The sequence below is a fragment of the Pungitius pungitius genome, chromosome 16 (assembly GCF_949316345.1).
Source record: "Pungitius pungitius chromosome 16, fPunPun2.1, whole genome shotgun sequence".
Classification (NCBI taxonomy): Eukaryota; Metazoa; Chordata; class Actinopteri; order Perciformes; family Gasterosteidae; genus Pungitius; species Pungitius pungitius.
Window position 1 is genome coordinate 5,148,076 of NC_084915.1, and position 56,502 is coordinate 5,204,577.

Sequence of the window (56,502 nt, forward strand, 5' to 3'; positions counted from 1 at the left end):
ATAAAGAGATAAAAGACCAAGATCATGGCGCTACGTTTGGTCCCAACAAAGAGGTCACCGATGATGGTGGGAGCAATGGTGGAGTAGCTGGCCTCTCCTATCCCGACCATGGCTCGTAACAGCATCAGAAGCCAGAAGTACTAAAACATTCAAGACAACAGCAATCAATTTAGTCATTAAATTAATCCTATTTAATTTTTGCATACTGAATATTCTTTGCAGCTTTTTATTCAAAAGATTAGTTTTCTGGACACAAACTGTACTGTACAGCAAATACATTTTCATTTGAGCATAAAATAAATGATGTTAGAATCAGGAAGTGACACCTTGTTTCTTCTCATTTTGGTTTAACGTGTCAACACATGTTTTCTCACTTACCGACTTTGTGACCAATGAGCTGCCGGCTGCAGTCACAAGCCAAACACTCAAACCACCAATCATGATGTATTTCCGGTTGTAACGGTCTCCAAGGTAACCAAAGAGAGGCGCCAAAAGTAGAAAACTGCTGATGAAGACTGCAAGTACATGAATGAATTCCCTCTTCTCAATATGACACGTTGACACATTCATTCTTTCTGAAGGAAACACACTCATGAAACTTTTCTAAATCAAACACCTGCAAGAAGGTGGGTAACAAATAAGTGTGACATGATTTTTTTTATGGGCAAGCTCTCGCAATATCCAACAGTGAACTGCAAGTCACTTTCAGCCCATGTTGCACAACTTAATCTGATGTAAGACAGGGTCAAATGCAAAGTATGTGCGTACATGTATGTTTCCTGCATCTATTCTAAATCATCATACCTGTTTGTATAAGTGCAGCCGTACTGTCACTTATTTCAAAGAATTCCTGAATGTTGGGAAGGACACCTATACGACAATAAATACAAGTCATGTGTGAGCCCACCGAATCAGAAACAGTCAATGCGTGTTTGCTGGCCCACAAGAGCTCCTCTAACCTGCAATGGTGTACCGTTCTGCGTAGTTCAGCAAGTTGATGTAGCAAAGCACGGCCACAGCTAGGTAGGCACGTCTAGGTGATATGGTCACTTTCTCCTTTTCCTCTGCCCTTGGTGTGAGCGATGACATGCTGTTCACAAAAGCGCCGTAGCGTAGACTGGAGCCGGACCCCACTCTCCATCGAGGTATCTGCTCGTCTTTTGGCTCCATACTGAGCAGCGCTTTGTTCACCTGGGGATGGACAATGTGGGACGTGGTTTCAGAGGAGTCATCTACCCTCTGCCTTCTGACCAAAGATGATAATGCTGGAGTGTGTGTACAGTAGTTTCACCAGACAACTCAACACAGCTCAGTGACAGTCATTACAATAGATTTAGAATGAGGGGAAAAACACCTTTTAAAGTGGATTGAAATGACACATCTTTAAAATGTACAGCAATTCCATCTCACAACAATGAGTGACTGTTTCTATCCCTCTGGAGATGGATCAAGCTGAGAGGTATAGTGCATTTCCTAAAGTATGTGTTGCCATTGAGGCCAAAAATGATGTAGTTTTGGGAGAAGCCTGTTAAAGTGTTTTTTGGAAATACTTTAGAAATAGTCCTTCTGACACAGCAGGCAGTTATGCAACTGCGTCAGAACACACAATTGCAAACGCATGTCAAAGGATTACAGGAAAGAGAAGGGTTTTTTTCAGTTGGGGCTTATTTCAGCTCCTTTGTGATCTTACAACACTGTTCAAGAGGATGTGGTCCAGAGGTAATGAGTTTAGACCTTATCACATGTATCAAAAAGTGGCCAACCCACTGATTTACAAAACGGTTTAGTCAGAAACTAGTGTGTGCATGCATAAGTCATATTAAAAGGTAAAAAGATAAGAAATGTAAAATATGTAATATTGTAAATAAAAGCATTTTTGAGTTTAAAATGCAAGGTGAAAGTCACTAGTGCATTCTGCTCCGGTATTAAGTTAATACAGTGTCAACAATGACACCATTGTGCATAAAATATTTGCTTACAAACAAAGTGGAAGAGCTGCACTCTAAGACTTGCCTCATTTTTTAACAAACATTCTGCTACGCTTTTATATTCACATCATACTGACATAAACCATGAGCTAAAAGTAATATATAGACCCACCTATTTGTCGATATTATCTTGTTATTTTCTCAGTTCATTCCATCTTTGCACTTGTCAGAGGACGGTTTGCCTCTGAGGCTTGAAGACGGTAACAGAGTTCTCAACTCTAACATGCCTCAAGAGATATTAAGTTAGTGAAGGGAGCAGCCCACTCTGGGTTGGTCTTACGCTTTCACAAAGATCCTCACTGTGATGCAATGCTGTAAACAAGACACAATGCACCTCTTGGCTTGATAAGCAAGCAAGTAAGAATTGCTTCTGGTCTGATGCATTGAGGACTTTTTACAGTCTTGGACACACATCTCACACAGTGGAAGGACAAAGCGCTGAAGGGTCGTGTAATGACTTGAATGCAGTCGCAGTTTCGTTGTTTAAACAGGAACTGTAATATTGTCTTTGACACATTGTTTTCAGGAACTGCCCATCACCCACTGTAACTTGTGACGTCTGACATCAAATAAAAAGACGTGTGTTTTTTATTTATTTCAAATCTTTATTTTTGGAACCTAGGAAGTTGCTACCTTCTGGTTATTCTTACTCATGTGGTAGCAAAACCGCAGTCTGAAACTCACATAGCTGTTTAATTTGTGACACTACTCTGGTAATTTGGTTATTAACCCTAACCAATGTATAATAATAGTGAAGACATGTTATAATGCTGGATGGCCTTGCCTGACGAGTGTAAATGGCATTTGATTAGACATTTTAAATGAGTATTTCCGGTAGCAATGTTTGTCATTGCAGTAGCTGACTAATTTTTTTTTTTTTTATCATTATCAACATCTCATTCTCTCTTTTAGGCCTAGGTGATCTTTCGAACAGTGAGTGAGCAACGCGTCAACATTTTGAATGATATCATCTTGTCTATAATAATAAATCCACAGGATTTGTCTGTATTAGCTAGTTTACAGGCATAGGCTCCTCCTCCTCCACCACCACCACAGCTGAACGTGGTCAGATAGTTAGTGTTTTTTATTTAAATTCCAGTCCATACAATAGTACACAGTTCACATCATACTGATGAAGAGGTTCATTGAATGATGAGAGAGCCAAAGAATTAAATTGCCGAGGAATTTTAATATTCTACTTATTTTTTAGGGCCTGAGCCGAACTGAAAGTCGGGCGAAGCCCTATTGTTTTATTTTATTTTTGCTCGTTTTCATTCATATTTCTGTGATACTTCCACATAATTGCCATTTATTCTCATTATTATTATTTATGTTATTATTTGAAGACAAAGTAGGCCACTGCTAATAGTATGTACAACCAAAGTCAATATTGCTATCGCTTTACAGTCAACATGAAGATCCAAAATCTACACTGAAAAACTACAAAACATCCTCAGTGTTCCAACATTGACATATCAGGTTTTGGTTAGGATTGTGTTTTACCATAAGCGTTTTCTCAGGGACATAATGTTCTTCTTTGCCGTTATCAGGTACTCTCTCCAGAGTGATAGATGCGAACCAGAATATTCTAAGTGGAATTTGGTTGAAATCACTGATTTCTTATTTTAAATTGAAGAAACTTGCCATTATATGGCACACAAAAAATGCATCATTCATCCATGATTTGATATGTTTGGTAAATAATATTTATTTGGTAATACTCCAGCTAATCACAAAGCAATGAAAGGAGAAAGAAAATAACGACATGCAAACATCTGTCTTCAGTTCAAAACAGAGATATTACATATGGGAGGAGGGGGTGTTTCAAGAGTGCACTGCAGGATGAACTCAGTGGCATTTCATTAATTTATATTCTTTGTAAAGTATATAATTGATGCGTTAAATCTGAGAAGAGATTTAAACCGAAGCTCTATATCCAGAAGATGGCAGCATCATTTAGGATCCCCGGCGCCTGTAAAATACAAGAGAAGAAGAAGAAAAATCAGCAGAAGACGACTAAGAAGAAGAATGACGAGAATATACGGAAAATAGAGGGGACGAAGTACACTTTGGTGAACGTTAAATCAACGCTGTTCCCACCAAAAATTACCATAGAACATTGCTGCATTACATTCGCCAAGCTATGACAGAGCCGCAGTCAGTGCTGTTACTCAGGAGACAGCTTGCAGGTAATTAAACCTTCTGTGCACTGATGCTGGCTAGCGTTAGCCGTGATTCAAACGACGGTGCAAACTGTTGTCGCGACTCTTTCCCCCGACTAACCTCACTGTCCCGTGACAAATAGACCGTGCGGAGACCATAGCAGTGTTGGTCGACAGGCACATTCCCCGCGTGACAATCAAACGCACTCTGCGTGTTACGAGGCCAGCTCGTTCGGATGCTCGTTTCGACGTCGCGTGCAGATCTCGGTGGAAAGCCGCTGTCAGAAAGTCCCAACGAGTCGCTGGTATCGGGCTAGCCGCTAAAAGCAGCTAGCCTAGCGTTAGCATCTAGCTCACTGGACCCACTCGGTGTGTTTACACAAACACAATATATCTATGTTTCATGCCACGTTATTTGCCTTTGTAGAGAGGGTTTTGGTAGTTATGCCACCAACGTGATATTTAATACAATATTGAATCTTAACATGTAGCAAAGTCATGTGTTACCAGGTGACCCAATTTCTCTTGCTAACCATATTGAATTATTTAACATATTTAACGTTAGCCATCTCGGCTAAAGTTAGCCGCTGTCACTGCTGTGGATTACGATGCGAAACGAGCATAACGTTTGTCTTGCGTAACTCTAACGTTATTCCGACTTTAGCAGTCAGCTGCGAATGTATTTAAGCAACCCTAATATCAGAAACCAAAGCAGTGGTGATAAAGTGTATCAGTGGTTTACGTTATTGTTTATGGATTGTGTTTTCCATAAGCAACCTTTCAGGGACATAACGTATCATACCTGACATAATCAGGTATTCTCTCAATAGGGATTGGTAATTGAACATTTTAAGTGTGATGTTTTTCAAATGAGCAAAACCTGTTAGTATAAGAAAGTTGACTATTGCATAGATACTTGGATCTGTTGTAGGCTGTTAAAAATATGCCATAAACACATTGACAAATACATCTTCTTAGTAGAAATGCATGTATTCTATAGTGTTATGTCAAACAGAAACTGACTCAAGTCTAGACCAAACGCAGTAATGCCACGCAAAGTGCTGTGGGACTTGTAACTGATGCAGCTATTGTCTACAGACTTGCAAACATGTTGAGTACCAGAAGTTAGTGGGCCTTTACCAGTGAGCCTTCATACAGCACATGCATGCTGTACATGTTCCACGACACACCAATAAACACATGTTTACAAGTCAATCATCTTCTCAATCTGGATGGCCATGAAAAAGCTTTGATGGACTATTCTACAGATCGTTTAAAGAATTCCTAATTCTAGGTGTCGGACCCTAGAAGAAGTAGAAGGGGTTACGGTATTTGAGTATGTAATTATTCAATAATTAATAATGCAACCATGCAAATTGAAAGTAAAACATTAGGAGTTGCAAATGACTATCTTGAAAAATGCATATCTGCTTATGAGTTTGCGTTGGACCATAAAAGTGGTGTGTGTGCTTTCAGCAACATGCTGCCTCTATTTCAACCCTAAGGCAGGCCTCTTAAGACGAGGGGTATGTTGTCTCCTCAGCAGTCTTCAGGAAAGCCCGCCACCAGTCAACCTATATACTGTAGGCATTATTATACAAGCAAATTGTTGTCTAACTTTGACATTTGTTTTCATATCTAGAGCTGAACAAAAACCCAGTGGAGGGATTCTCAGCAGGCCTGATCGAGGATAGTGATCTCTACAGATGGGAGGTCCTTATCATTGGTCCTCCAGATACACTCTAGTAAGTCTAACGTCGTCTTACTGTGAGATATAGTAAGAGAAATCTGCTATCGTGCTCTGCTAATGTTGCAACAACTCGTATTGTCTCTTATGCTTTGGATGCTTTGAAACGTGAAAAATTTACCAACTATGTTGTTTTTTCTCTTCGATCTTTTTTTTTTATTCACAGTGAAGGTGGTGTGTTTAAAGCTCATCTGACATTTCCCAAAGACTACCCTCTCAGGCCACCTAAAATGAAATTTATCACAGACATTTGGCATCCTAATGGTAGGTACAGGGATAGCACACTGAATCATTTTGCTTTTGTTTGTAGGAAGACATGTACATGGCTCTATTTTAGACACGTTGAAGATTTTCCCTTTCATAATATACTTAAATAACAAGGAATATTGATACAGCTTTGATCAAAATGGAATGTCAACTAAAAGATTATTAGATGCCCATTCCTTGCATTAGTTCATACATTAAAGTGATCTCATTTTAAATTGAAGAAACATTCAGAGCAACACTTTCAGTTCAGTAAATCTAGCAGATCTAACTGCAACCCAGTAGTGTTAGCTTTTATATAGATGCTTTCTTTACTCACTATTCCTTGCAGCATGTTAATGTGTGACAGATGTGTATTGGTATGTTAACATTCAAATTATTTGTGGTATGAACAGCGCTATAAAAAGGCCTTTAAGTTTGAGTTGATATAAAATAGAAATATCTGAATTTGAGTTGTACTGACATGCAGTTGTTCCTTTTTAATGTGTTTTAAGCTTTATGAAGTTGATGAATCCAGATTGCTGTTCACTCAATTTTGCTGAGGTATCAACAGAAGCTGAGAGGCTTTGAAAGGGAAATGTCTTTAGACACCACGGGTGTTTTGTCATGCCATTAAGTCAAACATAAGTGTATTTCATTGTTGCTTGTTGTTTGACACATAATGTAAATGTTTCACAGTGAAAGCAACAAACAAGACAAAGCAAGACAACAAACTTTAGTACTTGTGTGAGACTTGACAAAGTCAGTGCAGAATAGATCCACTACTTCTATTCTTACCTTTTACAATAAAACCCCTCGACAAATATATTGCGTAATTGTTTCCAAGACGAGCACTTTCAGCATTTTGCTAAAAGCATAGTCTGTAAGATAGCATCTGGTAGCTAATGCTTTACAACAGTTTACCTCAGGCAGACTGCCAGACATTGTCTTGGGTCAATTATATCTCTCTGTCGCACAAATCTATTCAAATTGGATATTGAAATAGTGTTTCAACTGTCACATTTGGACCACTGCAAGTATTCATGGTTTTGCTGCGAAAGTATTTTGCATTTTTGTGTCTTTTATTCCTTACAGCCCGTGTGTGTAAAAGCATTAACAGCTTGTAGACTAAAGCCTGAAAGGGTGAACACAGATGCTTCTGCTAAATATTGCTTCAAAGAAGAGCAAGCTATTTATCTTATACACTATAGCTAAAATATATTGTGTGGGTGTGTCCTGCTTCATAAATTGTACTCTGCATGTTTTTTTTTAATTTACAGTTGACAAGAATGGAGATGTCTGTATTTCTATTTTGCACGAACCTGGAGAGGACAAATACGGCTATGAGAAACCTGAGGAGCGTTGGCTACCTATCCACACTGTGGAAACCATCATGATTAGTGTTATCTCTATGTTGGCAGACCCAAATGGGGACTCACCCGCCAATGTGGATGCTGCAGTAAGTTAAAATATGAATTCAATCTCAATAAAATAAAGTGCTTTTATATTCAATACAAAAAAAAGTGAAGTAGCCGATTTTGTTTTGGATGACATTATGTAGTGCATGCAGGAAAACGGTTCATTTGTATAATTAACGCAAATATAATGTTGAAATTCAACAATGGAGATATGAAATAACCAAAGGAAGCTGCTGAATTATTTTTTTGCTCCCTTCCGGCAGAAAGAGTGGCGGGAGGACCGACATGGCGCATTCAAAAGGAAAGTGGCCCGTTGTGTACGAAAAAGCCAGGAGACTGCATTTGAGTGATAATCGGCTATTCTTCACGTTTTCAGGCAAATATTCTCTACTTTTCTAAAATCTGTGGTTTACAACTAACTTCCGCTGTTGTGAAGTGACTGCCTGTTGCATCAGGTAAATTAAAGTAAAACGGTCTCATTGTTCAAACGTCAACAACAACAACAACAACAACAACCATGCCAGGTTTATTAGATGTGTCCTAAATGAAGTCCAACCTTCATGAATCCTCTAATGTTCCTACTGATTTAGAGAGGTGTTGAGTCAACCTCATGGCCATGTTTGATGCCATAGTTTGTGGCGCTGTTGAATTGTAAAGCATATAACAGAATGGCTCTGCTGTTAAGCGTATGTATGTATATGAATTGGGTGGACAAAATGATGCACATTCCTTACTGCAACCTCCAAGGGAATCATAGATTTAAATGGATTCCTCTCTTAAAGCTGAAGGTTATATCCTTCATAAAGATTTATAGCAGGGCTGTTGCTTTAGACTGCATTAGCTTCAGCAATGTGTGCCTAATAGTAGGCAAGAAATGAAATGTTCCTCTATTGTTGAACATACAGAATTATTCCCTCAGCTTCAAACTGAAATCTTCCTATTTTATTATTTGATTTTAAGTTTATTCACCAGCTAAGCTAATTGTGTAAGAGTTGTCGCTTACAATAACATCCTGGTCAAAGAAGCAATAACCATAGGAAAGATATTGCAAACAAATAAAACATCTTAATCAATGTTATTTAAAATTCACATCATAATATGGAAAATGTATTATTTAGCACCAAACTAAAACTGTTATTACAAACAGTTGTTAGATTTGTTTTTATACAAACGATCACTGCATGACAAGTCAAACCCTCTAAATGAAGTATTTATAGGGAAAAAAAGTCAAATGACAAGAAATGTCTTTCTCTGTGGCCCAAGCGCTGGGACCCCTGATCTAGACTTCCCCATTTCTCTGTACGGAAATGAGGCTGCATAGAGGAGTGCCAAAGTCACCCGTTTTTTATTTCTGCACAGCCGTGATGTGGTAGTGGGGGGGGTGGAGGGGAGTTCAAGGTCCCGCACAAACCAACCGGGCCCGACCCCAGTCACTCATTAGAGCCGATTCCTGTTTCATAGCATCTAATAACGTAAATCATCGAATCTAGAAAAATGTTGCACGTTAAACTACATGAAAAATGTATTTGACACTTGCTTGACTGTTTAGTTTGGCTTATCACCTGTACTGCAACCTGCCACCAGGGGGCGGTACACATGTTTTGGCTTGAAGGAGTGTCACAGCATGCTTCTTGATTTACAGTCTGTTGCTTGTATTGGCAGAGTTGAATTGTTGCACACTGTTAACAGCTCAAAAGTACCAATGAATATCAACTTTACACCTTAACTTTGATTAACACACATCCAGCTGATAATCTTTTGCTGCCATTTTGATTACATAATCATTCATTTAATTGTTTAATGTTTCAATGTCTCAGTTGTTGTTGTTGTTGACTCATGTGATTGTTTTCAATGCGTCCTCACAACTCTTTTCTGGTATTCATTGTGTGCTTTCCTGCAGGTCTCCAATTGAAAATCAACATGGCACTGATTCCTGCACGTTTCCACCCTGGCGCCAGGCTTGTCCTTTTATTTTTTGCAGGAACAGACTGGCTACTGTAGGCTGCAAAAGAACACAACAGTGACTACCACGGCTGACAGAAAACCGCCAAGCAAGTGCCAATTCAAAAAAGCAAAACAAAAAACAGAAGATGACACAACGTTTTTCAAGTCTATGAACTGCTTCAACATTCAGGAAGATATTGTAAAGACATGTATATAGCACAGACAAAACCGGATAATATATAAGCTCCTTTTCCATCCATTGAGACACTTAGACCAAATGAGTAGCGCTGGTTAAGATATTTATTTTTCCATTTCTCAACTGCAGCATGCATTACTTCTCTTGAGATGGTTATAAATGGATGTCTTTAATAGAAAGAGGATTGTGAAGTGTTGGAGGAATGTCACTTGTGCAGAACTGGATTCGTTGAAGCAAAAGATGGACGTGTGTGATGAAGGGAATACCGCCATCGTAGAAAAAAGGCGCTGTTCTCAATATTCTTTCTCGCGCTCAGAACTCAACATCATTGATTTCTTTTTAGTCTTAACATCTTGCTAAGTTGACTCAAGAAAGTAACCCAACCCCTCCATTCGTGTGCATGCTAAATTTTGTTTTATCTTTTTTTTTCAAAAGTGCCTCCTAATAAAACGCTTGGCCGCTTCACCTTACGTCAAACGAGTTAAAACATATTTTAGGAAAGTTGAAGAAATTGTGCGCCACCTAATGTATGATGTTATTTAATATCTAGTACACAGGAAATCGTTATCATTTGCTCTAGCAATAACTCCCGTAGTATAAGGTGCACACATAATCATTTTTGATATCCTGATCCTGAAGTTTTCCTCTGATATTTTAGCAGCCTCTTTTACTTGTCTGTGTTATGAAAATGTTATGCATGCTTTAGTGTACTTTCGTTTTGGTTTCCTTGTTTGGTTGAATGTTTCTGGGATTTTGTTGGAGAATGAGCGTTTGTGTATACATTATGTGTGCCCATTTAGTTTTAAATGTTGCTCTTTCCCCTGATCTGGAAGCTCACAATAATTCTGCTCATTGAACTATTGCAGTTTTGCCTAATGTACCAGGAGACCAAATACTGGTGTATATTTTTGATGTCAACAAAAGCCGTCTCCTGTAGCGAGGTCTTCTAAAATATTACTTTTTTTTTCTATATTTACTGGTGTGTTTAAATCCGGTGTGTTGCATACTGGTCATGACAAAAACAACAGAAACCTTTCATTTACACAAATTGTTGTTGCAAAAATAGTGTATTTATTTTGGTTTATTTTTCAAGTACTGCAAACAAAAGTTTGTAGATGTTGAGGTAATTAATGCAGCATTTAATCAGTTGTAAGGTCACTGCCATCATCTGTCTTCAGATTTTGGTGGCCAAATTATTAAATTATCAGAATGTTGTGGGTTGTAAGTGGGTACGTCGTGCTTGTTCAGCCTTGACCTCCAAAATGACATCACTGCCTTTTTTGCAAACTAAATCCTATTTTTCATTTCTTATTCGCTATCTTCTCAACTAATTTTATAATTATTACATGTTGTGCTTGAGGGGGGAACATGAGCTTGCACCATGTCTGTCTGAACATAAGATAAAAACAATCACAGAATTCCTCGTTAAACTACATGTTTCTTGGGAAAATTTGACAAGAACAGTACAAGAAGATTTTATAAATCATGTAATTTCTATTTTTTAATATATAAACTCAGTGAACAGACAATTAACTATCACCTGTTATATTGGTTCTATTGTTTTCATAAAAATTGAGTTTAGCAAGTACACTTGAAGGCAACGTGAGTTTGACAACGCTCATGTTGTAATTTACTGTCCTGCTTCGGTTCAGATGAATCAATGACACATGAGCCAAGGGTTGACACCCTGGACGTCTTTTAGTATGTCAGTTAATACATTGTGTTGTCAACTAAGCCACGCGTGTGAAACCAGCACCGTAATACTATCACATTCCGATTCATGCAGAGTAGTAATAGTCATGTGATGAGCACTTGAACGCAGCACCGCTGCCTACTATCTGGCCACTCGGCATATCGCGATACAGAACATCAGGCCACGGAGCTAACGCGGAGCAACATGGCGGAAGGTATGAGAGCGGTGTTTTTTCTTACTGTTTGATACACTCACTGCTCCCGTACTCTTGGTGAGCTGTCGGCCCGGATCAACTAGTGTCTGGCTAGTTTATGAAACTGTGCATTGACTTGTTGAAAACACGAAGCGTTGTGCTACTTGTCTCGTCACACTGCGCTTTGCCAGTGAGCTAACGTTAGCTCTCGCTGACGTTGCTAGCTGGATTGTTATAGCTACGAGTTAGCCGAACCGGACAAGATGTTGGTGGGTTGCACTGCGGAGAAGAATTATTGTTTCAGCAGAAATCTGGCAGCTGGTCCGCTTCCTGAGAAAAGACATCATTAAGCGTATAGAGCATCAGCGCATTTGTAGGTAACGTTAATGTTGGTATTGCGGGTAATAGTTTTCTGAATACAAGTATCATGGATGACATCAAACTAACTGTCTAATTTCAGTAGCTAACGTTAACAGGGACGTACTGTGGTTGTTTTGTTCAAGGAGACATACAAAACGTATACAGTTGTTTAGGCTTGTGTGAAGTGGGTGGTGATTAAGGGACGGGACACTTGACAGGGGACTTGTCCCTCCTCCGAGGTGCCATCCACCTGGAAGGAGGACTGTGGACGAATGCACCACCTAACGTTACATTCAGCCGAGACCTGAGGGGACGTCTGCTGCGTGCTCCTCCTCAAGGAAAACCCAACGGCCTTAATCTGGAGATGAAACATTTTCGTTCTCTTGGGATTAATGCTGTTACTGGGCAGCAGGCGTATTTGTTTGGACCTGTCAAAGGATTATCTGCTTTTTCACTTAAATGAAAGCGAGAAAGCCCATTTCTATCGCTGCAGGCACCGTTCGCTTAACGATGCCTGTTAAATCCTGCCAAAGGAAAGTGGATTTTAATATGGTGGAAGAATGAGTCCAATGGCTGGTCACTTGCTCGTCCACACCGCCCTTCCTGTGTTGAGCTGATCAGGTGGTTTTTGTCAGAAGCACCCCCCATCTGTCCCTCATGACCAGTAGCTGTGCCAGTAACCGTTTACAATGCAAGACAAACTAACGCGCCGCCTCAGCATTCTCTCCTCCTGTAAACTTAACGTGTTTTAAGGGGAAGGAAATGGGCCTCAGTGAAACTCGGTGGAATCGAGGCTGACGCATAGATCTGTGTTTTAGAATAGTGTTTTAACAAAAATATCTTCCTAGAGTCTGTCATCTTGTACAGGGAATGCCGACAGTCTTCGTTTTCTGTTATTAAAGAGGATTTAGGAAAGTACTACAGCAAACACACCAGTATTGGGGGAAAATTAACAATGGATCAAGTCACATTTCTCAAACCCGTAGTAATGTAAGACCCAATCCAGTTACCTGCCATACCATCAGTGCTATAACTAATATTTAAACAGATATTTCTGTTAAATAATGCACACATTTTGGAAATAAGAGTATATCAAGGTACTGCAAAGTGTAACCATTGGGCTTTGAACCACCCCTTTTAGTTTAAAGGAAACATGCTTTAAAACTTTCTAGGTCAGCCTGTGTTGAAAAATGCGTCCTTCTAACGTACTTGCTGCATCTTGTTTTGTCCTCCTATGTCTGTCTCCTATCCCCTGGCGCGTGACAGAGGAGGTGGCCAAGCTGCAGAAGCATCTGGCCCTGCTCAGGCAGGAGTATGTGAAGATGCAGCAGAAGCTAGCCGACACAGAGAAGCGCTGTGCCGTGCTCGCTGCACAGGCCTCTAGCCAGGGCTCCTCCAGCCCCGCCGCTGCCACGGCTGCTGACACCTTCATCAGCCGCCTGCTGGTCATCGTGGCCGACCTCTATCAGCAGGAACAGTACAGGTAAAGCCCGTGGTTGGAATGGTGGGATTGGTTTGAGAGGTCGCATATCCAGCGGTCCGACATGTTACTGTGTAGTTGTGTGTCTGCCCCTGTGCAGTGGCAGTTGATGGACTTGTCACACGTCACGACTGTAGCTCAAGTTTTTGGGGCTGTTGAGTGTGTTGATTTAGTTTCATCATTATAGAAGATGTTATTTGTGACTTTGTATCTAAGAGGTAAATTATTGTTTTTGCAGTGATCTGAAAGTGAAAGTTGCAGGTGAGGACCTCTGTGCCCACAAGTTTGTGTTGGCCGCTCGCAGTGATGCCTGGAGTCTGACTAACCTGGCTTCCACCTTTGAGCTGGACCTATCTGGTGAGATATGCACATCATTCACACAGTGGCTGCTGCAAGACACAATACACACAATGTCATAAGGGTGAAATACAAAATAAGCCTAAAACATCTCTTACAAAACATTTGCAGCAGCTTTAAGGGTAAGAGATCTTTTAACTTTGTGGACCTCTGGAGCAAATTCAATTGATTTAATAGTCAATGCATCCATGTGAACATATTACTGAAAAAGCAACAAACATATCTTTATTTTGTCATGAATTACTGAAAATCTAAATTGAGAAAAACAAAAGGTCAGATCAGGCTTTTAAATATTTCAAAGATCTGTTTCAGCAAAGAAGCCCATTGGTGCTTCTCTAAAATGTAGTCCTTACACTGTATGTCAATATACTTGCGGGTTAATCGATGATGGCTGAATATTTATTTTGGAGTAGGACATGCAGTCAAAGTCCAGTATTGGGCAGAGTTTTACTCTGAGTAGATCTTTGCTTCCTTGCCTATTTTCGGAGTAAGATAATCAGTTTGTCTTGAATTCATATGAATGTTCTAAACAAAGTATTTTTGTTGAGGGCTTTTTAAACAATGTTTTTTTTTTTGTTCAGAATGATGATGAAGAGATCGTGAAAATGTCAATTTCCGCTTGTAAAAATTACAGCAAATTCTGCAACAGATTGCTCTGTTTCATTTCTGACGTGCTGACATGATGGATTTCCAGATTGCAAATCTGAGGTTGCCATGGCAATGTTGCGCTGGGCATACACGGATGAGTTGGAACTCGCAGAAGATGATGCCTTTCTTATTGACTTGATGAAACTGGCAAACCGCTTCCAGCTTCAGCTGCTCAGAGAGAGGTCAGCCCAAGACATATTTTCTCAATTTTAATTTTGCATTTGGCTACAATTACATCTTAACTGTTTCTAGTAGCAGCATTTTTATTTCGCAACATTTTCTCTCCCTATTTGTCAATGCAAATGGGTTTGGTTCTGCGCTGAGACAGGTGTGAAAAGGGCGTGATGTCCTCGGTGAACGTGAGGAATTGTATTCGCTTCTACCAGACAGCTGAGGAGCTCAATGCTGCCACCCTGATGAACTACTGTGGGGAGATTATAGCTAGTCACTGGGTGAGTGTTTGCACACGATTGACTTGAGCACAGATGCATCTGCTTTCTCAGTCATGTAGTAAAAAAAAGAAAAAAAGAAACGCCGACAGCCATCAAAATTGCACATTACCGAAGCATGTCAATTTGCTATCCACTATAAACTATGGATTATGTAGTGTGTGTGAATCACCTCTTCTGGGTTCATCTCCTCACACTCCTTTTTGGCTGATCATTGTTATGATGCCTCACATGGGTGGGCCATCTCGCCTTTACTATACAATAAATCAAGAGGCCACAGCTCGGCAGTTGTCAAGGTTATCTTTACGACTTTGGCCTAGAAAATGGTTTGCTGTCACCAGTCTCTATCGCATCAGTCTCAATTTACACCAAGCAAGGAGATACTTTTATATTTTAAGAATTCTTTTTACAATCGGTAAAAGCCAATCCTCATGTTTGACACTGACACTTTGTTGCGTTTCATTGCTCGTGTTGTATCAGGATGACCTTAGGAAAGAAGATTTTAGCACCATGAGCGCCCAACTGCTGTTCAAGATGATCAAGTCTAAAACAGAGTATCCTCTCCATAAAGCCATCAAGGTGGAGAGAGAAGATGTGGTCTTTCTCTATCTCATTGAGATGGACTCGCAGGTCAGCCCCCCGTATGCCCTTTATGTTTTTTTGCAATTTGTTTCAATGTAACATGTCTGAATACAGGGTTCCCATCACACCATGAACAGGTTTTAGGATTTGTGTTTGCTGTTGTTTTCAGCTACCTGGCAAGCTGAACGAACTGGACAACAACGGCGACCTGGCACTCGACCTGGCGCTCTCTCGTAAATTGGAAAGTATTGCCACAACTCTGGTTAACAACAAAGCAGATGTGGACATGGTGGACCAGAGTGGCTGGAGCCTCCTGCACAAGGCCATCCAAAGAGGTATGCGATAGTCATTACGTCTTTGAAGTAGTGCCCAAAAAGTATTTTGGGCTTGGTGCCTGGGTGTTCACTTGAAAATGAACCAACTGTTATTATTCAATAAAAATGTGAATCATTTCAAGGCTTTTTCTTGTATAGACTTTAACACAGTGGGGGCCATTATATTTTGAAGTTGGTACATGAAAGCAGAACTACCTCCTTCATGACTGTTAATCTTTTTTTCCTCTTCCTCCAGGGGATGAATTTGCGTCTATATTTCTGATTCGCCACTCGGCTCAGGTGAATGCAGCCACAGTGGGGGCGGTGGAAACCCCACTTCACCTGGTCTGTTCGTTCAGCCCCAAGAAGCACACGGTGGAGGTGATGAGTGGCATGGCACGCATCGCGGAGGCCCTGCTCAAGACGGGGGCCAACCCCAACATGCAGAACAGCAAGGGCAGGTAGGTTGGCGTGCCAGCGTGGCCGACTACAATGCAAAGTGGCACAGTGCTTCAGCTCTGTCTTTTGTCCATTTTAGAACTCCGCTGCACGAAGCCGTGTCCTCTGGGAATGAGCCAGTGTTCAACCAGCTACTGCAGTGCAAACAGTGAGTTCATCCTGCCTCCAAATGTAATTGCTGTGCTTATCTGCCATGGGGAGTTGACACACAGCATGCTCTGCTTTTGATTACTGGCTCACGAGTCCAACGTAGCTCGCTATCTGACTAGAAAATGTCTCGTCTTTTCCACGCCAGGCTGACTAATACGAAGAGGAGACGATAGATAAATAAATAAAAAAAAATTAAAATTAACCAGTAAACACAATAACTTTTAATTTCGACAATTCTAATTGGGACAAATCCCACGAATACAGCCGCGTTGGGGGGCAGTAATATTACAGATCATATGACTTCTCATCATTTACCTCTTTGCCTCAAACGCTCTAAACGCGCCGCAGGACTCTCGGTGTACATTTGTTGTCAATTAGCGTGTATGGCGTAGTCTCACGCGACGGAGAGGGGAGGGGCCTTTCTTTGTTACTTAATTTTTAGCAGCAATGTGTCGTTAAACAATACAATTACACTATTACTATATGCAGTGATGGGATGTTGTAAAAAGGCACATATAGTTGTATGCTGTTTGTTAAGAGTGCGAGGTCTCTCACGGACCAGTCGCAATATGGGTACGAGGATGTATTGTACAGCTCGGGGAACCGCTGTATGCAGGATGTCAGTGACGATGGGGAGCATCTCTGCTGATTGGCTATCGCGCCACAGCTTTTTTTTTTTTTACACCAAAGATGGAATATTTAAACTTTTGCGTTTGACGCGACTTCGCCCAAAATTGCAGATTCACGCCCCTTCAGCGCCATCACGTCTGTGTAGACTGGCGCAAAACGCTGCCGACGCGTTCGGTGTGAACGTACCATAAGTAGGTAGACCTGCGTGTAACTGGGTGTAATCTGTAAAATCTTTAGGCTTGACCTGGAACTCAAGGACCACGAGGGTAGCACAGCTCTGTGGCTGGCCCTGCAGTATATCACCATGGCCTCAGACCCCTCAGTGAACCCGTTTGAAGACGATGCCTCGGTAGTGAACGGCACCTCGTTTGATGAGAATAGCTTTGCAGCCCAGCTTATCCAGAGAGGAAGCAATCCTGATGCCCCTGACTCTACCACAGGTGCTCTTTTGTAACCTCACTTTGCACCATTCTTTTGGACTATAGTGATGCTTTTAATGTCTTTAAAATAAAATAGTCAATTTCCTTTCCCTCTTTGTTTTGTGCCTTTTAAGAAAACTGTCTCATGCAGAGAGCTGCTCGGGCTGGCAATGAGGCGGCTGCACTTTTCCTTGCCACTCACGGAGCAAAGGTCAACCATGTCAACAAATTGGTGCGTACATTAGGTCACATTAGACAAACGGTTACATACATTTGAGGAATCAGATCTAGTGTGCGGGTAGTTTAACGTGTATCATTTAATATAAACCTTTTCTGTCAATCTCAGTTCATATAAAACCTCAGAGCTTCTGCGTTAGTATTAAATGATGTAGAACTGCACCCATTAATATGGGCCTTTTATTCAATTTCCATCTGCAGACCATAAAAAGTAAGCTTATCTTGGATCAAAAGTCCGACATTAACTTCTTCTCAATAATACTGACTTTATTGATACGGTTTGCCCTTCATTAGGGTGAGAGCCCACTTCATACGGCCTGCCGCAGTGGCCTTGCGAACCTGACAGCGGAGCTGCTCCAGCAAGGGGCCAACCCCAACCTGCAGACCCAGAAGCCTCTGCCCGACGACACCGTTGGTGCTGCTACGCAGACCCCGCTCCACATGGCCATAGCTCACAACCACCCAGACGTGGTCTCTGTCATCCTTGAACAAAAAGGTTAGCATGTGCACATTTTAATGTGCGGAGATTGACCTCACAGCCCATGTTGTCCTGTTTGTTCCTCAATGTCGGAAAATGACCCCGTATGTTTCCCTCAATGGTTCTTTTGCAGCCAATGCACTTCATGCCACCAACAACTTCCAGATCATTCCAGACTTCAGTCTCAAAGACTCCATGGACCAGACAGTGCTGGGCTTGGCCCTCTGGACAGGTACACAGCACTTCCCCAGATGGGGCGGATGAAATACAGTATGCTTATCCTTTTAACAAGCCTGCATGGTGATTTGTGTGTGTGTGTGTGTGGTTTATTACATGTCCAATCCGTCCCTGTCAGGTATGCACAACATAGCGGCTCAGCTGCTGGGCTCAGGGGCTTCTATAAATGACACTATGTCCAATGGACGAACCCTGCTTCACATGGCTATTCAAAGACAGGACAGCAAGAGTGCCCTCTTCCTTCTGGAGCATCAGGCTGACATCAGTGTTCGGTAACGTCTGCCTTATATCCTTATTGTTAAGCATTTATGCAATGTTTTTTAAATCATATATGTGCGCATTTCAGGACTTTTCAATCAAAGGAAGTGAGATAAGGAGAATGATGAACGTGTAATTTAAACAGATTGTTCTCATTTTTTCCACGTGGAGTTGCAGGAGATGGTTGCTTCATAGTGCTGACTCCTATAAACTGTAGATAAGTTACCACACTTTTTCGGCATGTGACAGGAGGGGGTAGCAGTACCCAAACCGAACAGCGCTGCACGGCAAAAGTCCACAGGCCTTACTGTACTCGTAATTTCTTTAAATTAAATCTGTCCGTTAGTAAGCCCACGCCATCTAATTTCCCCAGCCAGACTCAAATTAAACAGTTCTTTCAGGACTGTCTTTTTACGCAATCTCTGGTATCCAATTATAGGGAGTTATTCTTTCTCTATATTCCTTCTTTCTCTTCCATCTTTAATATACCTTTGTTATCTCCACTACCAGGACCCAGGAGGGACAAACGGCGCTACAGTTGGCCATCAGTAACCAGCTGCCACTGGTGGTGGATGCCATTTGCACAAGAGGAGCAGATATGTCTGTGGTGGATGACAAAGGAGACCCTCCGTTGTGGCTCGCTCTTGAGAACGGCCTGGAAGATATTGCATCCACGCTGGTGAGACAAATGCATATGCATCCAATTTGAACATGTTGGAACCCTCCTTGTCGCTTGGTGTTATTTATCTTTTATACAAGATAAAAATTAAACTGAAAAATAAATTAAAAGAAACTTTAACTAGCCCAAGGCATAGATGCTCACTTTGGTGTTTTCGGTTTACTCTTTGGTTTGGATGTGCTTAGATTCACAAGTCTATGTGTGTAAATAGTTTTCTCTTTTTTTTAAATTGAAAATTAGGGATGTCTTTGTAACAATACAGCATCTTGCATCTAAATATCAGACTCCTGAAGTAAACAAGCCTATAACAAGACCAGTGAACATAAACTTCTCACCTTTTAACACTCAGTTTGCATCAAAACCTTGTTATGGGAGATTTCTGGGAGGGAAATAATGTTTTGCATTTGAAATGTTTGGGTCTTGTTTGTTTCACCTAGGTCCGCCATGGCTGTGATGCAACGGCATGGAGCACAGGTCCATCTGGCTGCCTGCAGACCCTTTTGCACAGAGCTGTTGATGAGAACAACGAGGTCACTGCATGCTTCCTCATCCGCAGGTCTGCCATTTTCTGTACCATTAGTAATTTGGGACACCTAATCCTAATCGAGAATGCACATAATTGCCAAAACGGTGAATCTATTGACATATGATCATAACTCTCAAAAACGTGAGTTTTTAAACTTGGTGGGTTTGTTTGTATGTAGTGGTTGTGACGTGAACAGCACAAGGAAGCCAGGTCCAAATGGGGAAGGAGATGAAGAGGCCCGAGATGGACAAACGCCCCTCCACCTTGCAAGCAGCTGGGGACTGGAGGAGGTGGTGCAGTGCCTTCTAGAGTTTGGAGCAAATGTCAATGCACAGGTCAGTCCCGTCACACTTCACATATTAGTAGATCGCAAGTCTGTCAAAACACCATGCAGCTCTTATAAGCGCTTAATGCCGTGTCTGTCCTGTTTTGTCAGGAGGCAGAGGGCAGGGCTCCCATCCACGCTGCCATCAGCAACCAGCACAACATCATTATTCAGCTCCTCATCTCCCATCCAGACATTCGTCTCAACCTACGCGACCGTCAAGGAATGACCCCCTTCGCCTGTGCAATGACGCACAAGAACAATAAGGCGGCCGAGGCCATCCTCAAGAGGGAGCCTGGTGCTGCTGAACAGGTGGCGGTCACACAAATGCACAAGATTGCCCCACTGGATCACTATGACTATTTTGCAACTTGTTAATCACAAACTATTGTTTGTCTAGGTGGACAACAAAGGGCGTAATTTTCTCCATGTGGCTGTGCAAAATGCCGACATCGAAAGTGTCCTGTTCCTTATCAGTGTACAAGCTAATGTCAACTCCAGGGTTCAGGATGCAGCCAAACTCACTCCTCTCCACCTGTCTGTCCAGGCTGGATCCGAGATCATTGTCCGCAACCTGGTAGGAGCCTTGGAATGTTTCCAGCCTCTGCATTTACCATTCTGGCCAATATAAGTATTATGAAAAGAGCGATGCGGATAGATTTTATTTATTTTTTCTGCTTCCTCCTAGCTGCTTGCTGGAGCCAAAGTGAATGAGCTGACCAAGCACAGACAGACCGCACTACACTTGGCTGCCCAGCAAGACATTGCCACCATTTGTTCTGTGTTGCTAGAGAACGGAGTCGACTTTGCTGCTGAGGATGAGAATGGCAATAACGGTAAATTACCTTCTTCGTCACTACGCCCCATTGCTTCCAGCTTAATGAACTTCCAGCAGGTGTTCCTCTAGTCTCTGTTGTTTAGCTGACAATTCCTTATTGTTCTTCTTATTGTCACTTCAGCTTTGCATCTGGCTGTGATGCAGGGTCGCCTTAACAATGTCAGAACCCTTCTCACAGAGTCCAACATCGATGCAGAGGCCTTTAATCTCAGGTACACTCGGTTGCTTTCAGGGTCAGATGTTTCCTTGCGATCAATGCGTTTCAATTTAGGTCATTATAGCATTTAGATAAAGGCTGCACCCACTGCTCCTCTTCCCAATGGAATCCAATCACAGGTCACGGGATGTTCTGTTGATTCTTTTTTTCATGAGTTTCACCCTGTTAATCACTTGGATTCAAATGATTGAGAGTCCTGTTGTTTTCCTCCCTTTTTAACTCTTATTTTCTTGTGAATCCACAATTAATAACAATGTAGGGAGTTTAAGCTTTCTAAACGTAACGGAGTCATCTTCTGCAGACTATAAAGCCAACTTACTCGTCTTTTTTCCCCTATGTTTTCTTAGGGGTCAATCACCAATGCACGTACTTGGTCATTATGGGAAAGAGAACGCTGCTGCCATTTTTGAGCTGTTCTTGGAGTGTATGCCTGAATACCCTCTGGACAAATGCGATAATGAAGGGAACACAGGTACTGCGGTTTCCTCCAACAATGTCTTTTGTTAACAACTTGTAGTAGTGACTGACTGAGACTTGCATTTTATTTCAGTTCTTCTCCTAGCCTACATGAAAGGAAACGCGAACCTGTGCCGTGCCATTGTGAGGGCCGGGGCTCGACTAGGCATCAATAACAACCAGGGCATCAATATTTTCAACTACCAGGTTGCAACCAAACAGTTGCTCTTCCGCCTTCTAGGTGAGTTTTCACATTCCTCCATCTATCAGGCTTTCACCACAGATTGAAAGTGACATGCTCTTTCACAAGGTATTTGACGACCATTATTTTAATTTCTTGTCATTTGTGTAGATATGCTGTCCAAAGAGCCTCCTTGGTGTGATGGGTCCAACTGCTATGAATGTCTTGCCAAGTTTGGTGTTACTACACGGAAACATCACTGGTTAGTACAGTGGTTTAATTGATGACAGTAAATAATACTAACAATAATTGACTTCTATTTTCAATCTGTGTTATAATGTATAATTGATCCTCTGTGTCTTCCTTTACTCCAGCCGTCACTGTGGGCGCCTGTTGTGCAACAAATGCTCTATAAAAGAGATACCCATCATCAAGTTTGACTTGAACAAGCCGGTGAGGGTGTGTGACATCTGCTTTGATGTACTAACTCTGGGTGGGGTGTCGTAATGCAGTGCCCTGGAGACCCTCCACCCTCCGACACTGGCCATGCCAGGCCCTACTTGGCACAGTTTTTCCGGCACACCCGTCCAAGGGACATCAGTAGCAGGACATACGGACCACATACAGTTATGGACTATTGCCTTTATACTATTCCAGTTTATGAAAAAAGATCTTTTCATAGTGAAAGTGAAGCATTGTGTCATTTCTGTTTTTGATCAAAGTATATAAAAGTCAAGTGGGTATAAGCAGCTGCTGATAGCTGGAGTCAGTTTATAAATCATCCCGAGCCCAATGATATTTGTAATGATCAGCTCTTATCATGTCAACCACGACTTTTCAAGTCAATGATGAACGTTTAAATTGAGCAACCGTTTGACGGGATGTTTTTTTTGTTCTCCTTCGGGATATTTCACCATCTGCAGCCTTTTATGCTATGTGACCTGCCCTAAGACAAAAGATTCAATGCTCTAAAAAGAATATCTACATTTACACGAGTTAAACATGCTGTCAACCGAGAGCAGACTAAAGACCTGAAATATACCCCAAAAGCACTAAATGAAGACATGAACTATTGATGTGTTCCCTGTGATCTTTCATGTTTCACTAATCAAGGGTTGACAAAAGAGAATCATTTAAGCGGAAAGCTTTACAGGTCATTCTTTAAACTTCCAAATATTCAGCCAGATTTATTTAGATTCAGAATTATAACATTGCTATTGTCTTACTTGAGTGTTAGCACTGACAGATGGCACAATATGACAAGGATTACATGTTCATCTTCTTTTTCTTTTTTTTCTCCTCACAACGTACATAGCAAGTCATGTATAGGCATCAGCCAAACTCCATGAAATGGTTCATTTTTACCATAGTAACTTGAGGAAATGTGACAGGAGGTAGCAGGTTTCATCAGAGAGGACTTTAAATGTGGTCCAGAGCACTAAATCCGCTCGAGTTACTGAAATGCCTCTCATGTATACTTGTGTCATTTATTTTGTAGCCTTTGAAAAATTCATAAACTATTCCAAAATCAGTCACCAAATGATTACATTCCATATTTTTATCTGCCACGAGGTCCTCGTGGGATGTCGCGATTATCGGCCCACAACGTTGCCTCAAGTCAAGTTGTCTTGACCCATCACATTTAACACTTCTTGATTTCAAAGCCTAACGGGTGCACTTTATCAAGATCACATGACATTTCTGATCATTGGGGGGGGGGGGGTTATTGTGGAATGAAAGGGATGGCCAAGTAGTGGGGCTTCTTTAAGTATTGTTGACTTGTACAGATAAATGTGTGATATTTTTGACCACTACAACTGTTTTGTACTTAAATGCAGTTTGTGCTTGTCATTGTGACAAACTTAAATCTTGCCTCTGTTGATCTTTTATGCACATTGTTTAATCTTTTATGCACATTATATTGTATCTGTATGCTCAGATATTTAGCCTGTCTCTTCCTGGTATATCCTTTTAGAGAAAGGGAGGACAACTTTACATAAAGGTCATCAAAATCAATGCATGGACTCTTATTCTTTTATTGTGAGTCTTTGTATTGTGTTGCTGTAATAAGAATAGAATATTTTCATTTTCATTTTTGTCCTAAAACTACAACCTTTACTCAAGATCTAAAATCTCTGCAATTGGAACAGCAGCTAACTTGATGACTTTGCACAGGCTCATCAAAATTGGACAATATAAGATTGGAAAAATGTTGCCTGGTCTGATGAGTCTTGATTTTCAGCTGCAATAATCCAATGGTATGGTCAGCCTTTGGTGTAAACAACATGAAAGCAAGGATCCATTCTGCCTTGTATCAACCGTTCAGGCTGCTGCTGATGGTGTAATTGTGTGTGGGATATTCTTGGCACACTTTGGGCACCAATTGATAATTTAAATTCTGCAGCCTACCCAAGTACGGTTTCTGACCATCGTGTGTTCAGACCCCGGCTGCATTCCCCCGTGTCCCTGAGCAAGACTGGATTGAAGATGGAGGAAAAAAAACACATGAAATCAAGATATTTATTCATCTACATAAAATATAAAATGTTGACATGAAAGCAATTTTGACAAACATAAAACGCAAGAAAGACACCAAAACAAATAAATACCCCTAATTGTAAATCATGATTTTTTTTACATCTGGGTGACGTGACATGTGGCAGCAAAGTACTGTCCCATTTATATTTACACATATCAAAGCCTCCATAGACTTACCAGGTGATGTCAGTTAAGTCCCTGAGTTTTCAGGGTTTGGAATTAGAAAAGTACTTAGGCTGCGACTGACGACGTTTCACAGGTCAACGAGAACACAAGAGAAAAGGCCTAGAACTCCTCAATGGAGCACGACTCAGCATGTGGGGGGCAGCCATTATATTTCTTCAGGTTTGGGTCTTCTTGGGCAGCAAATGCATCTTCAACACAGACACAACGAACACCACTGGAGCCTGGAGAAAAGAGCTTCCGTGGAACACCCGTCCAGCTTCTCTCCACTCCACCACTGGCGGATAAAAATAAAGAAAAGGTAATTACTGTCAATACAGATGTGTACCAAGACTATTAGAGTAAATCACAGCATTCTATTTTATAGGTTTAGTAATGATCAGACCATAAACTATTACCAAACCTCTTAGTGGAGCACCAAATTCGTCCTCCTCTGGCTGCGCTCCACTCTGAGTTGCAGGTTGGGAAGCGCACCTTTTCAGCCTCTGACTGGGTCTTCATTCGCCGGCCCTCTGCTAGTGAGGCTTCTGCCAGCAACAGGGCCTCCGTGGGTTGACCAGTCTCACAATAGAACCTGCCTATTAACAGACCTGAAAAGCAACAATCGGTCACTGCTGTTGGGATGTGATTTACAGCAGATGAAGGATGTCCTTTGTATCAGAGGAAATAAGGTAATCCACTAAAATTTCACACATGCTGGATTTGTCCATTTGCTGACTTAGCTTGAGGAAGCTGACACATCACATACCTACACGTGTATAGTCCCTCTGGTAGAAGGCCAGCCAGTCATAAAGGGCCATCACCTGCAGGGGGGACAGATTGGACACATCATCTGTCAGACCCCTTTCTGTGAAGTCCCCAGTGATGAAGGCCAGCGATGTATCTTTGCCTGAGACACACACACACACACACACACATGTATATATCTCATAGTATGTATACTTGTATGCTAGCCTATAGCTGTGCATCGAACAGTTTTTGAGCAAGTGTTCTGCACTTTAACTTAGATAGTTAAAGTGCAGAAAGATATATGTGGCTGTAAGCTCAAGTAGATCAAATCAACACAACATGAGTAATGCTAGATAAGCGGTGATCACCTGTCATAAAGTGATAAGCACCTCCAGGTCCGTAGTGCTTGTGACCCTTGTGCACATCAAAGACTTGCCCCAGTATGGCAAGGTAAAGGCCCTTGCTACCTTCCTCCCCGTCGTACAACGCTAATTCACTCCTGCTCAGGAGCCGCAAAGCCCCCCCACGGTCTGATCCAATCCCAAATGTAAATGACCACTCGCGTGGGATGAGCAAAGCTGCAAGTGCTAAAAAAGCAACGAAAACATAGCCGAACGTGCTATTCATTAAACCGTTTCTCCATGTCCTCCATTCACATAACATAACATCCCGTCTGTTTGTAAAAACAGATCCAGCAGCCCCGGGGCTTCCGTAAACATGAACGTCACTGCGCTTGCGCGAACGGATAAACTGACGTTTCCAGGAACGCTGACGTACAGCACGTCAATGCGGTAGTAGGTTACGGCAGAGGCAAAGCTCCAGCCGTTGGTTAAAGAGAGGTGGCCTGTGTACGGACCGGTCCAACCGTCGTAAAAGCGAAACCCACAGAGGCCGCAGAGGTTCTCCGGGAGCCCTTGGTCGGCGAAAACTAACATGGGGAACGCAGAGAGCGGCTGCGGCGGATGCAGCGGCGACGAGGAAGACGTAGAAACGGAGAGTCCCGGCTTCGCGGAAGACAGTCTGGCCTCTGCGGCCACCGCCGTCGGTGTAGGAGGCGGCGGTGTCTCCGGTTCAGGGAGAAGCGGAAGGGGATCGAATAACCCGCCCGCGCCCACCGGCGGACCGCCGAGCTCCGGGGTGCTCTTAGAGCAAGTGAAACTAAGAGAAGCGGCGGCTCGCATTAGCGACTCCGGTGTCGCCATTCGGGAGTCCGTCCTGGCCGGGAACGAGGGGGTCCTGGTGCGGTGGCTGGAAGACCGGCTAAACCGGGGAGAAGAGTCCGTCAATGTGGAGCAATTCTGTGAGATGTTGGAGAGCAGAGACGCCCCGAGGGATGAGTGTGAAGAGGTATCTAATCATATAGCGAACTGTTGCTGTCTCAGAAATGAGGAAACGTGATCAAACGCTGTTGTCACGCCAGTTAATGATGAGTGATAAGTTGTTAAGATAACCCACAGAGGACCCAACCTCCTATAATCTGTTCCTTTTATATGTGACTAGTCAGACCAATCACCATTATTGGTCATGTTTATTGTCACTGTTGACACGCTGCTTTGTTGTCTGTTGGCTGACATTTGTTGTTCAACCAAAAGCTGCAGACGGGCTGACTGATGAATGTGTTCTTTTTGTGTGGGTTGACGTGGAATGCCACCGCACCTCTGTGAGCATTCAGAGGTAGCGCTGCTAATGTATTCATGCACTCCAAACTTTATAACAACCAATAGAGGCAGAGCATATCGCGATCCCAATGAACATGGGCAACTTTAAGTTCTATCCATATAGTTTGGGATGGTGTGCAGGAATGAGAGGGAGTGTGTTTGTGTATAAAGTGTCATCATTTGTTCTGTTTGTCCCCGTCACAGGCATTTGGACAGTTCGATGCGGAGGGGGATGAGGTGGTGGATGTTGAGAGTATGCTGATTGCACTAAAGAACTCCAATGGAGCTAATCTAAAGGGAGAGCTGAGTCATGTGATAAGACAGCTACAGGCGTGCTCTCTAACTCCAGGTATGAGATGGGATTTGTTCATCACGATTGGAACCTTTATTTGAATAGGTGTTGTTGGCCTAAGAGTTCACCCCCCTCTTCTTTTTCCCTCCCCCCACAGGTTTTGTTGACATATTCTCCAAGAACAAAGACCGGTTAGGAGCACATGCCTCTAAAATCCTTAAATTCTTGCACCGAAATCGTATTCCCAGCAGTGCCATCCCCTTCCCTCTTTTGGAGGGCTACAACAGTATCTGCACCATGAGGTCCAGTGTGGTGCAGGACTTCTTGGAAGTCATCTTACAGAAGGAGAAAGGTGAATGGCAGCACTTCATATCAATACAGTGACTGAATAGAGCTGATTGAAGTTCTTTAAACTGAATGTTCTCGTGTGTATTTTAAGAATATGGTGATGCTGTACGGATTTGAGCCTCCCAGTGCTAGGCGTCTTACAGAGAGTTGTCCTTGCGTGTATTTGTGTCTCTCAGATTTGGATATCCAGTACCGAGCAGAGCTGGACCGTGATCCAGAGGTGGATAAAGTCAAGGTGGTCACACAGTGCTACAGCACAATAGAAGCTTCATCCAACGTTCCAGACGTCTACAAGATGACACAGGGGGAAACCACATCTTTCTGGCAGTCGGACGGCAGTGCGCGCTCGCACTGGATAAGGCAAGGGACGACTGCTCTGTGACTTTGGGCCCGGCGGCTGATTGTCATGTCTGCTCAAGGCTTGCGATACGTTTTTGGAGCCTATGCATATGATGCATTTTAATTTGGAAACCCTTTTTTTTTTTAATTCACTTTTTTTCTGCCTCCCCCAGGTTAAAAATGAAACCTGATGTGGTTTTAAGACGTCTGGCCATTGCGGTAGCTTCTAATGACCACAGCTACATGCCTCAGCTGGTCTCCGTTGCGGTTGGGAAGAAACGGTGTTCCCTGCAGGAGATCAGAGATATCCGGATCCCCAGTAATGTCACAGGCTATGTAGCCCTCTTGGAGAATGCCAACATCACACACCCCTGTGAGTCACCACTTGTCAGTCTGTCTGCTCCCAAGAGTGTTTATTTATCTCAAGCTTGTGTGTTGCTTCTCTGAACAACTTGTAGATGATTTTTATTTCCCATTTAAAACCCTCCTGTGACCACAGAGCTTATGTCCGTTTCCAAAAGAGCAGCAGCTGCTGGGTTCATATATAGTGGAGTGGATAAATGCTTCAATTTAAATCCTTTTGCAAGCCTCCATACAACTCTTGATTTCTACCATCACCATCTCAAAGATGTCTAACCACACCCCTTGAGCACAATAATAGCTAGCAGATATTCGGCTCATGGTGACGAATTCATCAATATGTTTTGATCATGTAACTGTTTATTATTTGCTAAATCACAGTGAGCCAGATAAAATTTTATTGGCTGGTTTTGCACTGGATTTAGTTCCTCATATTTCTTATATGTTTCATTTGTATCTTCCTCAATCTACATATGTTTTATGTCTCTCTCAGAGGGCAAAGCCACCCATCGGCACATTTTATTATGCATTGTATTCCATTAGGCTGCTAACTGCATTTTTCTCTACCGGCCCCAAACCCCAGACATCCAGATCAACATTAAACGGTGCCTGAGCGACGGATGTGACACGCGGATTCATGGCTTGAAGACGCTGGGCTATCAAATTACCAAGAGTAAAGAGGTGTCTGTTTCGGATGCTTCAGCCATCTGGTACCTGTCTCTCCTCACTTCCTTGGTCACCGCATCCATGGAGACCAACCCTGTTCTGGCTCAGACTGTTCTTCAGAGTACACAGTAAGACACACCCGTTAAGGTTTTGAATTGAGAAATAATTTAAGAATGTATATAAGTGAAGTGCTTGGGTTCTGAGGTCCTTTGTTCCTGTGCTGTTTTTCTCCTAGAAAAGCCTTACGACACATGCCACCGTTGTCTCTAACACCCTCGTCCACAGAATTCCCCAAATTCTTCTCTTTGAACATCCTTGAGGAGGTGGATGGATTTCTCCTCAGGATAGCAGAGTAAGGCACCTGTAGGGATTACATAAGCACACTCACCCATCACTGCCACGCGCAGCTCGTAATGCTGACACCATCACAATGAAAACGGGCTAAAATCAAAGTATTGATTTACCAGGGCGATAAAACTCTTTTCCGTTCCCATTGATGTAGTGTTGGTCATTTACATTAGCAGCAGCAGCAGTGACATGACTGAAAAAATCTCACCGGTTAATTATAAACCATAATTCCTGTTTTTATGTTTATTCACACATATAGTCAACATTTTTCAAGATGATACGACAGGGATTTTTTAAAATCTAGATCATTTAAATCAATAAAAGGATGCTTCATAGAAAGAGCTCCATTCTTGAAGAAAATTAAATGTAAGTGAGGCTACACAATCTTGTTCAAATATGCTTTCTGTTTATATTTTTGCTTTAGCAGTATTGTAGTAAATAATACTTTGCAGCCTGCATGAACAGTTGGAATTATGGAATGAAACCAAAATCGCTTTCAATGTACATATAGGCATACGAGTATTGTTTTAAGAACGACTTAAAAATGTATCAGCAAATCCAAGAGTGACGTAACGTCTAGGATTTATGACTATGTGTGGCCATATCTGGTCCAACACTAACACAAGATAGAGACTCAAAAGATGAATTGAATGACACAAATTGCACCTCAAAGCTGACTTGTTGGTTTATTTGCTCCTCTGCAGCTGCTGTGTTAGTCCCGATGCAGAATTAACCCTCCTGGCCTTTGCTCTGGCCAGAGGCAGCGTGGCTAAAGTGCTCCAGGCCCTGTCCTGCATCAGCGATCATTTAAAGATGGAGTACAAGGCCTCATCCCTCATCGTGTCTTTGGCCTCCGTTAGGCTGCGGCTACTTAATCGCAATGGTAACGCTCTGCTTTACTCTCATTTACACAAGGCCATTTGAAACCTTAGAACACAAAGAGGGGGAGAGAGAGAGACACACACAGAGAAAGTGCTCCTCCTACAAAGAGGAGACACATTAAATGTCTACTTAGTTAAAAAGGCTAAGTGGTTACAATAAGTAGTAGAAGAAAGTATATTTTTATAATTCCTATTGGGAAATTATTTTCTGAACTCAATCCATCCCACACAGTCGGAGCAGTGTGCTGCCGCAAGGTGTCTTTCTCAAGGACGCTTCAAAACCACGCTCCATGTGCCATGGTTTTGAACATTATACAAAGTTGCACTTGAGTGTGGTCAATCTTGCCTCCCAATATAGGAAGAATGATAAACTTTATGCACAACAATCAACTTAAATTTCAAAGAAAATGCCCTAATGCTTGTTACAGGGAAGCCCCTCCAGTTGCACCTACAGGCCTGTGATGTGAAGAGTAAAGAGGAGAAGTCAGGACCTGAGAACATGCTTACAGAATCCTCCACTGGTGATGGTACAACTGACAGCATCCTTATTCGATGATAAAATAACAGTGATATTTAGTTAATACAGTGTGAACAAGCCTTTAAACATTACAAAATGTTTTTGCCACTCCAAAGGGTTTCTCACAGAAAGTGGCAAGAAGAAGGCCAGTGTGATCCTGTCGACAGAGGACCAGAGTAACTTCCAGATCACGCAGATGAAGATCAAAGTAAGGCTCCCTTTGATGTCACCATTTCTTCGGAAAATGTTCCTTCCTCTGCACTTCGCTTACTCTCCGGTTTGTGTGCTCAGGTGCGAAAAGGAGCCATTGGAGCCAAATTCGGCCTGGTGTTCGCTTACAAGGAGGAAGATGCTTTTGACGCAGAGAAACATTTTAAGAGGTTCAAAAAGTATGACACGTGGGACTACAAGGACTACAAAGAGTTTGTGCAAGACAAGTAAGGAGCCCTCTAAAGCCTTCTGAATACTATTTTTCTGGCGTTGGAGAGTGCTGCCAAAAGTGTTTCATGCAGGACAACCTAATAAGAATTAGTTTGTGTGAGTTTTGCCCCCGTCGGCAGTGTGGGGTTCTGCCTTGGTAGTTCATGTGAGTGGCCCCATTTTGTCATCTGACCTGCAGTGTGAAGATTCCAACACAGTCAGAGGACGAGCCGATTGGCTGGTTTGAGCTTGAGGATGACTGGAACGATGTTGAGATCAAGCTGCAGCAGTGTCGCGTTGCAAAGGTACACCCTGCATTGAGGACACATTAAGTCCTTTCTTCCTCACATGTTAACCGGATTACTGAATTCCACAACGCTGTTTATGACTTAGACCTTTTGTTATGGAGTGTTATTTCTAAAATGCAATAAAAAGAGAACCGGGATGGCTACATATTCACGTTACTAGTACGTTAAGTCAGTTCCTTTTTGTTTTCCATTTGCTGCTATTATTCAAGTAACCACACCTCTACTTCCTGGGTTTTTCCTCATCTCTCCAGTTTGTGATGGTTAAGTTCCTCCGTACCAGGCAGGACTCTGCCGAGCGCCTAGGAGTGCAGTCCCTCACCTTCAGTGGTTACCTTTGTCCAGGACCAGAGAGACTCGGAGACCTGGACAGCCTCAGTCCTGAGGGGGAGAGCTTTGACTGTGATGCTGTCACTGGCCTTTGCCTCCTTAACAAGACCCTGTTCTTCATACAGCAGCTTACACGCGACATGGTGACTGCTAACAACTGCAGTAATGTCGAATAGAAATACACTTTGGTGTGACTATGTTGAGATTCCACTCTATAGCTGAAAAATGTTCAAGTGTCTCAATTGTCTGTATTAGGTGTTTTATTTGAACCACTCTGCAATGACGACTATTCTTTCCCGTATTATTCTTTTTAAATGATCATCAAGTAGTGATGTCCTCTTTGTGTCAAGAAACAATATAAGAAATATTAGTATTCAACGTACCACTTGCCTGAAATAGAGACTCTGCCTTAGTCTGTGTTCTTAATATTCTCTACATTCTTCATTTTTTTATTTTTATGACTGCTCACTTATTGTTATTAAGAGAAACGCAATGTCCTTTTACTGTACTGTTGAGGGTAAAATGGGCAATTTATATTCATGTATTGTGTTTTTAAAAAAAAATTTGGTCGCCCTCTCATTCTGCAGGATGCTTCTAACTTCAAGCAGAAGTATCTTCTGGACTTTAGTGGTCTCGGCCTGAACATCTTTTGGAACTTCTACAGTAAACTCAGGGAGATGTGAGTAGCAATACTGTTACTGCTTAGTTTCTCTTTTGCACTCCCATAAGTACAGCAATAATGACCTTCTAACCGGATCAAGCTCTGGAATACCTGCAGGCATATCAGCTCCTCCCCTGAAATCGAGCATCTGTCTTTGTCTCAGTGACGGAGAAGAGGTGTTGAAGAGCAGAGTCCTGCTGCTCCAACTGATGCAGAACTGTTTCCCCACGCTGCCCAACCCGCTGGAGCCACGGGGCCCGGAGGACAGCAAAGGGCCAGATGAGGGAGCCACAGCAGCGGCTTCTTCGTCCATGTCCAGCACTTCAGAGCCAGTGCCTGAATCTGTTAGGGCGGTCTCTGAACTCTACGCTCACCTCTGCCTCGGTAAGAACCTGCCAGCTTTCATCCAAGTGGTTCAATGGTCACATATGCATGAAAGAAACTACAAGGATCTTTACATTTTTAATTTCTTAAGCACATCTGTTCGCAGAACACACCTGGGCAATAGCGTAGCATAAAAAAGAGTTGACTCTATATATTGCTATGTAAGATTAATAAGCCTAGTATGAAAGTGTTGAAACAACGTCAACGTGTAAATTCATGGCAACTCCACATTCCGCAGAGCATTTCATAAATGTAATAGACAATTATTACATTCAGGATTGGTTTTCAGTGCTTTCATTGGCTGAAAAATGTTAGACCCCATGACAGCCATCAAAAAACTATATTGATATAGCCAATCTTGTCAGAGAGAAGCGTCCGTGGTAAATTCAGACGGTTTTAATAACCGGCTCCTTGTAGTGACTTTAAACGATTGAGTTCCTTAGTACAGTTTCCATGGTGGTGGCTCATTGTAATTTATTTCTAAACTGTGGGAAATCTATGCAGCAATACTACGTGTGATAATTGTGTTTCAGTTGTGGATGGTCCAGAAGGGGAGACATTAGTGGAAAAAGCGTTGCAGAAAGAGGCATTCAAAGCCATTCTTAATGGAGCAGCGGTTTTCTTCCCCGATAAACACGACAGGCGGGACAAACTCTTCCACATGATGGTGAGTTTATGAAAGTTAATAATAATATGATAATATGCGGGTTCAGAAAATGTAATGTGCCTTTTGCAGAAAAACATTACCCGACAGGATCAGCCAGAGTCGGTGAAGGTGACGTTTGAATCGCTCTGTAATTACTTCAGGTGAGGACAGCATAAATGTACAAACGCATAATCCTATCCATGTACACGTCCAGATCACAGTGGATCTACAGCAGCTGTATTTCTGTCTGTGTAGTGACCAGGATCCAAGTGGCCTTCTGCTGCTCCCTCCTAAGGGGGCTCCCTCGGACTTTGACATCAGCCCCATACTGTCAGTCATGGAGACGTTGTTGCTGGTGGCAACAAGAGAGGTGAGGCCTCTGTCACACACACAATGTCTCAACTGTTTCAAGACGTTATTAGCATTTATCAACTCTATCTGTCGCTTTGTGTAACTTTTTTCTAATTGTTCTCACTGTTCAACTGTCTCCCGTCTCCCAGTGTGAGGTGATGATGGCTGATGAGAGCAGTGGAGCCAGTAGGACAGTGTTGCTGTCGTTGTTCTGGGCTCTGCAGGCTAGCCTGATATCCTGGTGCTATCTACAGCTCAAAGGTGGCACCTCCACCGCTATCGCTATGGAGCTGGCCAGAGACATCCTACTAAAATGTGAGATGCTGCGAATTGCGTGACATTACAGCTTCTTATCTCTATTGTTGGATTTTGTGTTTGTACGAGCAGCCTGGTGCTGATCACTCAAATGCGGCAGCCGAACAGATGGACGAAGCTGCAAAGTGGCTCAGTACGAACACTGATCAAATCCATCATGGTGTGGATCAGAGGATATGCTGTCGGTGTGAATGCGTGCTTTATTTCAATAGATGTGGATCAATTCCTGGGAAGCATCAAAGGTGTTCTTGGTTCCCTGCTGGGGAGGTACACTGGTGCTGAAATCACTGACAAACTAGGCAGCTCCATCCTCGCCACGGTCTTCAGACAACTGGTAATGAACTCTTATGTCATTATTGAGAACTGCCTTCCTCCACAGTTGACTGTTTAGTGAATCAAACATTTGTTTTGTTCCTGGCAGATGATTTTACTCCTGGAACTGTGCTCTCTGGACATCCCTCACAGTTTGCTGCTCAGGAGCTTCTCTTCTCTGGTGGAGCTTCTCAAAAGTCTCTCTAGTGATACTGGGGACATATTTTCTAAGGTCAGTCCACTCAGACATTAGACCTTAGTGTACCACAATGTACATAGCCTCTCATCCCCCGGTGTGGGCATGAATGAAGAGGTAAAAATACAGACCAGTACTTGTGTGGGGGTAGAATCCAATTTTTCCCAACTGTAATGTACTCCATTACAAGTCCTGCTTTGATGTTCTCACCAAGGTAAAATAATCCAAGTGTAATTAGCTAAATGTATTCTAAGAACCAAAAGACCGAGTATAGTGTTCTCCTACTAAAAATAATGGTTACGGATTATTACTCAATGTTACCGTGCACAATATTTCATAAACTCGTATATTTGGCATACATTACATGTCAATTAGCTGACTCTTTTATTCAAAGCAACTTACAATAAGTGCATTTCCATCATAAGGATACAAACTCAGAAGAACAAGAAACAAAATGCAATTTCCTCAAATAAGTTGATTTAGAACTAGACCAGAGCCATTATAAGTACAATTTAAGTGCTACAATTTTAGTGTTTTTAGTCAGTTTAGGTGTAACTTCTTAATCTGTAAAGTTACTGGTAATATAACATCTACCTCTAAAATACACAACTTAGCACAAAATTGATATGCGGATCAATATTTGACACCATTGACTATAACTTAATATGCATTCCATAACACGGTTAGGTGGATCAGGAGAGCTGGCACCAGCCCCAGCAGCCAGTGGTGCTAAGGACGTGGAGCCTGGAGTCCCCTCACAACTATGAAAATAGCCGGCACGAGACCAGCATCTTCGCCTGCCCCGGTGCTACTTCCTTTGAGGTGGAGTTTGACGAACGCTGCGAGACAGAGAAGAGGTGACTTGTGTAAAAAATCGGATGTTCAGAACTGTATAATTGATTTATTCATTTATTTTAAAGCCTGTTTTCTATGTTCTTGATCTTCATAGATACGACTACCTAGAATTCACAGACTCTAGAGGTGGGAAGGTGCGTTACGACATGAAGGTTGGAAGTGAGAAGTGGCCAAAGGTAGGATATGGGAAACCATCCACTTGTCTTAATGCAGAATCCAGTTGTTTCTCAGTTTCTTTACATACGTCTGCTGCTTCTCTTTGCTCTTCCAGAAAGTGACGTTTGACGCCGGCCCTCAGCTCCAGTTTCTCTTCCACTCTGATAGCAGTAATAACGAGTGGGGTTACAAGTTCACCGTGACCGCCCTGGGCCTCCCAGATATCACTATTTCGTGGATGTCAGACCTGCAGCTGCTGGTGGCTCGCCTAATGGGTCGCCTGGCTTCCAGAACCCTGGCCCTGAAATCCCCCCACGGTGAGACTAAATCCTTTAAACATGGGCAAGTTTGAGAATGACTGATTATTTAGAATCCTTCCAACCGTAACATTTGACATCTACATGAACGGATCTTAGAGTGAAATGCTGATGTTTTTGAGCTGCTGTGTATTTCAGAGGTACGCACTGTTAAGGATCTTCCCCCGGCGAAAATGTCCCATGTTCAGTCTTCTCCTTTATGGAAACCCATTCTGCGGCATGGGTTGTGTGAAACAAGGGAAAAATCTCAGACCAAAACACCTGCAGGCCAGGTACTGTCAAATCTGCTGAACTGAGTTCCAATCTCAGGTTTATATTATTTTATTGCTCACTGACCTCCCCAGCGCCATGGTGCTGTAATGCTGTGTTGCTTTTCTGTGTTTTAGACAAGCTCATGGACTCCTGATGATTTAATAAGCTTTCTTGAGGACTTTGCCCGTTGGAACCCTTCCCTGGAGCCGACAGACAGTAGAACCAAGCTAATGAAGAGCCTCATGCAGTCCTGCAGAAAACAGCCAGTGAGGAACGAGATTGCCGCCGGGCCAAAGACTGACCAAGCTGTGAATGCCATCTGGGCAGCCATGGTGTACCAAACAGCAGCCCTAACTAATGCCTTGAGGACCTATGGTAATGTTGGTCAACAATCAGGAGTCACAGAGCAAAAACTGTTGTATTTATTCTTTATTTTGTGTTTTATGCTGGTCTTCATTGTTGTCAATTAAAAGTTGATCTCCATTCTGTTTTTTCTTTGCATTAGTAGTTAATCAAGACTGCAATTCCTGTTTAAGTGAAGAGTTTGTGCAGGTGTATTCATTCGCAGACAGCATCAGAACATGGATGGTAAGTCTAATTGACACCATTCGTATCTTTATTTATTATCTACTGCAGTTTAATGTATCATCATGTAATTGCACTGTTATGCTGACGTATGCATGTATTTTTCAGTTGGAGATGAAACAGAGATACTTAGTTAGCAAAATGAATGTTTCGGACGAAAAGGAAGGAGGTCAAGAAGAGGTTTCCATGGATACACTAGGTGATAACTCCTGCTATTAGACAACCCACTCTTTCTTCTCATCCACTGTGTTATATCTTTTTCTGACTTCTGTTATGTTTCTCTCATTTTAGCTGAAATGTGCATTGAGAAGAGCCTCTTGCTCTTCAGATTCACCAATTGTGGAGAACCGTGGCAGGACAGCGACTCTTTCAAAGCTGCAGAGGGCAGCAATGCTCCACTACCCCGCTCTAGCTCCATCTCTGAAGCAGACTTCCAGGCCAGCGCCGCTGTGGGAAAACAGACCGTGGTGTCCGGGGAAGGCGAGGATGCTAGGGTGGGAGCCAGCCAGCCCTCAGCTGCTCTAGGGCAAAACTCATCTTCTTGTGGGCAAAGCAGTCAAGCCCTCATTGGCTCCACAGAGAGTGTCTCCTCCCACTCTGGGGATCCGTCTTCACCCTCCCCTTTCCCCCGTATTGCCCCGTTCAGTCGGGCACGCCTTCGCCTCCTGTCCTGTCGATCTATTGAAGAGCCCCAAATGACCCCAACCATCAAGGATCGCTACCCAATTCTCAAACACATCCTGAACTTCATAAAGGACCAGGCTCTCACGACAGCAAGGTGACTAACCTCCAGGCTTCTATTTTTCATTTCATTTTGCTTTCTTTTACCATTCAGGGTTAAATCATCCAAATCTTCCTTCTGCAGCATTCTGCAGACCCTGTCCCTGAGCAAAGCCCAGGCCCTGAGCGTGTGCAAAGTCCTGGATATGGTCCAGCAGTGTTTACATTCCCTGGGAAAGCCACACCTCTTCCAAGCCCCATGCATCCTGTTCCTACAGGAGCTGCTGGCATGCCAGAAGGACTTTACAAGGTGCATCTATAGAAAATGTTTTCAGGTTATTTGAAACGACAGTAAATATTTTTTATCTTCACTGTAAAGCAAAGCTCAGTTAATGAAGTATTTCTGTTTTCAAATAACATTTTCCCAAAGTCTATAATAATGGAAGAACAGTATAGATTTGTTCTTAGGCCTAAACGGAGGTAAAACCAAGCTTTGTGATAAAAGCATTGCCGACATACAACTGTAAAGTAGTATTTCACTCAAAAGTGTCTGTCTTTTTTAGTTATTTCTCTCAGTTGTCAGACAGCGGGCAGAAGCTAGGAGAGGGGGTGAGGCGCTCCTACCATCAGTTGGTGCTCATGCTGGTTGAGGCAGTACAAGACTTCAGCAGCCTCAACGAGAAGTAAGCTCCTATCCTTCCAGCTCACCGCGTTCACATGATTTCACTGAAATAGTGCTCACAGCAGTGATCAATGTAATCCCAAGTAAACTGACCCTCCTTCTCTCCAGAGCCCTGCTACCAGCTCTGTCATGTGTGCAGACATGCTTGTTGCATCTTCTGGACATAAGCTGGGAGGTACATGACCTTGACCTCTTCCTGAATATCAAGCTTCCTGACCTCCTGCTAAGCATGTCCCAGGAAAACATCAGCGTTCATGACATTGCCATCAGGTAATATCACACTCATTTTAGTAAACAAGGCATGACGCAGTGGAAATTTAATGGGTTTCCTATGCTAGCCAAAAAATGAATGCTCTCATGAGTATTCTTTTTCACAAATTAATTGTGAAAGCTGCTAAGTCTTTTTCAAAGATGCTTTTTGAAGTGGGGTTGTGTGAGGTACTTATACATAGTCTGTGTGACCCGTCGCCATGACTCCAGTTAGGGGAAGCAGCCCGAACCAGTAAGCAAGCAAAACCATGTACTGCTGTGTACACTGAATATAAATGAGTACCTCATACAACCCCGCTCAAAGATCTAGCTGTCCCTTTCAAGCTGTGTCCTGGTCAATGAAGTTGCTGAGGTGATAGATAATATCTGCGGTTTAAATTCATTTTCAGTCAATGGACGGAAGATGATGAAATTGCTGACTACAAGAAGAACCAGGAGTGGATGGATGAGTGTATGGACGGGATGTTTGAAAAGTGGTATGACAAAATCGAGGAAGAGGACTCCATGGAGGACAGAAGAAAGGTACATGACAGTACATAATCAATCATCTTTCCCGAAGTGCAGGCTGAAAAGTATGATGCCAGTAATACTGTGTACTTCCTTTTATCCACAGATGCACATGTTCATTGCACGCTACTGTGACCTGCTCAATGTCGTGATCTCCTGTGACGGGTGCGAGAGGATGGCACCTTGGCACCGCTACCGATGTCTGCAGTGCATGGATATGGACCTCTGCAAGACCTGCTTCCTAAGTTAGCCACATATACTGTCACTTCTTGTGAGGCTGGATAAGCGCATCAGAAAAAACAAAACAAAAATGTATTGCTGTGTTTTAAACAAGGTGGTGCCAAGCCTGAGGGCCACGAGGATGACCATGAGATGGTAAACATGGAATACGCCTGTGACCACTGCCAAGGGCTCATTGTAGGCAGCAGGATCAACTGCAACGTTTGCGAAGACTTTGATCTGTGCTTTGGTTGTTACAATGCAAAGAAGTATCCTGACAGGTGACCCATCTTGAGCTGTTAAACACACTTGTGTTTTTAGTGGTTTACCTCCTTGACTTTATTCATTTTTGTGCAATATTCTCATCTCCAGCCACCTGCCAACCCATCGGATCACAGTGTACCCCATGGTGACGATACGGATCAGTGACCGTCACCGCTTGATCCAGCCCTACATTCACAACTACTCCTGGCTACTGTTCGCAGCTTTGGCCCTCTACACCTCAGAACTGAGTTGTCAGAAGCAGATGAAGGGGGAGACTTTGGACAGCAACACTTTGAGCCAGGCATCAGCCCTGCAGACCCACTGCTCCCAACTCATCACCGATTGTTTGCTCAAGGGCCAGACCGGAAAAGGCAAGTCCAAGCCAGCGGCTGGTTAGCTTAGCTTAGCCTAAAATCTTAAAGCTAAAGGAGAAACTCACAAATCACAGGGATGATTTCAAGAATTTAAAGCACTTCTCAAACAAACAAGATAATATGATGTATATTTTAAAGGGTCAGCTAAGCTAAAAAACAAAATAATAGGTTCATGTTTACTGTATAGTCAGAGAGAGAATGAGTATGCGTTTTTTCCCCAAATAGTGGAACTATTTCCTTAAACAAATGCTAAAAAGATGACGCCGATTTCTTTTCAGTTGTAAAAGATGGTTGACGCATTATTTATCCAGTCGTCTCATGGAATCTTTCATTCCTCTTACCTGTATTTTTAATGTTTTGTCATATTTTCTTTTCTCCACGTAGGACTACGTTCCTCAGCCTTGCTCGCTCTGCTGTTGTCCAATGAATCTGCTTCCGATAGTGACCTGTGTCTAGTGTCTCCAGAATCTTCACAGGAGCTCAGTACTGCCACTGACACCTCCTCTCTCGCTGGCAGCACTGCAGCAGTCTGCTCCCCGTCGTCACCCAGAGACAAGGTGAAAAGCATTATGAGAAATATGGAGATTGAGATCTCTCCATCAGAGTAGTGGATCATTACAGAGGCAGGATTTACAATAGAGAGAAATCTGTTCCATACACATCTTTAGATACAGCAAGAATGGATTTAGTTGCAATCTACCGATACAATTGTTCTTCTACTCTCCCCATTAGACTAAACCATTAGATAGGGAGAAAAGGGAAAAGGAGGTGGACTCTCCTCTCCCTGCTCCTTCAGCGGTTTTGCCGCCTGCTAGCTATGCAGAGGGAGAAAAAGGGAAGCTAGTCGCCCAAGACACCCTGGACTCGTCCAGCCTCAGCCAGACGCCCTCTTTGTCCAGCGACGACCCCCTCTCTCCTGTAGTCCGACGTAAGCACTGAGACTCTGTCCACCAGGCTGTTCACAGCGCTGATTGGTTGTGTTCATTAGTGGTTCTAACTTTCCATTTGCTTCCCGATTCAGTTGTATGTGTGTTTTGTTTTTTACCTTTCCCAGTTTCAGAGTCCGGCACAGGAACAGTCAACCCTGAAGCATCGGTTGTTGTCAAGGAGACATGTGAAAGGCTGCCCCAGGTTCCCATTCAGGAGCATGTGTTTTCAGAGTGCAGCAGAGAGAGGATCCTGGGACTACTAGCAGCCATGCTGCCACCAGCCAAACCAGTATGTGAAACACCAGTTTTTACCGATTATTTAATGCTGAAGAAATTTGCAGATTTGCTTAGTTTTTTAGATTTGGCTGACTTATCTTATATCTCTGCGTTAAATATGAAGTTTCAGTGGTGGTGAGTGTAGGACTATTTGTCCAAGGGTAAAAAAATCTTCTCACTAGCTCCTCCAAAAACATCCTTGTCTCAACAAGGATTGTGTCTCAACCTTTGGGTTGCCAGGCAACCAGCAGGACTCGAGAATTTCACTGCAACAAGCCAAGAAATAGTCCCACACACAGCCTGCCCCATAAAACATTGTCATTTTTACACTTTCACATTTTTGTTCGAACACAAACAAGATATTAGGCTTTTGTTCCCTTTGGACAGAACCAGGTGAGTCTTTGTTAGGCAGAGCTATCAGAATAGATGGACAGATATGTCAAATTAAACCAGGGCACCAAAATCTATTTCAATTATCCATTATTTTTGCTGCTGTTGACTCCGTACACTCCTTTACAATTAACATTTCTGTTGTCTTTCTTGTTTCTTCAGGGCAGCACTCTGTCTCTGCCCAGTCTGACCTCCATCCTGCCCAAGCTCTTTAGGGCGGTCATTTCCAACGCTGGCTCTCTCAACGAGACCTTCCACCTCACCCTGGGACTACTGGGTCAGCTGTTGCTCCGAATCCCTCCGATGGAGGCAGACACTGCCGTCACAGAGGCCCTGTCTGACAAATTTGACCTGCTAACACAAGGAGAGGCAGCCAGTTCAGACACCTATGGCTGGAAGACCACCCAGTTGCTTTTCAACCTGGGCGCCGTCTGTTTAGACAGGTAAAAACCTAATGGTACCATGGAAATGAATTGTAGTTTATTAAAAAAAAATCTGTATTACAGCTGATATTAAGATACTAATAATAACAAAGAGTTTGCACTGTTAGTACCCATGTAGATTCTAGCCAACAAAGAGCCAATTTAAATTTTAAAACGTTAATAAAATGGCATTACCTATTTTTTTCTATTTTTACGAAGTGGGTCCAATTACAATCTAAAAGTCGTTGGTGTATTGCCCCTTTTGATCGTGCTATACTTGCATGAGTAGGAAATCTGCCTTTTGTGATTTGGTTTTCAATGTTGTATTTTAATTCCAGTAACTTACTAACATACGAGACTGAAGTGCAGATGGTTTCCCTTCCCATGTCAGAGAGCTGAAAGATTTCCCTTTCTAAGGATAACTCATGACCAGGTGTTGTTGTTGTTGTTTTGCAAATCCTCTTTTCCTCTGTTTTGCAGTCGTATTGGTTTGGATTGGGCGTGCACTGTGGCAGATATTTTACACAGTCTGAATACTTGTCCTGAGTGGAGCACAGTGATCGCTGCCTTCACGGACCACTGTATTCAGCAGCTGCCACAGACGCTGGAACGCACCAACCTCTTCACCCTTCTGGTGCTGGTGGGCTTCCCCGAGGTAGGCAGAACATGTGGCACTTTAAAGGTCTGTGCACTTGCGCCCCCGGACTTTCTAAGCTCAGCTGTGACTCCTCCGTGTGTGCACCAGGTGCTGTGTGTGGGCACCCAGACGGTGTTTATCGACAATGCCAATGAGCAGCACAACATGATCCTGCTCAAACACTTCACAGAAAAGAACCATGCTGCAGTGGTGGATGTTAAGACACGCAAGAGGAAAACAGGTTGGTGTAGTTTGCTTGAAAAGCCATTGCCAGTGATAAGACTGCAATTAACCCTCTGTGGGCTTTCTCCTCTGTCTAGTGAAGGACTACCAACTCATTCAGTCTCCGGATTCCACTGCAGCCGGTCTCCCAGGCCAGTCCGAGGGCCAGTGCTCCCCAAAGACTCTGCTCAGCCACTACCTGAGCAATTTCACCTCAATCATCAGCCACCTACTGCAGAACAGCCAGGACAATGGCTCTGCTGATGCTGTGGAGGCCTCCTGGGTTCTCTCTTTGGCACTCAAAGGGCTCTACAATACCCTGAAGGTACCTGCTGTGACCAAGGACACTGCAATAGTCTGAGAAAAAAAAATCTGAGATGTGGTTCACAGCTTGCAAACAACTATCTTTGATCACATACGATTATTCCAGGGGTTGTGTTCTCACTCTGTTGTTTCCTCTTGGGTAGAAACACGGAGTAGAGCAAGCTCAGGAGGAGATCCAGCAGTCAGGATTGACTCAGCTGCTGGTGAGGAAGTGCAGCAAAGGGACAGGCTTCAGCAAGCTGTGGTTGCTGCGAGATCTAGAGATTCTCTCCATCATGCTGTATTCTTCCAAGAGGGAGATCCACTCCATGGCCCAGGACCCAGAGCGAGAACAAAGAGAGCAGGACAAGGAGCACGACTCCGACCACTCCAGTTGCTGCGCTGACGACACCGAAGTCAGCAAGCCCGACCCCTTGGAGGGCCTCGATGAGGAAACCAAGATTTGCTTCCAGGTGATAAGGGATGGTGTTAATGACATTTTCATCAAAACCAAGTGTGATGTATTAATATCAGGTTTTTTTTTCCAATGCAGATCACCCATGATGCCTTAAATGCCCCTCTGCCCATCCTGCGAGCTATGTACGAGTTGCAGATGAAGAGAACTGACTCCTTCTTCCTGGAGGTGCAGAAAAGGTCAGTAGAGACTTTCTTTCTTTTAATTTCTTACGATTCACCGTTGTAAGAGTTATACTGTTCAGTCTCACGCTGCCTCATGTTCATGGGTTGTGCCTTTTTTTGTGTTACTTTTAGATTTGATGGAGAGGAGATAAAAACGGATGAAACGATCCGAACGCTGGCCCAGAAGTGGCAACCCACTAAACGGCCGCGCTCTGAGGAGAGGAACACCAAGGCCGTGGACACCGATATGATTGTGGTGTCATGCGTGGTGAGTTGTTCAAAGATGCATTCACATTATAAACGTTACATTACAAAAAACAATAGCACATAAGTAAATACACAGTAGAAATCTTAACAAAGGTGCGTTAAAATAGAAGGGATTATGGTAATGGAACCTCTCAAAGTTAATCTGGCTTTTAAGTTGCAGGTTTAAGTGGTAGCTTTTCTCTGTGTCCAGTTAAATAGAATGAACCTGCCTAAAGTAAAGGATGATAGACATTGCCACAGTTGAATTAAGTCCTTTAAGACAGACCCCTTCCTTTCCTTTTTAGCCTCACAGATCGATAACATGTTTGACAATATTTTGCTGACCCACGACGGGGGGGGGGGGGTTCAATTCAAATTCATCCAATATGAGAGAAGATCTATATCAGGAAGGGCCTTCACCTTTTCAAAAGAGGACGACGATGCAACACCAGCTGTCTGGTACATATAGATGCTGAAAGCACATTGTCCTCTGCTCCTAGTCCTGAATATTGTGGCTTTTTAATTATGAAATATTGGCCCATTGATGAAGAATTAACTGAAAACAACTACATCTAATGTAGTTATAAAGATTTCAAGAAGGAAATAGATTTGAGAAATGTATTGCGCAGTAATTCAAAGGAATTAAACCATTGTTATACAAATCCTTCATCTTTGTAATGCCATAGTAAGTACATAATTGAAAGGATGTATTAGAGAGCAGTGACATTTTTCACACAAAAGCTCAAGGAGTGTATTCCTGTGTCATCCAAAGTGCGGGCTTTGTTCAGCACAAAGTGTATAAATAGACTATTTTATCATGAACTTGCATTGGCACATTACCATTATTCCCCATTTTCGCCCTCCTCTCACAGTCTAAACCCAGTTGCTGTGAAAAAGCCACAGAGGAGGTCAACGCAGTGACCCAAAAGCTCATCACAAATTCAGAGAGCGACTTGCAGCTCAGCTACGCCAAGCAGAGGCGCACCAAAAGCTCTGCGCTCTTGCACAAGGAGCTGGATGTGCGAAGCAATCGGGCGGTTCGTCAATACCTGGTGAAGGTCAACCAGGCCATCGCCACGCTGTACGCCCGCCATGTGCTGGCGTCGCTGCTGGCCGACTGGCCCGCTGAGTCAGTGTTGAGCGAGGAGGCACTGGAGCTGAGCGGTGCCTCGCACATAGCCTACCTCCTGGACATGTTGATGCAGCTGGAGGAGAGGCCGCTGTGGGAGAAGGTGGGCTGAAAGGAGGAGACGGCGGCGTTCGTTTCAATGTCATCTTCACACATGCTACATTATTGGTCTTTAGTGCATTAGTGTGATTAAAATGATGCGTCCATAATCAGATTCTCCAGCGGGTGCTGAAGGGTTGCGGCCAGAGTATGCTGTGCAGTCTGTCCCTCACTGCTTGCCAGTTCATGGAGGAGCCGGGGATGGCCGTCCAGATCAGAGAGTCCAAACACCCATATGACAACAACACCAACTTTGAGGTGGGTAAACTGCCAGTGATCGTTATAACATTTGCTGGATATTTAATGCCTTGTTCACAGCTTCAACCTCTAAGCTGCTCACCAAATGTAAATGAAACCAAAGCAACAAAGCCGTCCTATTATTTTATTAATTCCGTTTCCCTGCTCTACGTGTCCACCTTTTCCCCTCCTAAGGACAAGGTGCACATCCCCGGAGCCATCTACCTTTCGGTAAAATGTGACCCCCGCTGCCACACAGAGGAAGGCTGTGATGAGCTCATCATGTCCAGCAGCAGTGATCTCCTCCAAGACGTCCACAACTTCAGCGGCTCCCCTCAGAAGTGGTCCGATTTTGAGGTTCCAGGTGAGCGTCGCAGGGACTCTGTATGTGACCTTTCTTGTGAGCCCTGTAAACACACGATTGCCTACGGTCACATTGGGGGGGCGAGGGGGGGGAGTTAAATCTGCTTCCCTGCTCATGTTCCTTTGTTCTGATTGGACAACACAAACCGCTTTGTGTATTAAAGCTCCTATTTGCACCAATACGCTTTGCCAGATCTTCCTGCTCCTGTAAGGGGGAAGAGAATTCAGCTGAATTGAGTCATTAGACTGTTTGTACTTGTATGACTTGTTGTTTATGACACTTCTGTATTCTTTGTTTATATTTTTTGATATTCTAGTTAGTAATAGATACTTGATCGCAAATGAGTTATTCACAAGGATGTTTCCCTCAGGTGACACCCTGTACTACAAGTTTATGTCTGACATGAGCAACACCGAGTGGGGCTACAAGTTCACAGTAACAGGAGGCCACAGAGGACGTTTCCAGACAGGTATTTCACATTAAAACAGATTTTCCTTCCTACTTCATGTTTGCTTAATCTGCTACTGAGCAGCTTTTCAAACTAAGAACTCACGTTTTCAGCACTTTTCCTTCTTTCTCATCAGGTTTCGAGATACTGAAGCAAATGTTAGCAGAAGACCAAGTCCTCAATCAACTGCCACTGGCTGACATCTGGGAATGGCAAGTGGGCGTGGCCTGCCGCCAGATTGGCAACCAGCGACTCAAAGCCATTCACTTGTTGCTTCGCCTCCTGCAGTGTCCGTCTCAGACGTAAGAGTCCAGCCTTGCCTGTACATTTATGTCTCTGTCCTTACAAACCTTTTATAGTGACATTGTGTGAAAACTGTCTGCCTATGTTGTAATGTAGTAACATGCACATACATTCTCACTTGGTCCTATCCGCTTGGACCTAGGTAGTGGTCATGTGGTTGAGCGGACCCAGTGCACCTTCTTATCCTAGTGTATTTTCCCAAGAGCTGCAGGACTCCACACTCAGTTTGCAGAAAAGATAAAAGCCTTTAAATCAGGGGTGTCAAACTCATTTCATGTTTGGGTCACGTACTGCCCACTTCGATTGAACCTGGGCCAGACCATCAATAATCATCGGGAGGGTTGGCGCTGACGATCCGACCGGCGGATGATGCGGCCGACAGGTGTAGACGTTTCGGCGGCCGGCGGGGTGGCGTGAACCGTGCGGCCCGACGGGGGGGTGTCTGATGTTACGACAGGAGGGGCGCGTGCAAAACTAATCAATATGAGAAACCATGACCTTTCTGTAATTCTCCACACTACCTTCTGTACGCCCCGCCCCGGCAGGCCGGTTTTGGCCCGCGGGCCGCAAGTTTGACATATGTGCTTTAAATCCATCATGTGCTGGTAGTCACTACGGAAATGAGGTAGATGTTTTGTTTATCGCTGTTTAGGACCTGACCCTTCATTGTACCGTTCTTCCTGCGTTTATATGTTTGCACTCCAGAGCCTGTGAGCTGACGCTGCTGCGGCCTCTGTGGCAGCTCTTTGTGTCCATGGAAAACAGCCTGAGCCAGGATCGCACCAGTTTCACCGTGCTGCTGCCTCTTCACAGGGCCCTCACTGAACTCTTCTTCATAGCAGAGGCCCGTGCCATTGTGAGTGACAAATGCCAACACACACACACACACACACACTGGCAGGCCACATGCCCACATTACGCAAGTGTTGTTGTATTTAAAGCTGGAATTGTTGCTTAGTGACATTTTAGGAATTTGTTGAGTTCGTTATTATGCTGTGATGATAGAATATTGGCTTTGCAGTTGAACATGTTCCTGTTCTTTAGGCCTGATAATATATTCAATATGAATAGAGAGAAAGGGAAAGTCTGTATGTGCGGTTATCCACTCCGCTCTCCGACTATGTCCAGCTCGCTGAGGTGAGCCATGCTTTTCCTCTCGCCACCTGTTCTGTGTTGGGCTCAGGGCCAACGCCCAGCATTGCCATCTGCCAACACAGCACAGTCCACACAGGCTCCATGCGCACCGCCTGAGAGAGAGAGAGAGAGAGAGAGTGAGCGAAAGAGAGCTGTCCATTTTGTGACTCCATTTTCAGCCGCAAATAATTGTTAGCACCCTGCATGGATTATGAGCCCGCCGTCAGCCAGGAGTTTCCGAATTGCAACTGCAATCCAACCACACGGTCCCAGAAAAGCTATCTGTCTAGTTCCCATCTGGTCAGTTTGGTGAGGCCCTCGGCTGCTCAACCAACAGCACAATGACATCAGTTTGACTTGTCGTGCAGGGAGGATTCGGTGCCTCCACTTGTGCCGACCCAATGTTTTGCAAATTGCTGTAGTGGAGCAGTACACGTCGGTGGCCACCAGGGGGTAGTAGCAGCTCACAGCAGTTTGTACCCTTACTTGGACACTCCAGTGTTGTCAATAATAGACTCATGTCAATGTGCAGAGGAACATCATAGAGCAGGACCTCCTTCGTCAAAGCAGTGGCACAGTGGTCTTGACCTCCAGTTTGTGGAGCTGCATGGATGGTTTTTGTAAGGAATTGTTGTTGTTGTTTTGCACACCAGCACCATCCATTTTCACCAATAAACTTTGCTTGCTTTTAGTCTTCAAGCTTACAGTCTTAACACAACAAAATTAAGGAGACTAAACACCGGCAACCACCTGTGGCAGCTTTTGTGGTGGCTTGTGTAGCCTTAGGTTTTGGATGTGGTTCAAAGTATTGTGATTATTTATCACAATTGTCTGTCTATACCTGATTAAAGCCAATGGATGTTATTCCAAACTGAATCTCGCACCAACAACCCGGCTTTGAACCATTTAAGTTGGATTCACTTCTCCAGGACCTCTGTGTTGGTTCAAAGAGGATTTTATTAACCATACGTGGTAATATGGAGCGTGCACGTCCTCTTTCAAATCCATCCAGACATGGACATACACATACGTAGCCGTGAACATTGGTGCCCTCCCTACGACACAGCTCACCTTCTGTCATCTCCAAAAAAGTAAGGCTTAGTGTGGAGTAAACTCGTGGATGAAGGTTGTTGGCCCTCACCTCATGTCAACACGAGACCAACTGCAGTAATGACATAAAGTCCAGTTCAACAGCTATGTGATGACTCTACTTTGAAATGATGGGAAGCTGATGAGCGGACACAGCAAGGAGTCCTCTGTGTCCATATTAGGTCTGAGCCCAGAACCAGCGGATTTAAAGATCTAGTGCTGCTCACATTCCAGCATGAGTCCTCTGTCTTTATACGCACACAAAGTTCACGGCCAGGTCCGCTGAGATTCCGTGAACTCTCTACCCCAGGAAGTGAGCGTTATATTTAGGAAATCAAAGCGGGGTGTCATGCACTACTGACTATACAAATGGTCCTAGGATGTTCCCTACTATAAACAGTCCGGTGCTGCGAGACGGATGGAGGACGAGGGCTCTGGACTGTGTCACCAGGTCTGTTGGGCCAGTCTCGGCCCATTTAGCCGCTCTGTGTTCTTATCTGTATTTCATAACTCCCTGTGCTTATAAAGCCCAAGATATGCCTCTCCTGTCGGTGTAAAGCGCTGCTCTGTTTGTTTATAATTGTGATTAAACGTTCCAACATTCCACAGTTCAATTTGATGCTGAGATGAAGATGAAGGCAGGTCAGGGATCCAGGGCTCATTCATTACTGAATTCATTCCTATGTAACCTCAGCGAGGTCTGTCTCGGGAGCTCTATTTATCCATGACAGTCGTACAACCTTTTGAGCTTGTGTGTTTCTTTGCAAGCTGCATTTTGGAAACATGGAAGGAGACTCCTTTGGTTTGTTTTCCAGGCACAGGGCATCCTCCAGGAGTACCTGTTAGCCATGACCACTGACGAGCAGCTCCTCAATCACACTTCAATGGTAAGCCATTAATGCCCTTTTTTTATTTGTATTTAATCAGGGAAGCACTGATACCGATCTATACAGTTTCATGTTTATTAACTATTTGTATTACGTAAGTTTTGAAATATAAGTTGTGGATTAAACATGTTAAATTTTATATTATTAATGTTAATTTCAGGATTTTTTTTCTCCAAAGTTGCATTCATTTTTAATATTAAATAATTCAGTCCATATGTGTCTGTTTTTAACTGTTGCATTTGGCTTTGGTGTGAAAAGTAAAGGTACGTTGTTTCGGCTTACACCCAAAGCTCCGGTATCTGTATTGGATCTGAAAGAGGCGGTGCTTCCCCGGTTTTGCATAACGGCCCAACGGATCAGATATTCAGAGAGCAAGTGAGGCCTTCAGCCACGCTCTCTAAGGGCATCTCTTCATTGTTGAATTGCTGCTTGACGTGGACGATAGTAGCCGAGTTCCTGCTCACCCTGAAGTCTTGTGATATATTACGCAACCCTTTCTTCTGCCCTGTTGGTTGAATAGTCTTCAGTGGCCGTGAGTCAGCACGCGGCCCGGACTCTCTTCTGCTAGTGATTCACCAGGCTGTTGACACCCAGCAGATCCCTCTGCAACTGTCCCTTTTTTTGAATTTGAATGTGTGTGGTCTGCACTCGGGACTAATGCATTTGGTAATTAGAATTTGTGGCACCGTGATCCACGGCCTTCAGCGTGCTGTGGACACTGCGATCCAGCCGAGGAGCCTGAAGGCAGTTAAGAGGAGCAAATGATGCGGGGTGGTGGGAAGAAAACAACAACATGGTGGGCGGCATTGTAGACCAGTTACCTAACACCTGTCAGGTAGAAACACTATTGATGACTTGGCTAATGTAAGTCCAATGGTTGGAAAAAAATTGTTTTTTCTAAAGCCATCAAGTTAACTCACTGACTACATCATCTATAAAAAAGGTGTCACATGTAGTCACAAGAAACACTTCTTTTTCTTCTCTTTTAGCTCTTGGCTTTTGTCTTGTATTCAGCAGCTTTAGTTTTGGTTCAAACATGCTGACTTCCAGCCACAATCCAAGCTTTGATCAAACAACTGTGCCTGCGCAGCACCAAACCGCTGACAGTTGGTTGTAAGTAGGTTTGGAGAATTCAATATGTTAACTTAAGCAGCGACTGTGGGTGAGTGGGGAGCGCGGCCGTCCTCCAATCAGAGGGCATATCAATGTGTCCTTGGGCAAGACACTTAACCCCAGTATTGCTCCTGTAGCAGTGACTACAGTGTGTGAATGTTAGTTACTGATGGGCAGGTGCCACTGTGTATGGTAGGTCCTGTCATTAGTGTATGAGTGGGTGTGAATGGGTGTATGACGTCATGTAGGTTTAAAGCGCTTTGAGTGGTCAGAAGTCCATTTACCATTTACCACATTGTGTTAGTACAGCAACTGCTTGTAATACTCCTGTCGTAACATCAGACACCCCCCCGTCATATTAGTCATAAAGCAACAGGTTTAGGCACAAAGGTCCCTTAGTTCCATTCAACAATATTCTCGGCAGAGCTTGCATGACTGGGACAGCTCTGTGGACTCCACAGTGAACTGAATTTAAATCAGCCATATGCTTTTCACACAACTGGTCCTTATCAAAGTGAGATTTTGACCTGTTGGTAGCACACTCAAATGTCACAAAACAAGACGCGCCACAACCATCAAACATTTTCACCAGCTTCACTGACACTTACGAAAAACCACAACCAACTTATCCGGCAGGCAGCAATGAACAAATGTCAGTAGAGACACTCCAAAGCACTGAAAGCAGTTCAATTTGCTGAGCACATTTTTCTGTTAAATAAGATGGCATAATCTGCAATAACCCTGGATTATTCTATTTACTGTTGCTCAACATGCAATGCACTGGGGAAAAGGCAAGACGAGATAACTGCTGGTTTTCTTCATACTGTCTTTTGTTTGCTCTAATTGTGTAGGCTCTGAAGAACATCGCTGCCATCAGCCTGGCTATCAATTACCCAAATAAATCTACCCGGCTACTCAACTTGTCCCCTTGAGAGGTGCCCTGGGAGACCGGAGGACCACCACTGGAAGGGGACCCATCCTGACTCAGCAGAGGGGGGGTTCCTCTCTGCCGTTACCCTGGACAGACGCTGTGGAGGAAGAGCACTTTCCACACCCAATCACAATCCTTTTGGCCTTAGGTTAAACCGGTATATCAGCATGTGCATACACTGGAATAATAACGACGGCGGGGGTCCCTCTTTTTTTTGGTCATTTTTCTGTTTTTTTTAGATGGCGTGCTAAAGGACATGAAGTGTGCCAAATATGTAACCTTGAAGGGAAAGTATACTGTACTCCTCCCCCCCCCCATCCCAGCCTTTTCTCCCACCGTTACATAGTTGATCATGGTGAAAACGGGTCACCATGGCTACATAGCTATCCCAGTGGACATCCTAAAAATACTGCCCAGGACATTGGAATCTCATTATTCACCATGAGGAGCTCGATCCCCTCCATCCTTCTTTCCATTTTATCTCCACTTCCCTTCAATTTCGACCCAGCTCCCTCTCTGTCTTGCGTCCATATTTACTTCTGTCCTTTTCAGACAACAGAAGTAAACGATGGTTCGGTTTTTTTCAGGACTGCTATTGAAGGGAAGGATCCATGCATCGTCAAATATCCGAAACATATATGTGGTCTACAACTTTCTGTAACGACACGTGTCATGTTCACTAAAACCTACTCGGGTGGAACGGGATTACGATGAAACTCAAATAGCCATATTCGTTGTATAGGATGAAGTACGTAAGGGTAATTGTAAAATAGACACATTATTCCACTTATTCACTGGCACCACAGCTAATGTTTTGTGATGTGGGGGAGTAATACTGAATCAACTCCTCTTGTAATCGCACAGATAATTGTTGTGACGCTACCTTAAATATCAAATGTGACACTTCACATCACACTAAACCCACGCGTTACTAAAGCTGAGATCCACCGGTAGCCACTCCCACTGAGATCAGTCATTTACTTTCAAATCTAAAGTTTTAAAACGAGTTGTTCGGGGGTAATGGGGGGGGGGGGGGGGGGGTCCCATTATTACTGCATTATTTTCAAATGAAGAGATTCTTTTAGTTGTTGGAAGTTGTCATGGTGGTTTATACCAAAGAAACCAATCATTGTGCGCCATGAATCATCTCGAAGAGAGCTCCTGTTGGAGTTCCTTCTCCACATATCAGATGGTTACCCGACCAGACGCTGGAACAGAGGAAACCTTTGCATTTTTTTATTTTTTACTTTTTACTTTTATTCTCTAAACGGTCTCTTTCAAGGACTGTAGTTTAGCTCGATGGTTTTGTTTACACAAACATCAGCTGCAGCGAGGAGAGGAAAAGACACATGGCCTCCATTTGGCTTCTACGACGCCTCACCTATCTACCACGTGCCTATGGTTAAAAATGAAGCAATCATAATTTAACTCAAGTTAGCTGAATAGTTATTAATTCTATTTTAAAAGAGAAATGTATTGTTTCGTTTGAAGTTTTTTGTAACTTTTTACTTTTAATGTTTGTTTTTTTTTGCGAGGATGCCTGATGTTTGAGGCTGACTAATTTGAATGTACATATCTGTGAATATTAATTGCACAGAGGAAAAAAAAAAAACTTTGATATTAATCCCTTACAAATATAAACTATCAGGCACATACAGATGGACACTTGATTTTGTATGCATGGCACATTGAAGGTAAAAATAAACGAGGAAAAAAAAAGAAATGACTTGCTTGGGTAGAAATGTGATCCATTTCTAATAAAAACTAGAAATGAAATGAATTCAACCTCTGCTGTCATCTTCTTATGTGTAGGTTCAACCGAAAATGTATGTGCATGAACAATGTATGAAGCACTCAGTTGCTGTTAATTGGAGCCCGCTCTGGCTTCCAGCAGATGCCGTACTCTGATCTGTGTGCGCTGCATCGAGCCCTTTCATCCTTTCACTGAACTACTACTGCACATCTGACACTTTATTTCATGCACCCTCTTATATTCAGTTTTTTTTTCTGTGATTTCGACCAACGCTGAACATTTGTACGCCACCTATTTATTTATTCACTCTCCCTGGGTTTCAAATGACCCCCCCGCGCCTCCTCTGTCTCCCGTGGCGGTAGTGAGGAGTCTCAGGGACGGCGTTGATGATGGGACTGACAATCCGAGATGATTCACTGCCCCCCCCCCCCCTACATCACCTCCACACCAGAGTGAGTCAGCTCTCTTTTTCAGACGGGATTCCTGTGCTTTCATTTACTGGCTGTGAATAGAAGCCGCGTGAAAGGTGGACGCAAACATGAAAAGGCTCACAGTACCGGTAATGTCCCAAATCCAGGATTTCCCAGTAAAGATGGCTCATACTTTGTTAAAAATTGACCTTGACTTTTTATTAGAAAAATATTTCTCTAACCAAAGTCACACCTTATTGAGTAGAAAACAATCTTTCTAAAAACTATACCTTCATCACACATAATACAATCTAAAAATGCACAATGAAAATGTTAAAATATCCATGACATGCATAAATTACATTTATATATCTTATATGTATCCCACATACAACCTTATATCTATACAAATGTCCATACAACTATATGTATATATAAAAAACGTTATATATATATATATATATATATATATATATATATATTTCTAAATATTTAGAAATTGTTTTGTCTGTTTTGTCAGTTTATATTTTTCTCCATTTTGATAATTCAAATATAGATTTGAACCGTTCAATGGTTACCCTGGTGAGTACTGACCCAACGGGCTGGCAAACGTGGTAACTGTTACTTAAGGTAAGTCGTACCTTTCATTTGGAGGACATAGTGCGTCTTTGCGCATGTTACTCACCAAATAATATAACCAATAAATGAATTGATACTTTGTGTCATGATAGTGAGTCCTACGTCTCCTGTTTATTTGAAGATTTTATTTTAAGTTTAGCCAATGTAGCGGTCTAGGCTAGTTTGAGCTAACGTTAAAAATGAACTCACTGCTTTGCGAGGATTTTTCTGTTGACGGTGAAAATGACCTCCTTTACCGATAGCGATGTTTCCTTTTTCTTTTCCCATTCTAACACATTTTGATCCATTTACGTGTTCTGATTATAGATAGATATGGCATGTTTATCTCCATCCTTGAATACGTGTTGTAGGATTGACGTTGGCAACACCTTTGGAGCATGGGGTTGACCAAAGTTACACATTACTTTGCGTTACACAAACCAAACAATGTAATATTTATCCATCTTTTTTGTCCAAAACTGAGGCTGCACTGTCATGCACCACCCGCAATGACAAATTCCTTGTATGTCTGACATACATATTTTCATTGCTTTCCATACAATGTTTTTAAAATTGTCAACAAATACAAATCGACTGTGAAATCGGCACATATCATTTTACCATCTATGGACCGGCCTGCAAGCTGGACGAATCACATTTGTCTTAATGTGCCGCTGCCTGACAGAGGGGGGCGCAGGGACATCACTATGGTTACAGAGGTGTTGTTTGTGTTTTAACGTTTCCCCGATGGGCTGTGGAAATGGGAAGTTTCGGATTTGTCACAATTACACAGTGATTCAGGTTTATTAATGCGTTATTGTGCTACTTACGCTAACCCGTTGTACCGTATTTCCCTTGAGCAGTCTGGATGCTAAAAGCTAACGTAATACTCTGTACCGCCACATCACACGTGAGCTCTGCTGTCGTGTTTCTCACGCTTAGGCTGTTCTTAATTAAAAGTTGCATTCAATTCAATTTTTTATTTTGTATAGCCCAAAATTACAAATTTTCCTCAGAGGGCTTTACAAACTGTACAACATCCTCTTTCCCGAAACCCTCACAATCCTAGTCCAAAACAAGTTATTTTTTTCCATATGAATAAACCATTTTGCAAATAACTACTAATTCGAATTTGGTACATTTGACTCATATCTCAGGCTGAAAGCTGAATAAATTGTCTTAACTCATTCCATATGCAACATTCTTACTAACTTCTTCACCCTCCACGTATTTATGGACACTGGGGCGATTTGGATTTGTTGGTCAGGGCTTATCGGGTCTGTGCTCTGGTCATTCCTCCACCTTTCCTTTACTTGTCGGCCTGACAATGTAATCTACTGCGAGTACGAAAGAATTCTACCTCCACCATGTCATAATGAGACCTACATTCTCTCATTGTCCCGGGACGAGGGGGCCAGTGATGGTCACCCCCCTGCGGGGCTCGGAGATAATTGGTTGGATTAGACAATCCAGTCAGAGTAAGACACACCGATAGGCCTAAACCCATATTTAGCAACTCCGCACAAGCCGTTGTGTGATTGCGGGGGAAAGGAGGGGGTGAACTGGCTGTTTTTGTTCTCATTCCTTGCCCGCCTTCTATCTGGGTTAGAAGCGGGTTGTTATTGAAAATGCCAACTGTTGCACCGGGAGAAGGTGGACTATAATGGATTGGTGGGTGTTCCAACATATTAGTTCATCTGGATCATTAAGATAAGGGCAGTGCGTGACTGAAAGGATAAAAGGCTCTAATGTCAGACGAGAGGAAATGGACTGCCCCGCAGTACCCGAGCCTGTGTTAAATGGAAGCCTGTATGTTCACTCGTGACCCGGCAGAGATGCTGGTAACTAACGGGCATATTAGCTTGAGGTCAGCCTGACTCTGGGTCAGAGCTAGTGTGGAAGAATCCAAATCCAAGTTTTGACCTAATTTATCTTTACCTGTTAATTCATAAAAGCCAGCTGGCAGATGCCACAGTTCAGTCAGTATTGACCATTTATAATAATAATTTATAATTGTTAGATTCCCCTGCTCTCCCTGGTCCATGTGTCAAAGCTTGCTTGGCCAAGACATTTGACCCC

At 43.2% G+C, this 56,502-nt stretch overlaps 5 protein-coding genes across 7 annotated transcripts in view; 3 read left to right on the plus strand and 2 right to left on the minus strand.

Moving 5' to 3' along the window:
- spns3 (SPNS lysolipid transporter 3, sphingosine-1-phosphate (putative)) overlaps positions 1–2,219 on the minus strand; it is a 7,646-nt gene extending 5,427 nt beyond the window's left edge. Inside the window, exons 1-5 of the mRNA XM_037468520.2 lie at positions 2,101–2,219; positions 960–1,191; positions 805–870; positions 379–515; positions 1–140 (exon numbers count right to left, since the gene is read on the minus strand). The exon at positions 1–140 is cut by the window's left edge and continues 12 nt beyond it. Of these exons, the coding sequence (XP_037324417.2) occupies positions 1–140; positions 379–515; positions 805–870; positions 960–1,170 (554 nt within the window). The 5' untranslated portion in view covers positions 1,171–1,191; positions 2,101–2,219. The remainder of the gene's footprint in view (positions 141–378; positions 516–804; positions 871–959; positions 1,192–2,100) is intronic.
- Positions 2,220–3,953: 1,734 nt separating this feature from the next.
- Positions 3,954–11,009, plus strand: ube2g1a (ubiquitin-conjugating enzyme E2G 1a (UBC7 homolog, yeast)). Its single transcript, XM_037467759.2, has 6 exons — positions 3,954–4,177; positions 5,793–5,895; positions 6,064–6,161; positions 7,421–7,599; positions 7,822–7,934; positions 9,459–11,009. Exons 1-5 carry the CDS (start codon positions 4,132–4,134, stop codon positions 7,906–7,908), a joined length of 513 nt encoding a protein of 170 aa, XP_037323656.1. The 5' UTR covers positions 3,954–4,131; the 3' UTR covers positions 7,909–7,934; positions 9,459–11,009.
- Positions 11,010–11,515: 506 nt separating this feature from the next.
- On the plus strand, positions 11,516–22,938 carry ankfy1 (ankyrin repeat and FYVE domain containing 1). The gene is made up of 25 exons (XM_037467756.2): positions 11,516–11,605; positions 13,211–13,427; positions 13,663–13,781; positions 14,476–14,611; positions 14,758–14,881; positions 15,359–15,508; positions 15,630–15,795; positions 16,031–16,235; positions 16,313–16,381; positions 17,251–17,453; positions 17,567–17,664; positions 17,964–18,165; positions 18,281–18,379; positions 18,503–18,656; positions 19,153–19,321; positions 19,759–19,877; positions 20,026–20,182; positions 20,284–20,484; positions 20,573–20,749; positions 20,861–21,008; positions 21,132–21,222; positions 21,575–21,699; positions 21,778–21,924; positions 22,036–22,126; positions 22,239–22,938. The coding sequence occupies exons 1-25, from the start codon at positions 11,596–11,598 to the stop codon at positions 22,369–22,371; spliced, it is 3,510 nt and encodes a 1,169-aa protein (XP_037323653.1). The 5' UTR covers positions 11,516–11,595; the 3' UTR covers positions 22,372–22,938.
- Positions 22,939–24,019: 1,081 nt separating this feature from the next.
- Positions 24,020–26,047, minus strand: LOC119215529 (neuferricin). The gene is made up of 4 exons (XM_037467758.2): positions 25,683–26,047; positions 25,334–25,474; positions 24,989–25,175; positions 24,020–24,862 (listed from the first exon to the last, which is right to left on the minus strand). The coding sequence occupies exons 1-4, from the start codon at positions 25,975–25,977 to the stop codon at positions 24,688–24,690; spliced, it is 798 nt and encodes a 265-aa protein (XP_037323655.2). The 5' UTR covers positions 25,978–26,047; the 3' UTR covers positions 24,020–24,687.
- A 74-nt stretch (positions 26,048–26,121) lies between these two features.
- On the plus strand, positions 26,122–53,427 carry zzef1 (zinc finger, ZZ-type with EF hand domain 1). 3 transcript variants are annotated; one of them, XM_037467754.2, is made up of 54 exons: positions 26,122–26,661; positions 27,177–27,321; positions 27,422–27,616; positions 27,789–27,972; positions 28,125–28,324; positions 28,895–29,105; positions 29,213–29,329; positions 30,030–30,208; positions 30,635–30,733; positions 30,840–30,931; positions 31,015–31,160; positions 31,343–31,448; positions 31,703–31,921; positions 32,366–32,457; positions 32,603–32,823; positions 33,357–33,490; positions 33,560–33,630; positions 33,725–33,839; positions 33,970–34,135; positions 34,348–34,469; positions 34,557–34,679; positions 35,331–35,500; positions 35,593–35,674; positions 35,770–35,971; positions 36,110–36,243; positions 36,358–36,598; positions 36,729–36,811; positions 36,917–37,007; positions 37,100–37,586; positions 37,674–37,838; positions 38,092–38,211; positions 38,319–38,480; positions 38,870–39,002; positions 39,094–39,232; positions 39,322–39,487; positions 39,579–39,841; positions 40,229–40,401; positions 40,577–40,772; positions 40,899–41,062; positions 41,602–41,882; positions 42,342–42,516; positions 42,607–42,739; positions 42,819–43,045; positions 43,188–43,496; positions 43,577–43,677; positions 43,795–43,930; positions 44,781–45,140; positions 45,251–45,394; positions 45,569–45,737; positions 46,108–46,206; positions 46,322–46,487; positions 47,194–47,344; positions 49,527–49,598; positions 51,563–53,427. In XM_037467754.2, the coding sequence occupies exons 1-54, from the start codon at positions 26,248–26,250 to the stop codon at positions 51,641–51,643; spliced, it is 9,126 nt and encodes a 3,041-aa protein (XP_037323651.2). In that variant the 5' UTR covers positions 26,122–26,247; the 3' UTR covers positions 51,644–53,427. The 3 variants fall into 3 exon arrangements, with proteins under 3 accessions (XP_037323651.2, XP_062414058.1, XP_037323652.2); XM_062558074.1 differs by having other exon boundaries at positions 40,905–41,062; XM_037467755.2 differs by having other exon boundaries at positions 36,732–36,811.
- The last annotated feature ends 3,075 nt before the right edge of the window (positions 53,428–56,502 follow it).

Excerpts from the sequence above, each read along its gene's own strand:
- ube2g1a (XM_037467759.2), top strand. The coding sequence starts at position 4,132 with ATGACAGAGCCGCAGTCAGTGCTGTTACTCAGGAGACAGCTTGCAG. Across the intron at positions 4,178-5,792 it reads ACTCAGGAGACAGCTTGCAG|AGCTGAACAAAAACCCAGTG; the intron begins GTAATTAAACCT and ends TTTCATATCTAG. Across the intron at positions 5,896-6,063 it reads GGTCCTCCAGATACACTCTA|TGAAGGTGGTGTGTTTAAAG; the intron begins GTAAGTCTAACG and ends TTTTATTCACAG.
- ankfy1 (XM_037467756.2), top strand. Across the intron at positions 18,166-18,280 it reads TGTCATCCTTGAACAAAAAG|CCAATGCACTTCATGCCACC; the intron begins GTTAGCATGTGC and ends GTTCTTTTGCAG. Across the intron at positions 20,183-20,283 it reads GAGCAAATGTCAATGCACAG|GAGGCAGAGGGCAGGGCTCC; the intron begins GTCAGTCCCGTC and ends CTGTTTTGTCAG.
- LOC119215529 (XM_037467758.2), bottom strand. The coding sequence starts at position 25,977 with ATGTTATGTGAATGGAGGACATGGAGAAACGGTTTAATGAATAGCACG. Across the intron at positions 25,475-25,682 it reads TGCTTATCACTTTATGACAG|GCAAAGATACATCGCTGGCC; the intron begins GTGATCACCGCT and ends TGTGTGTCTCAG. Across the intron at positions 24,863-24,988 it reads ATTTGGTGCTCCACTAAGAG|TGGTGGAGTGGAGAGAAGCT; the intron begins GTTTGGTAATAG and ends TTTATCCGCCAG.
- zzef1 (XM_037467754.2), top strand. The coding sequence starts at position 26,248 with ATGGGGAACGCAGAGAGCGGCTGCGGCGGATGCAGCGGCGACGAGGAA. Across the intron at positions 27,322-27,421 it reads GGCGTGCTCTCTAACTCCAG|GTTTTGTTGACATATTCTCC; the intron begins GTATGAGATGGG and ends CTCCCCCCACAG. Across the intron at positions 36,244-36,357 it reads CCAAAACACCTGCAGGCCAG|ACAAGCTCATGGACTCCTGA; the intron begins GTACTGTCAAAT and ends TCTGTGTTTTAG.